The 70,541-nt window shown below is 34.5% G+C and overlaps 7 protein-coding genes across 7 annotated transcripts in view; 3 read left to right on the plus strand and 4 right to left on the minus strand.

Annotated features, from left to right (window-relative positions):
* Nucleotides 1–33,274: 33,274 nt before the first annotated feature.
* LOC120425877 (endocuticle structural glycoprotein ABD-5-like) lies at nucleotides 33,275–33,924 on the minus strand. The gene is made up of 3 exons (XM_039590498.2): nucleotides 33,731–33,924; nucleotides 33,500–33,672; nucleotides 33,275–33,431 (listed from the first exon to the last, which is right to left on the minus strand). The coding sequence occupies exons 1-3, from the start codon at nucleotides 33,880–33,882 to the stop codon at nucleotides 33,358–33,360; spliced, it is 399 nt and encodes a 132-aa protein (XP_039446432.1). The 5' UTR covers nucleotides 33,883–33,924; the 3' UTR covers nucleotides 33,275–33,357.
* Nucleotides 33,925–36,553: 2,629 nt separating this feature from the next.
* LOC120425884 (endocuticle structural glycoprotein ABD-5-like) lies at nucleotides 36,554–49,567 on the minus strand. Its single transcript, XM_039590504.2, has 3 exons — nucleotides 49,208–49,567; nucleotides 48,975–49,147; nucleotides 36,554–36,627 (listed from the first exon to the last, which is right to left on the minus strand). The coding sequence occupies exons 1-3, from the start codon at nucleotides 49,348–49,350 to the stop codon at nucleotides 36,554–36,556; spliced, it is 390 nt and encodes a 129-aa protein (XP_039446438.1). The 5' UTR covers nucleotides 49,351–49,567.
* Nucleotides 49,568–49,787: 220 nt separating this feature from the next.
* LOC128093691 (uncharacterized) lies at nucleotides 49,788–57,874 on the plus strand. Its single transcript, XM_052711348.1, has 3 exons — nucleotides 49,788–50,060; nucleotides 57,194–57,363; nucleotides 57,435–57,874. The coding sequence occupies exons 1-3, from the start codon at nucleotides 49,915–49,917 to the stop codon at nucleotides 57,500–57,502; spliced, it is 384 nt and encodes a 127-aa protein (XP_052567308.1). The 5' UTR covers nucleotides 49,788–49,914; the 3' UTR covers nucleotides 57,503–57,874.
* LOC120425878 (uncharacterized) lies at nucleotides 50,787–51,503 on the minus strand. Its single transcript, XM_039590499.2, has 2 exons — nucleotides 51,291–51,503; nucleotides 50,787–51,229 (listed from the first exon to the last, which is right to left on the minus strand). Exons 1-2 carry the CDS (start codon nucleotides 51,428–51,430, stop codon nucleotides 50,983–50,985), a joined length of 387 nt encoding a protein of 128 aa, XP_039446433.2. The 5' UTR covers nucleotides 51,431–51,503; the 3' UTR covers nucleotides 50,787–50,982.
* Nucleotides 57,875–61,821: 3,947 nt separating the features above from the next.
* Nucleotides 61,822–62,535, plus strand: LOC120425875 (uncharacterized). Its single transcript, XM_039590496.2, has 3 exons — nucleotides 61,822–61,996; nucleotides 62,058–62,197; nucleotides 62,344–62,535. Exons 1-3 carry the CDS (start codon nucleotides 61,860–61,862, stop codon nucleotides 62,466–62,468), a joined length of 402 nt encoding a protein of 133 aa, XP_039446430.1. The 5' UTR covers nucleotides 61,822–61,859; the 3' UTR covers nucleotides 62,469–62,535.
* A 523-nt stretch (nucleotides 62,536–63,058) lies between these two features.
* LOC120425874 (larval cuticle protein 1-like) lies at nucleotides 63,059–63,696 on the plus strand. Its single transcript, XM_039590495.2, has 2 exons — nucleotides 63,059–63,282; nucleotides 63,347–63,696. Exons 1-2 carry the CDS (start codon nucleotides 63,104–63,106, stop codon nucleotides 63,558–63,560), a joined length of 393 nt encoding a protein of 130 aa, XP_039446429.1. The 5' UTR covers nucleotides 63,059–63,103; the 3' UTR covers nucleotides 63,561–63,696.
* Nucleotides 63,697–67,940: 4,244 nt separating this feature from the next.
* LOC120425885 (endocuticle structural glycoprotein ABD-5-like) overlaps nucleotides 67,941–70,541 on the minus strand; it is a 3,513-nt gene continuing 912 nt past the window's right edge. Inside the window, exon 2 of the mRNA XM_039590505.2 lies at nucleotides 67,941–68,378. Coding sequence (XP_039446439.1) covers nucleotides 68,126–68,378 — 253 coding nt within the window. The 3' untranslated portion in view covers nucleotides 67,941–68,125. The remainder of the gene's footprint in view (nucleotides 68,379–70,541) is intronic.

Consider the following 70,541-nt stretch of genomic DNA (forward strand, 5'->3'; position numbering starts at 1 on the left):
TGAAATTTCAATCCTTTTTCATAGCCAGTAAAAACAAAATCTTAATGTTTCTTTAAAAAAAATCTGATTCATAATAATGAGAGCATTCCCCTTTGTAATATTTTTTACGAATTTATTGAAGTAATAATTTGAAATTATTCTTTAGATAAAAAATGGTAACTATTTGAGCATCTGGAAAAGTCAGGAAAAAGTAGGAAATTTAAAAATGGGATTTCAGTGGTCACCCAGGGCCTGGGATCACCTCGTAGGAGCAATCAACGCCAACGTGTATCCGTGATTCCAGAACTGGCGAAGAATGGCTGTAGATTGAAGCACCCTCGCTGCCAGGTGCCGGAGACCAGTTGTTTGTTGAACCGAACTACCAGTTCGTACTAATTTGAACCAAGGACAAACTGTCCTTTTCCGTCAGGCCCACGTCAAGAATCGCCCACGAGGAGGATAATAGTTCCGCACCGCAAACGGATCCGCCGATACTCCGACACACATCTGCACGGTTCCAACTCCTTCCTCGCCCAGCTCTTCGATTTCCGGCGGCTTCTCCGGATTGTTTTTAAACAGCAGTTTGATCATGTCGTTCCTTGCGATACGCGTACTCCATTCTGCGCCGGTACATTCGTTAACAATCTGGAGACCCTCTTAGGCCTGAGTGGGTTGCGGTGGTAGCGTTTTAGCTTCTATTGGAGTGGTTCCGCTTCGCAGGCCTTCGACAACGGAAAACCTCCGAGAGCAGCTTCTTTTTCTTCTCAAACAGGACGATGAAGAGTCTGCCGGTGTTCTGCTGGTGGAGGAGGGCGAGGTTGCAGCGCTCGAGATTGAACTTGACCATGTCCTCGGGAGCTGGAGCTGGACCATAAGCGGTCGGAAGACGGTGCGGTAGTTTTCTGGGACTTGCATGTCCTTGGTGATCGGTCATTCCAGGCAGAGCGTCGGAACAAGGCATTGCTTGACCATCTCCGTCAGCAGCACGGTTTCTTTTTTGTTCGGGTTCAGCGAGCATGTAGACAAGTTTGCCGCCCACTTCGCCTTCGGTTTCCTGCAATGAATTTAAAAAAAAACTTGAAATCTTGCAAATAAATTCACTAACAATTTACTTACCACTTGACTTTTGTAATTTCAGCCGATTTTGAATAAAAAAAAATACCCAGCACTTTCCGTTCGAACGCGACTAAGTCTATGTAAACAGTGCACGCGAGCTGTCAAATGACGTCACGGTGTAAAACCTAATGGAGCGAACTCACCGCGAATTTGTGCACACCAACACACCAACCAGTCACGTCATCAGCTTCTCCCTCACACGTCCGTCTCGTGTGGCCGTCATCGTTGTACCAAAAAACACGAACACACGTTAACTCACTCTCTCTCTCCCTTCAGTCTGGGAGAGAAAAAAGGCGAATAGCGATGACTTTTTGCACAGGACGGCAAAATTGAATCGCTCTAAGACACCATAAAACACCCAATTTCACAAAAACTTCACTTTTTTTTCGACCCAAAAACTCCCGAAAACAACCTAAAATCGTCAAACTAGTTCCCGGCGAAACAAAACGCGACCGATGCCAACATGGCTGCCGAACTCTCTCAATTAATTATTTTGTCAAAATTGGTCAAAATTTTCCCATGGTTTCAGAGGAATTTGATAAAACACTTTAATACCAAAATAATACCAAAATGTGCCATCCTGACTTAGAAAATTTTCCACAATTTCAAGTCATTTTTTAGGGGGTATATCAAAAATGTTTAAAATCAAGTTTGAAATTTCCGGTTTTCAACACAGTAAAAAAAAATCTGTGTAAAATCGCATGCAAAAGCATGCACATCACCTTTGTGAGCAAAAGCATGTAATATTGTATGCGAAAAAGTGTACATAAAAAGCATGTACAAAAGAAAAATAAATAAATTTTGTACACCCCAAAAATAACATCAATCTGTTGAGAGTTATATCCAGATTACCAAGTCCGCGCCCCAACCATCTCGGCTATCTCTGAATTGTTCTTGTGAAAATGATTTCAAAACTGGAGATATTTTTTGATTTCTGTTTCAATTACGTTTAAAACTTATTACCTGGTTTTTTTTAGTTTTGTGATTTGAACTTATTTTCCTTGAGAAATACATTACAATTAGAGAGTATTTAAATAATCCTATTTATCAAGGTTGAAAAAAAATCACTTCGAGCGAATAACTATTGCATGAAGAAAGGCTCTCTGAGTATGCTTTGATCATTTCTTTCCCGACTAGCACTTGATCGCTGGCTGTGGCAGAGACGAATAAAAATTTGAATGATTGGGTTTAGTCGTCAACTTGCTGCGATCTGATTATAATTTTTCCCATTTAACACCAGCAGTCATGGGTTGTTATAATCAGTTGTGTTAAACTCGACGAATGACAGCTAGTCGTGGCAATTTGACAATAAAGATTATTCCCAGCAGTCTTATTCATGAGGTGTTACAGGCAGCGATTAATCGCAAAATTAATCGTAGTCGTCAGATTTTCAACACTGCTATTTATCAATTTTTTCAAAATAATAGTCATGGAACTTTTGAAACATTAAAAAATATGTGGTGCCGGAGTCGGAGTCGGAGCTAACCATTTGTTGAAAGCTGGAGTCGGAGTCGAAGTCGGAGTCGGAGTCGGAGTCGGCTAGAGTTTGTAGGCCGGAGTTGGAGTCGGAGTCGGAGTCGGTTCGAGCTTAAAGCCGGAGCCGGAGTCGGAGTTGGAGTCGGCTAATCTCAGAAAGCCGGAGTCGGAGTCAAAGTCGGAGTCGTTTAAAACATGACCCGACTCCGCAGCCCTGGTTTAACAAATAAAATCGTTTGTTTTGTGCCAAGCTTTGTTAAAATCATGCAAAATTAAGTTTTATCAACTCTTTTCGATATTGAAACAGAATTTAATTGGACAAATTGTTGCTATTTTGCACACAAATATCATTAAATATTTTCTAAAGATTTTGAAAAATAAATATAATTTGTTGTAAAAGGCTAACATGAACGTCAAATTAACACAAAAACAAGGAACTCACGAATGCAACATCATTCACTGCCAAGAAAAATTAAAATGGAAAAATTGAGGGTTACCCTCACACTGCTGCGATCGTCCAATGGGAAGTGAACGAAAAAAAAGTTTGGTCCATTTCCTCTTCACGCTTCCACCAACTTTGGTCACCACCAGCAGTCAGAACAGATCAGACCCAAACTGGGCAGCCAGCCTCCCGCCAGAATGTGAAATATTTTCCGCAAAATTTATATTTATTTTTCTTTTCTTCCATTCTTCGACCAATCCCCTCCCCCTCCTCCTTTCTCTCTTCCGATGGTTATCTAATCAAAAGAAGGTAAAATGTTTTGTTAAGGGTGGTTGACGGACTTTGGGCTGCGCTGGCTGTTGGTGAAGAATGTCCCGGAAAGGAATTCTTTTCTCCGGGTGGATTGGATGCCCACCAAACTTCCGGACATAAATAATGTTACTGGATGAAGGTTTGTGGGGATGGCTGGGTCCAAGAAATGAAAAATCTGATAACCACGGGGGAATGGTATTTTTGGGTTGATCGATGGGGCGGGAAATAGTGGTCGTTGGGAAATGTTTCATTTTTTGACACGTGTGGAGTTGGAATCATTCTGTATTGAATAGCCCTAGTAATTTCAACCACAATCAGGTAGCCAATATCCAGTGCTTATCCGGTCTGCAAATCTCGCTTCAACGAGTTGAGTCCAAAGAAGCTGGGGACGAGCAAGAGTCACAATGATATTGATTCCTCGCGATGAGAATTTGCCAACAAGGTGGCGCAACTGGCTTTGGCAACAACGGCTGGGGAAGGATTTCGTCCGGATTTAGGAAACGATGGCAACTCTCGCTTCGATTATACTGCCGCCGCCACTGTTGATGGCGAATAGCTCCAGCTCGGCACATGAGATTCTTTGTGCGCACTGTTCCCACCACCAGAGACACCTATGACTCCCCCGGCATACATTGTAGGGTTCGTACTTACCTGCCTTAGTCTACGGTGTGATATTTCAGAAAACAGTGGGTTTAAAGATTTTGTAGAATTTACAAGAATAACTCATCTTAATTTCAACAAACTACCTCAAGCAATTGCCACCCACGTGTCAAGAGAGCACAACACCAACGACAACAACATGTCGTGCCCAACGTCGCGTCATGATCATCAGGACATCATCGACATGGTGATGGCTGCCGGTTGGACAGAAGATTCGGTGGGTTCGTTCTTTTTTGCCCTGACATGAGAGCTCATCTACCGAATGCTCTACTCAATGACCTCATCCTCTCTGGCGTTGTTGGTGCAGAGGGGCAGACAGTATCACCGGTTTCCATGGTAAACCCCAGCCAATATCCCTTTTCCACGGGCAATCCGTGGACTCTGCGAGGGAGGACACAGACCAGACCCGTGGCCAGGATGTATTCGTTTGATTGGAATTGGTATTCGGTTTTTATGTTTCTTATAACATTGGGATTTTCTGTTGGGCCACACGAGGCAGGAGGCATCAGCTAACTTGGCGACCCTCACTCCCCTTGTAGTCCTCCTCAACTTCCAAGGAGCTACTTCAGCTGCCTCGGCTGAATGGACAGTGAGCATATAAATATATATCAAAAGATAAGTACGTGGATTTATTTTTATTATCCCTGGCGTATTTTTCTTCGATTTTTCGTCGTCCTGTAGGCCGTGATTTCCCCTGGCGGCGCCCATCCACCCACCCACAGAATAACCGTCAATACACCTCTCCTCCTCGAGTGCTGAGACTGCTCGACTGGTCGCTGTCAATACGATGACAGGAAGGAGAGGAAGGGAATGTGGTTCGATTTCAAAGCCGCGGTAATTTCCAATTCGTGACTGGGTTTGGGATTGGCCACCATCAGAGAGCGCAGGGCGGATGATGATGGCGGCGGATGGTGCAGGAAGAGTCCTCCCTTTTTATGGACTTAATATATTCGGAGATTTGGTTTTATCATACTAATTCAGGCTGCCCGATATCGAGGACGGTCTGAAGAGGGGTGATATGGATTTTTGGTGGTGGTCTTCCATTCTGGGAAATGCACACGGATTTTTGATCCACGTGGCACGCGTGGCAAACAGAGGTTTGACCGTTCATGAATACGAAATCAACTTATGATTTTTTTTGCGTTACTTTCAGGAAAAAATAACAATATTGGTTTCAAAATGCACTCTGTTGTAAAAATGCCGTGCAAAAACAGACACAGATGGCAAAAATTTAAAAGAAAAACTTAGATTTTTACATTATTAATTTCTGATATTATTTTAAGTATACAGTATATATTGGATCAACAAATATCTAAATTAAGAATTTTAAAAGTTAAAGGATTCTTCGCAACAAAAAAAAAGGATTTTGACTCATGAGCAACTCTCTACGAAATCAGCCGATTTCGATCATTTTTATTTTTTGTATTTTTTGATTTAGCTCAAACTTTGTGGGGGCCTTCCCTATGACCAAATAAACTATTTTGTGTGATTGGTTCATCCATACAAGTCTCCATACAATTTTGGCTGCTGTCCATACAAAAATGGTATGTAAATATTCAAACAGCTGTAACTTTTGAGTGAATTTTCTGATCTCTTAGACAATTTTATAGCAAATTTTCTGAATTTTTCAAAAAAAAATATGTTTAGAAACGGTCACTCATGTCCACTATTTTTAAAAATTGAAAAACTGCAAATATTTCGCTGAAATCAAACTTTCGGTGGCTATATCTTGAAAACGGAGCCCTTTATCAAAAAATCTGTAATGTACTTTTCGATTGCAAATTCAATTTTGCATTAAAAAATAATGTCAAACTTGTTTTTGCATGAAACTTTGATTTTTTCCAAAAATCACTATTTTTTCAAAAATTCATAACTCGGCGGCAGATTTTTTGACCATGTTTCTCTATGGCTCAAAAGTTGCGGATTTTTGTCCCCTAAAACATATTAAAAAATCTCGAAAATCAAAAAATACGTATTTTGAGAAATTGAGTTTAAGTGAAAAAAAAGTTGATTAAAAAATCTGCAATTTTTTTCCGTGTACCTATTTTTTTCTCAAAAGTCTTCAACAATACTTACAACTTTTCCCAAAACACCAAATTGATCAGAAAATTCACTCAAAAGTTACAGCTGTTTGAATATTTACATACCATTTTTGTATGGACAGCAGCCAAAATTGTATGGAGGCTTGTATGGATGAACCAATCACACAAAATAGTTTATTTGGTCATAGGGAAGGCCCCCACAAAGTTTAAGAAAAATAAAAAAATACAAATAAAATCCATTTCCGGTTTTGGTAGAGAATTGCTCTCAATGATAGTTGAATAACGAATCTAATTGGCTGCTATCTGATTCAGGGCCGACGAACATTTATTGAAATCGAGAAAATAAGTGTTGGAAATAATTTTGTTACATTTTTTAATTAGTAATAAAGAGTTATGATAAAATTATGCCGTCACCAATTTCAAAATATTTTTTAAAAAATACATTGAAATTTCAATAAAAAACAAAGTGCATTCATCTAAATACTGTCCATACAAAAAAAAGCTATTCAATTATTCAGGAATTTGTATCTTGAGAAAGGATTTGGTTTTAGGTATTGCTTAGGATTTACCATAACAAGATAGGTACTAGGATGTAACAAAATCACACTTTTTTGTGGGCATTTCAGGGGATGATCCCCTAGGTGTACTGAGTCAGAATCCCAAATATGAGCCCGATTGGTTGCGACAGGACCTGGCGCTCCGGCTTTAAAGTTTAAATGGGATTTAACCCGTAAAATCGGTGCGTTTTGGTTTTTGCCATTTTTAAGTCCTTCAACGATTTTTGGATTTTTCAAAAACCTCATGAGCTTATAGTTTGTGTTCCAGGGTACAACTTTGCCGAAGACTGCGAAGAGATTTGACCGCTCTGAAAAATGGTACAGAATTTACAAAATCTTTTCTCTTGTTTTTCTGATAACGTAAAACATGTTCTGGCAACACTCGCTTTTGAGGCGCGCTTTCGGCAAACTATGCAACGCATGCTACGGGGCGTCGCGACAGGTCGCGACGCGTCGGCATGTATTTGTCCAAGCGTCGTGTTGTTGTTTTTGTTGTTGTGATTGTTGAGAACTAAAGTTCTTATGGAACTGCAAGAAGCTCTCCGGTGACTCTCAGGGTTCTGTTGGATGCCCAGGCAGAACCGATTCTAAACCTTGCTCGAGTGTCAACTAACGCGGCTGTCTTGAAAGCGCTTTATTACGCACGGATGTTGTATGCATTTTGAATATTCCGTATTCCGGAAGATATTTCGAGAGACACGCATTTTAGTGAGAGTTTCCACTCGCTTTGTAATCAATCAAAGAGTTATGGCAATTTGGCAATAAAATCGGTCATAAACAAATTAATGTATTGCATTGACAACATAAGTAAATAGTATTTTCATACAGCAGAGATATTTTGCGAATTAATTAGACACCAATTGCACTATGTTCGAGCATAGGTTCGCTAACGAGTCCCCCAGCACCACAACTGGTCGAGAAGAAAAAGACCCACACGGGTTAATGACAGGACCAGGTGGGTTTAGAACTAAATCCTGCGAGTCACTGCCAAATAGAATACAGGAATCTACGACAGATTAAAAGAGCAGCACCGGTGATCGAATCCTCCGGCACCATCGAAAACATAAGCACAACATCCAAATTTTCTTTCCATGTGTCAAACTTTGACCGTTGTACGCTGGATGTTTTCTCGTTGCTATAGTTACGACGCCTGGCTCTGGATGCGCGCGTTCAAAGAAAGTGTTGCCAATACAAATCAAACAAATTAATGGCAAAAAGTTTTTTTATTTTCAAATCATTGTACAAGCAGTACTAATTATCAAATCATAAATATAAGCTCATGAGGTTTTTGACAAATCCAAAAATCGTTGAAGGACTCAAAAATGGCAATAACCAAAACGCACCGATTTTACGGGTTAAATCCCATTTAAACTTTAAAGCCGGAGCGCCAGGTCCTGTCGCAACCAATCGGGCTCATATTTGGGATTCTGACTCAGTACACCTAGGGGATCATCCCCTGAAATGCCCACAAAAAAGTGTGATTTTGTTACATCCTAATAGGAACACTCTTAAATTTCACTTTTCACACATAATATTTAATATCACTTTAATCGCTTTAAATAAGTTTAAGTTGGTTTAAGTTGGTTAAAATTGATTTGGCATTGTCGCCAAATTTTTAGAAAAAATCATATGTTTTTTAAAAAACCTTTAAAAAAGTTAAGCCAAATTTTGGTTTTTTTTTTTTTTTTTAAATTAAATATGTCTTTATTGAACTTTCTTATAATAATTACATTTCATTTACATTCTAAGTGGTATGGCTACATGCTCTTCATCTTTGTTATATTTTTCGTTTTCTTATTAACTGTTCACATTCATTTATTTACTTCAAATTGTTTTACATTTTTGCATTAAATCGAATACATTTGGGTAAAAAAGAAAAAAAAATCGCTTTAACAACTAATCCTAACTTAAAACTAAAAAAGTAAATTCATTGAAATATTCAAAATCATTAGAACGAGTAGGGTAGAGTAGTCATCAATGAGACACGGGGAACAATGATAAAATGGCTCTCACAAGTCGTAGTTTCAACCAATCAGGCTCATATTTGGGGGAAAGGTGTGTCTACTAGATACACGTCTGCCATAATAGTGGCTTTGGTTATGGACGCTCCCTTGAAAAGTTATTCATAAATGTTTGATTCTGGGGTGTAAAAGTAAATTATGGACAAAAATTACTTTTTCGCTCGTAGGCTGCCATTAACACCAAAACTAATATTTCTTAAAATTTCTTTCGACGTTCCATAGGGATTGAGTTGGGCTACAATGTCCTTTCATTAGGTTTGGCCAAAATTTAGAATATACCCAGTATCCAGGACTGTCTCATTGTTCCCCACTCATTTCAGCTCATGGGTAACAATGAGACACTTTGATTTTTCTTCATTAAACTTTTCAAAATCTATGGAAATCTTTCAAAACATGAATTAAAAGTGATTTTTGGCATATTTATAGAGTTTTAACTTCATTTAACCAAAAATACAAAGTTATTTGGTATAAATATATGGATTTTACAAAATTTAAATACTTTTTAGTATAACTTTTGTTAATTAAAGTTTCATGTTGGCAAAATTGCTCTAAAATGTTCAAGGCAAGTTACCTGCAATGGAACAATACAAAAACATGATGTTTTACTAGAAAAATCTTGATTTTCGTAGTGTGTCTCATTGTTCCCCAGCTGTCTCATTGTTCCTGCCAAGTGCGTCTACAATGAGACAGTTGAATAACTCTGGCTGTAGATGTCGGATCGATCTCATATTTTGGTCAATGTTAGAACACATTAAAAGAAAGAAAATGCAACAAAAAGCTCATTAAAACATGCTGATGAAAAAATGAGAAAAATCTTTGAAAGTTGAAAACCAAAAGTGTCTCATTGATGACTACCCTACCCTAAACTACGAACTGTATTTTAAGATAAATCCTCCAAGCGTTCTTACTTGTTCCGCACGAGTTTTGCAACCACGCAGTGTTGTTGTCATCTCGATGAAAATGTTCAGAAGTTCTTGTGGTGAAAACAGGTCACTACTGCCTTCATCCGTTGATGCTGGTTGGTTTTCCTTCGTTTGCTGACTGAAACCAGGAGGTGTTGTATTCTCTGCAACTTTTTGCCGCTGATTCAACGGCAATGGCTGCAGATTTGGAACCACTCGAACAGATCCCGCTCCAGGTGACGCCAAAGCAGGAAAATCCACGTCCGTGAAAGTTGGTGGTGTTTTGCGACGATTTGGTTGGTGCCTCGTCGTCGCTTGCTGCCGAATTTTTACAAACTCAGCTCGTTTTGGGCAGCTTCGATTCTTGGTAGAATGGTCGCCGCCGCAATTAAAGCATTTCGCTTCGATGTTCTCGTTGATTGTTTCGCAAGCTTGAGTTTTGTGCTCACCTCCGCAGGTTGCACAACGACTCTTGATGAAACAGTTCCTTCCACCATGTCCAAACTGCAAGCAGTTCGAACACTGCGTCACGTCACGGTGCACTGGACGATAACGTTCCCAAGTCACGATGATGTTGAAAATTGCCCGAACTGCTTTCAGCTCAGACGGCGTTGTCGATCCTTTCTCGAGATGAACCAGATACAGTTGATCACGATACTTGATGTCCTTGTTGTGTCTCGTCATCTTGAAGACTTCGATCACGTTCAACTTCAGAGTTTTGAGCTCTTCTTTCAGCACACTCACATCCATGTCGTACAAGCCACGGAGGACCTGTTTCATGGGGCGTTTACCTGGATCGTCATGGCTGTAGTATTCAATCTTTGTGTTGTTCAGGAAATCCCGAACGTAGTTGTAATCCTTTCTGGTAGGTAGCAGAATTTTGAGTCCATCAGCACACAAGCGAATGGAAGCTCGTAAAGCACCAGATTTGATAAACCCGGTCAGCCACTTTCGCACCGAATCCGATGACGATGTTTTCACAAAAATGGGTGGCAACTTTTCTCGTCGTTCAAATTCTTCCTTCTCGCTCACGTCCACAGGGAGGGTAGCGAACTGGTTTCCAGACGAATTTTGAGCATCCTTGCTCAAACTGCCTGGCTTTGCAGGTAGCGCTTCGGCATTCTTTAGCTTCTTCAAATCTGCCGATCCTGCTGGTGAGGACCGCCTCTTTTTCTTGCCGTGAGGCATTTTTGCACTTTTTAAGCACTTTTTTGGTTTGTGAGGGACGCACGTCTGACTCGCTTCTCTGCTGATCGCAGACTGCCAAATTTTGGTTTATTTTTATATGCTGAATCAGAATACAATTTAAAAAATACATTACATAAATGTGATATCGTGCGACTTACAATTATTTGTATGTTATAAAAGTTACGTTTGTTACCTTTAGAAGTCATGACCAAGCTTGAAAATATTGTTTTCGAAAATTTCATAAAATATCCTACAAAATTAGCTTGAAAGGCATTTTTTCAGGGAAGGCTAATCTTGGTCATGACTTCTACAGTAACAAATGTTCTCCTTCTTTAAAAAACTGACTAGAACTTGAAAACGGTGCACGATATCAAATTTCAATTCAATCGAACAAAGAACTTTTTGAATGCAAACCCGTTTTTTTAATGTAAAAATTAAAAAAATCCCAGCTTGAATGTTATTTGCCATCACGATAAATGTCAAACTCCAAAACAGTATCGAAAAGAATTACTTTCGACACATGTGCTAAAATATTGAACTTTTTAACACTCAAAAGGATGCTAAAAAACGCCTTTGGAATGGAATTTTATGTCAAACATTCACGTGTTAAGTAAATTCACCGTTAAAAACAAAAAAACAAATTTGAAAATGTTAATTTTCAATACTAGTGCTCAAAAGTTCAACTTTTCAGCACCCATTTCAGTACTGCTATCGTAAAAAAAGAAACAAATGTTCGATCCGTTAAACACCTTAACTCCCTAGTAGTGCAACCATCCCGCTAATTTTTCCTGAACCTCGAATTCTCGAATTCCGGAATTTTTTATGATGCGTCCCGGGAATTCGCGAAATAAAAAAAATGCCATTTTTTTAAAACGACTGCCTCCGCGGAATTTATGACATTTTTTTTTACATCCGAAAAAAGTTAGAAATATGTTTTTGATTAACATTCCAACGCCCAAGGCTCCAACAAAGTTGGAACGGTAACTTCAACTCAATGGTTCTTGGGCATAACTCAACCAATCAAGATGATTCTTTTTCCAGTGATTTGTTAGAATGCCTAGATTATTCTAGAACTTTGCAGAACTTAATTTGATCAAATTTGTAATTTTTGCGATCAAAAACATCGTTCCAAATTTTTTTCGCGTGTAAAAAAAAATTCGCCAAAAATACCGCGGAGGCAGTTGTTTAAAAAAAGTTGGAACGATGTTTTCGGTCGCAGCAATTACAGATTTGTTCAAATCAAGTTCTGCAAAATTTTAGGATCATCTAGACATTCTTACAAATCACTGGAAACAAGAATCGTCCCGATTGGTTGAGTAATGCTCGAGAACCGGCGAGTTGAAGTTACCGTTCCACCTTTTTTGAGAGGCTTGGGCGTCCGTGTAAGTTGGACAAAACTTGTTTTTCGTAAAATCGCGATAACTCGTGATGTTTATGAGCAAACCCCTTATGTTTATATATCAAAATTTTTATAATTCTCTGCTCTACAACTTTGTAGAACACTGTTACACTCTAAAAAATAACCCTGCAAAGTTAGAAAAAACACGAAATTTTAAAATGAAAAATTTTGTTCTAAATGAAAAAATTACCCTTCTGGGTCAATGTAGATTCGAAAAGTACATTAAATTTCCCTTAAAATGACATGTTCCAAAATTTTTTACAGTCGAGTAACGGAAAATGGGAGAATTTTTAAAACTTTTTTAGTTTTTTTTTTCGATGAAAAATACGTTTTTTCGGAATTCTGAGTACGCCATCAAATCGGGCGTTTAATTTTACATAAAAGTCCCTTTAAAACCAAATTTCTATCTCATCACCTGTGTCAGGCTGCAAATTATTGAAAAACACCTATTTTTTCGCATGTTCAAAAATGGAAGGGGTCGTACCGCCCCTCCGTCACGAGATATCAAAAAACGGACCTCGGATTCGTGATCAGGGACAAAAGTTACCCCTTAGGACAAAGTTTCACGCAAATCGAAGAGGTGTCGGGGCAACTGCTGTGTGAGTTGGCGGAGAATTACCCATCTTTAAAAATTGGAATAGAGTAATCTACGTGCGCATGTATTGCGTGTACGTACACGAAAAAGATTGAGGTTAAATTTTGTCCGGACAGCAAAATCAAATGGTGCGCTAGTGTGTGTACGCGAAACGTCATAAAGCTCTATACAGTAATCTTGAACTGGCATAACCGATTTCGATCGCATTTTTTTTAAAGTGCTTTCTACGGTATTTAATATAGGTAATGTTTTTTAGGTTTACGTATTTAATCAATGTTTATCAATAAAGTGTGTTCTTACACGGAAAACAAACAAATGTATACTGTTTATGATAATAATGAATTAAAAAAAGACATGATTGCCACAACAACTCAATTAGTTTTAATTATTACAAAAACTATTCAAGCATTTAAGTCGAAATTAATAAATTCAATTCCATGTTTTGATTTTTTTTCATTCTGTGCTGTCTTCTTGATTTAGAATATAATAAGAACTAAACAGTAAAACTATTCGAAATTGTATCTTCCAAATGTCCAACAATGCCAAAGTGAACGTTGCCATCTCTCGAAACACAGCCAGTTTAATCTAGTTAGAAAAGCATATTGACTTAAAAGTTGCGGTTGTGTGCTTTGGTTTGCTTCCTTTTCTTTCAAACTTGTGCCCACAAGTTCCAGGAAACTTTGCCCTCCTCCCAGTAACAAGAATCTCAAGTCTGATTCGCCACACCACACTAAGTTTCCCTCTACTCATCTTACCATCGGGGACAGAATGGCCGGACCCCCGAATCTTCAACCTGTCAGATTTCTTAATACGATGATAAATTTAAAGTACGGTCAAGTTAGTTCAGTCACGAATAAATTTATTATTATTAATTTTATTCAATTAAGCTGCTGCTCGGTTGCGGCCCGAGACCGTCGGTTGATGTTTACCCTTGTGGTCCACGTCCTAAACGGCTTAAGGGGCCTGCTGGCCCACCTGGTGTAGCCTCGTGGTGTGTGGGGGTGAAAAAGTTTGCGAACCGAAGTGATTTCAAATACATTCCGTCTTGGCTGCGTCAGGAGCTGGTCCAAATCTGGAAAAAGGGTTATCATACATCTACCCGGCCACCCACAAAACTCTCGAAATGGGAATAGATTAATAGCCACCGGGAAGGAAGGTGGCAGCCGGAGATGTATCATTGGTTACAGCATTTACGGACGCCACTCTGGGTGGGAAGGGGTTTAAGCCAAAGTACTAATGTTTGTGTTTCCCCAGTTTAAATGGCGTTCACAAAAGGATGGACCTGTTGGAAGCTTTGTTTTGGTGCGTGATCATAGAGATACGTAATAAATTGTAATTTAATTTGTTTGAGTTGGCTTATGTTTTCAAAATCAAAAGGTTATTGCTGAAAGTTAATGCTTGATTCTGCAATAAGCTAATGATTCAAAAATCTTTATTCAAAGTTTAACATGCTAAACTCGTAATCAAAATCTTCCATGAGATTTTCATCTCAAAAATTCCCAACCGCCTTTCCTCAAAACCCCTAACCAATGACCGAATCCTCCTCTTTCAACCTTCCCAGTGAAGCGTAACTTCCGTCACATAATAATTGTCTCCAAGATTGAGCACTGACATTATTTATGCTCCCAAAATTCCTGACCCCTTGCGCCACTTCATCCTTCACATCCTGCCAGAAGAGTCCTGTCTGAGACGTAAATAATGTCCCACTTATGGACGCTTCCTACAAACGGCCTGCCTGCCTGACCCTTGCACGATAAATCGGTGGTCCCCCAGCCTAAATCACCGTCAGCTTCCCTGGACATCCCCGGGCACCACATGCCAGTAAATCATAGGCCATTCACGACGAGGGTCGATTTAGCATACACAATGAACCTCTCTCTCTGGTTCACCCAACACAGCGCTATCCATTGGAAAATAGTTGGAAAGAAGTCCTTCGAAAAGGAAGCCCCGAGTCTCGTTGAGACGGTCATCTTAACGCCGAAAGTTTTGCATTTTTGAATACCAAATTGGGCTACTTACTGTGACATGCTCAACGTCCAGGTCTACGACGACATAATGGCAGAAGCAAAGGATTTGGTGATCTTTCCCCTCTCCGGTTGTTCCGGGAAACCCCTTCTGACAGGACACGACACTAAACCAGCATTGGTTCTTGAGAGAAAGGGGAACGAGGTTGACATGGTCGAGAAATCAGAGCAATTAATATTCTTGATGCTTAAATCCCCTTATTCAGGTCAGGCCATCAGCAGGCAGCTAATGCTGGCTGGACGGAGTACACGTCACATATTAAAGCCGTCAAGTGATGGTTTTTGAGGACGGAATTAGGCGGACTTGTTTGATGTTAATTACATTTTGTACAGACTCTTGAAACATTTAAATTTGACGAAATACCATTCAAAATAAGTTTATGCGACTCATCTCAACTAATATCTAGAAACAAATTGAAATATTTTTACTTCTTACTTCTTACTTCTTACTTCTTACTTCTTACTTCTTACTTCTTACTTCTTACTTCTTACTTCTTACTTCTTACTTCTTACTTCTTACTTCTTACTTCTTACTTCTTACTTCTTACTTCTTACTTCTTACTTCTTACTTCTTACTTCTTACTTCTTACTTCTTACTTCTTACTTCTTACTTCTTACTTCTTACTTCTTACTTCTTACTTCTTACTTCTTACTTCTTACTTCTTACTTCTTACTTCTTACTTCTTACTTCTTACTTCTTACTTCTTACTTCTTACTTCTTACTTCTTACTTCTTACTTCTTACTTCTTACTTCTTACTTCTTACTTCTTACTTCTTACTTCTTACTTCTTACTTCTTACTTCTTACTTCTTACTTCTTACTTCTTACTTCTTACTTCTTACTTCTTACTTCTTACTTCTTACTTCTTACTTCTTACTTCTTACTTCTTACTTCTTACTTCTTACTTCTTACTTCTTACTTCTTACTTCTTACTTCTTACTTCTTACTTCTTACTTCTTACTTCTTACTTCTTACTTCTTACTTCTTACTTCTTACTTCTTACTTCTTACTTCTTACTTCTTACTTCTTACTTCTTACTTCTTACTTCTTACTTCTTACTTCTTACTTCTTACTTCTTACTTCTTACTTCTTACTTCTTACTTCTTACTTCTTACTTCTTACTTCTTACTTCTTACTTCTTACTTCTTACTTCTTACTTCTTACTTCTTACTTCTTACTTCTTACTTCTTACTTCTTACTTCTTACTTCTTACTTCTTACTTCTTACTTCTTACTTCTTACTTCTTACTTCTTACTTCTTACTTCTTACTTCTTACTTCTTACTTCTTACTTCTTACTTCTTACTTCTTACTTCTTACTTCTTACTTCTTACTTCTTACTTCTTACTTCTTACTTCTTACTTCTTACTTCTTACTTCTTACTTCTTACTTCTTACTTCTTACTTCTTACTTCTTATTCAAAATAACTAACTGCCTCGTTCGAAAACTTGTACAAAAATTCCAACCTCCCAACAGCTGTCCCGATACCCACAGGCTTACCCAACAGCTGCCGACATGCAACGCGAGCTCGGATTATTAATCCTTTCCTCACGGGTCTCAGCGTGGAACCGTGACCCGGAAAGTTTTTAGCATATTTCGCGTAAAAATAACACTTACCTAGCATAATTCGCTTTATGCATGCATCCTTTCCGTCCGTTGAACCTGGTCGTCCCCTTTTTAAAGGTGCTGAAATTAAATAATTATCGAAAAGCGTCCCGTTTCCCCTCGCCGGAGGATGCATGCAGATCATAGGAAAAAAGGGGTGAATTTCGGGGCTGTAGTGCGTACGCAAATCAATAACCAATCAATATGACGTGCCCATCTGTCGTCGCTATCTGATCCTGTCTTTTGGTTGCCTCGTTTTTTGTCGAATATCTGAAGAGCGGATGTACTTTGTGAAGTGTCAACGGAAAGAGGATAATTTGAATTTCAGTTGCAATCCCGTTCATTCCAGGTTCAGTGACGTTATCGTTATTATTCGGAGCTTCTAAGAAACGCCTTTTCTTTAATATTAATTAATAGTAGTTTATGCAACAAGTTGCAAAAAGAGGATTTTTTCAGCACGAGTCGTACATTTCATACGAAAAGTGATGAAAAAATAAAGTTTTGCAACGAGTTCCATACAACATTTTTTGCAATTCCGAAAAATACCATTTGAACAGAATTATTGGACAAATATGCATTGAGTCAATAAATCGTTTAGATCCAAAAAATGTTGAAAAGTACAATTTTTTCTAACAAGTGCTGAAAAATTCTACTTTTTTGCATTTATTTCAGTGCTGCAAATAGAACTTTTCAGCATTTATTTGGAAAAAGGTTACTATTCGATTCTGATATTTTTGGTAGAGAAAAAAAGTCTGTTTCGTTATTCGAGAATGACAGGAAAAGTAAGTAGTTTCATGACGGAATTGCAAAAAATACTTTACAAAATTTTTAATTCGTACAATCAAAACATTACAGAATTATCAATTTTCTATCTGAATATTCTTCAAAATTGTATTTTTTATAACGCTGCTTTATACATACGATGATTTTTTGTTTATTAAATCATGAATGGCGTTCACGACATCATGCACATATTTCATGAAATCATGAATATTATTCACGCTTGTGATGGAATCGATCATGTCAAGTCAAGGTTTTTTATTCAAGTCAGCCCAAAGTTCATCAAAGTCGTGGCGTACAAAATGCAATATTCAAGTAGTTTTTCGCGTAGATCCTCTATGCTTTTTCCACCAAATCCACCAGAAATGCATATATTGGACTCAGACACAAAAGCTTTAAGTACTGTTCAGTAGTTGAATTAAACATTGTGATGGAACTTTTTATAATGTGAGTTGTATAATACAACACATTGTGGAATTTTATCAAAGTATATAAACATAACATAGCTTTATTTATGTTATGCAAAAGAAGTTCTTGAACTTTAACACTAAATGAAAAGATATTTTTTTATAAAATCCGAAAATTGGGTCTAATAGTGGGCCAATATGTTAACAAAATCCTGCATAAAATAATTGAAACCAGGAATCTGGCGCATATCTCTGTAGAATCTACACAGACAATGTAGATCCAAAATAGGGACATCTACCCTGGCGTGCTGTGTTAGATTTGGGAGCGTTCATCTATTACGTACCGCAAAAAAATGGGTTTTTGAACAAAAGAATTTAAAAACAGATATCTTAGAAATTTCATTATTCATGATGATTCATGATGACATTTTTTTTTTCTTTAAACAACTTTTAAAAGTAGTGACGACTACACGTTTTAATGTGATATTCTTTTTGCTGGTAAAGTTCATGATATAAAATAATACCTTGTGAAATTTACAGGTGTTTGTTGATTTTTTTCATGACAGCTTTTGAATCTTTCAATCAAATTATATAAACTTATTTTTATTCGTTTTGAGTAAAAAAAAGAGATATTTTATACGTTAATATTCAACGCAAAGATATTTTGATATCATATCCTACAGTATGTAAAAAAAGTATTTTTGCAATTCCGTCGTGAAACTACTTACTTTTCTTGTCATTCTTGAACAACGAAATAGCCTACTTTTCTGTACCAAAAATAACAGAATCGAATAGCAACACTTTTCAAAATAAATGCTGAAAAGTTCTACTTTTCAGCACTCAAATGGGTGCTGAAAAGTTGAACTTTTCAGCACTTGTTTCGAAAAGTAACACTTGTCAACATTTTTTTTGATTTAAACGATTTATTGACAAAATACATGAAAATTTGACATAAAATTTCACTCAGTGTGTGTTTTTTTGGAATTGCAAAAAATGTTGTATGGAACTCGTTGCAAAACTTGATTTTTCAGCACTCTTCGTATTTATCCAACTCGGTGAACCTCGTTGGATAAATGTACGACTCGTGCTGAAAAAATCCTCTTTTTGCAACTTGTTGCATAATAGTAGTTTATGCAACAAGTTGCAAAAAGAGGATTTTTTCAGCACGAGTCGTACATTTATCTAACGAGGTTCACCGAGTTAGATAAATACGACGAGTGATGAAAAATCAAGTTTTGCAACGAGTTCCATACAACGTTTTTTGCAATTCCGAAAAACACCCTTTGGACAGAATTATAGGACAAATGTCCATGCATTGAGTCAATGAATCGTTCAAATCAAAAAAATGTTGAAAAGTATAACTTTTCCTAACAAGTGCTGAAAAGTTCAACTTTTCAGCATCCATTTCAGTGCTGAAAAGTAGAACTTTTCAGCATTTGTTTTGAAAAGGGTTACTATTCGATTCTGTTATTTTTGGTACAGAAAAGTAGGCTGTTTCGTCGTTCAAGAATGACAGGAAAAGTAAGTAGTTTCACGACGGAATTGCAAAAACTACTATTTAAGCATTTATTTCAGAACTGGAAATAGAACTTTTCGGCATTTATTTGGAAAAAGGTTACTATTCAATTCTATTATTTTTGGTAGAGAAAAAAAGGCTGTTTCGTCATTGGAGAATGACAACCCAAGTAACCACAAGCACTTAATTGAAGTATTTATTTCAGCACTCGAACGCTTTGAAGTAGTAAATAAGCTTTGCGAATACCTCAAAGTACCAAAACTTTGCAGCATTACAACTGGCATTAAATCACCATTTACGACCTTGAAAATGTGCTTCAAAGCATTTGATGTTTATCAACAAAGTAACCCATCCATACGGGAAACATTTCAGCCAGTCACGCTGTTATTGTCTTTTATCCTTCTCCCGTTATACTGTTCCAATAAGCGTGCGGGCTAAGGCGCATTTCCCCTAGTGTGCAACAGTTTTATTTTTGCGTGAACTGGGTTCAATTCCCGCTGACTGAAGTGTTTTTTTGTTTATTTTTTTTTTGTAGAAAACTGCAGCCTGTAATTAAGCAAAAATTTTCATAACATATGCCCATGCACAAAGGACATTATCAAAAGTTCTCTGGTAAATTGAATGACTTTTCTCGCAAGCAAAAAGCTGCTTTCCGGAAGTCTGATACACTTTGTTAAATTTTGCCAACCGTGGACCAAACACTCCTCGGAAAAACAGTTTAGGTTAGCCGTTAGCCATTACTTGTCCCTATTAACCCCAAGCCTTCCGTAATTGATTGTACTGTACTTGACTGGATGGCCGCAATTTGCTGAGTGACTCGTCAATAATTTTCGTCCAACAAAATGACAACGGGTTTTTCTCATGAACCAGAAACTCGAAACAGCAGAAAGAAAGTCTTCCTTAATGTTCGATGCATCAACCACATCGATTAAAACTTTCAAAACAAACACTCATTTCAGAATACATCAGTTGGCTGGCGCGCATCCTGGAGATCGACGAGAAAAATGCAAGAATAACATCAAAGTGTCACACTCACACATGAAACGCAACAGGAGAAAAAAAAAACAAAGGAGGCCCACCACCAAGCGTGTGGAGCAGCTAGCTGTCCTTTTTTTCCCCCCAGCCTTGACGTCGATAAAGCAGTTTTTTTGTTCGAGCTTTCGGTGAGGCATTAAATCGGCATCACTGTGCGCCACTTGAAATATTTCTCAAGGGAAAAGTGCTGATTTAATGTTTTGAGGCATTATTTGCTGGTATTAAATGCCAATATAATGCTGATTTAATGCCGCTATTTAGTGCCTCGCAGTTACTTGGGAAGAAAAGTAAGTAGTTTCACGACGGAATTGCAAAAACTACTTTACAAAATTTTGAATTGTTTCAATCAAAACTTTACAGAATTATCAATTTTCTATCTGATTATTCTTCAAAATTGTATTTTTTATAACGCTGCTAAATGCCGATACATACGATGATTTTTTGTTCATAAAATCATGAATGGCGTTCACGACATCATGCACATATTTCATGAAATCATGAACATTATTCACGTTTGTGATGGAATCGATCATGTCAAGTCAAGGTTTTTTATTCAAGTCAGCCCAAAGTTCATGGTTCAAAATAGTAGTGGCGTACAAAATGCAATACTCTAGTATTTTTCCGCGTAGAACCTCTTTGCTTTTTTCCACCAAATTCACCAGAAATGCATATATTGGACTCAGACACAAAAGCTTTAAGTACTGTTTAGTAGTTGAATTAAATATTATGATGGAACTATTTATAATATGAGTTGTAACATAGCTGTATTTTTGTTATGCAAAAAAACACTAAATGAAAAGATATTTTTTTATAAAATCCGAAAATTGGGTCTAATAGTGGGCCAATTTGTTTACAAAATTCTGCATACAATAATTGAAACCAGGAATCTGGCGCATATCTCTGTAGAATCTACACAGACAATGTAGATCTGTGTTAGATTTGGAAGCGTTCTTCTATTACGTAACGTCAACAAAATGGAGTTTTTGAACAAAAGACTTAAAAAACAGATATCTTAAAAATTTCTTGATGAAACATACTTCTCCAATTTTTTGAAAGCTGTTTTTTTTTAGACTCCACGTTGTAATGCAGGGGTGCCTAAACTTTTGGCCCTGCGGGCCATATCTCATTTTTCTGAAGCAGTGGCGGGCCGGAACTAACATTTGATAAAAGTTGAAAAATGTAAAACTTGATTTTAAGAATAAAACACAAAGATAACTTTCAAAAATGTGTTTATCTGACATATTTTAATTTTTGTTTGTTTTAAATTGTATAGTTATTGTTTTTGTCGATTGCAATCCAATACCTCGGTAAAATTAAAAAAAAAAATTTCAATGGTCGTTGCCATTTTTTAAGTTTAATTTCCTTAACACCACAATATAAAAAAATCAATGAGACATGATAAAATTTATTCCAACAAAATTTGGATTCCAATATCTTTTACAAAAAAAAACACCTTTATTTAAATATTTTGAAAAAAATATTTTATAAAGATTTAAAACACAGAAAATTTAAAAGAGTAAAAAATATATATTAAATCATTTTCAATTGATTTGCTCTCTAATTTCTTAACTCATTGTCTCAAACATTATTTAATATTTTTTTAAATATTTGCAGCGATCAGTACGAATAATTTGCTTTTTAAAGCTTTTTTCAAAAAAACTTTATTACAGAAATGTTGGAAAAATACATAAGTTTTTGCTAAGTTATTTAAAAAAAATGAAAATAGAAAAAAACTTCAATGTGTTAAAACTGAAAGAAATTTAAATTTAGAGTCATTTTGTACATTTTTAGACAACAATTCAAGTTTTTTTTTTCCATAAATTTCACAATTTTGCGAAATGGATAATTTTGTTTCCGTGCACCATTTTTCAGTTTAAAAATATCAATATAGAAATTAGAAGAATTAAATTCAAACATGAAGAATGTTGTTATATTATGTTAAAATTTGGTCTCAAGCTTACTTTTTTTTTAACTCAGACAATCAATTTATTTATTTAATATTTCAAGAGCAGCCTTAAGGGCCGCTAATAGAACTATTTTGAAAATCCGTCGCGGGCCGGATGAAATGGCTTCACGGGCCGGATCCGGCCCGCGGGCCGGACGTTGGGCAGGCCTGTTGTAATGTGACGTTCTATTTGCTGGTAAAGTTTATTTTATAAAACCATACTTTGTGAAATTTATAGGCGCTCGATATTTTTTTTTTCAATGACACCTTTTGGATCTTTCAATCAAATTATATAAACTTATTTGTATTCATTTTGAGTTAAAAAAAAGAGATATTTTATGCGTTCATATTCAATGCAAAGATATTTTGATATCATATCCTATGTAATAGCCAAAATCCTAAAAAATAGTGAAATTAAGGGTCAATCTTTGATTTCAGTGTAATTTATTTGATTATATTAATGTTTTAGCAGGAAGAAATACACAAATTATATATGAAAGGAACTAATTGGAATCAAATTGAATGTGGTAGTAAAGACTTTCAGCAGTAGTTTTTAGAAAATTTGGAAGAGTGTTACAAGTAGTAAACATTTATAAAACATGTTGCTAAGTAGGAGTACTTAATACTCTCATTTTTTTTCTTTATGAGCATGAGCATGAGTATGAGCATGGTTGACTGCCAATGAGCTGCTACTCCGTTATTGACAGATCAGCTGAAGTTAAACAATGAATCAAAAATGATCAGTGGGAGCCAACCATCCGTTCACTGTTTAACCCCTGAAGACCCCGACTTTATTAGTCAATACCGGCGCCCTCCCAAGAAGCCTGCAGTTCAACAAAAGCGAGGAATGTTAGTCCGATAGTTGAAGTTGCAGACTCATCAAGCACATAGTTTTTCGCTATATACTTGTTGATACCGCTTGAGACCGTTGAATCCACAGCATCTCCTTCAAGCATCACGTGATTATTTTTTTTTTTTGGGTTAGTAGGATAAGGTATTGGCTTTTCGATGCCTCCCGAGCTACGATGCTATGGGGAGGACTTTCATAACAAACCCGTCGACGAGCCTTCCGAGCAACGATGCTATGGGAAGGTCTTTCTAATTAGCACACCAAAACACTCGCGCACAGGTTTTTAAATACTGAATAAATGTAATTTTTCATCACGATTACCCAGACGACATTGATGATATAGGAAGGACTTTTTACAGTCATTTACAGTAACACTTAAACTTATTTTAATGCAACAATTCACACGACGTCGTGCCTCCCGATCAACGATGATGTAGGAAGGACTTGAGCAAGCCAATCAGGATGAAACACGGAATAAAATTCTTTTCTTTTCACACTCAATGCCACATAATTGACCGCGCGTCACCACCCAACTAATTGAACTGTTTTTTTTTTCTGCTTGTGGGCAAGCCAACCAGGATGAACTCTCATTTTTTTTTCTTTATGAAAATAAAGTTGAATCATAAAATGAAATGCATTTATAATTTCTTTATAAAGTTATTCACCATGAGTTAGAAAAGAGTCCCCGGGCAGACGGTAATAACAAAATTCATGCCCTTTCAATAACGAATTCTGTTAAAATAACAGAAAGTGTTATGGAATCTTCCTGAAAAATCCATTCTTGCATAAGGGTTTAATAACAGTTTATGTTATCATAACAACATTTGTTATTGGTCTGACATGGTTGAAAGCCAAAACAGCTTTGGAATAACATTTTTTGTTATGGAAGAATAACTCCAACTGTTATTGGGATGATCGGATTAGTTGTTAAAATAACAAAAAATAATAACAAAGATTTGTTCGAAGAATAACTCAAAATGTTATAAGTCTGTTATTACAATAACAATCCAATAACAAAAAAATCATAACGACGAATAACAAATCTTGTTATAAATAACATGAAATGTTATTGGTCTAGTATTTTCAAATATCAAAAAATGTTATTCCCAAGTTATTTCCGTCTGCTCGGGTCTGATTTGATAGTTTGAAGCGTTTTTGAAACGATGCCACAGTTCAAATTGTTATGCATTTTCAAGTTTACTAATCAAGTTTACAAACATTATGTTATATCCCGAGCAGACGGAAATAACACGGGAATAATATTTTTTTATATTTAAAAATACTTGGCCAATAACATTTAATGTTATTTATAACAAGATTTGTTATTCATCGATATGATTTTTTTGTTATTGGATTGTTATTGTAATAACAGACTAATAACATTTTTAGTTATTCTTCGAACAAACCTTTGTTATTATTTTTTGTTATTTTAACAACTAATCCGATCATCCCAATAACAGTTGGAGGTATTCTTCCATAAGAAAAATGTTATTCCAAAGTTGTTTAGGCTGTCAACCAATATCAGACCAATAACAAATTATGTTATGATAACATAAACTGTTATTAAACCCTTATGCAAAAATGGATTTTTCAAGAAGATTCCATAACACTTTTTGTTATTTTAACAATATTTGTTATTGAAATGGCATGAATTTTGTTATTACCGTCTGCCCGGGATTTTCCAGAAATTTAAATCACCGTCAATGGGGGTGACTATGGGTAAAAAAATGATACACCACTCGTAATTTCTTAGTAACAAAAATAATTTAAATAAAATCAAAAAAAAATTCACGTAGTATTATTCTTAGATAGTTTACTAACATTTCCCCAAAATATGGTGGAATTACCATAAATGCCAATCGTTTGAAAATAGATCCAATCTCACCCCTTAGAGGGGGTGACATTGGGTCAAATGAACAGGAAAATTAAGCTCAAATCCAGCAATATGGTAATAACAAGTCATCCAACAGTGTTTCTTGTTCGAGGGAATCGTATTGACATGCTACAATGTTTGAAGTAGAGATTTTCAAACATTTAGGTACTTTTCGAGCAATTCCAGCAAAAATATTAAAAAGTTGATTTTTCGAGACGAAATTTTTGGCCAAAAACGTACCCCAACTTTAGACAGCTGCCAAAATGACAGGATTTGTTGTATGAACGAGATTTTTTCAGCAAAGTCATCTTAAAATGTCCCCTACACAACCATTTCAACAGAATGTAATTTCATTGAGAAGAACCTGAGAAACTGTCAAATCCGTAAAAAATCACTTTGACCCAATTTCACCCCGCAGACCCAATGTCACCCCCAATGACGGTAATAAAATCAGTTTAAACTGCTAAGAAAAAATTAAACATAAAATATCCTTTTTCATTTTAAAGGAATTGCTGAAGTATAACACTGACAACATTTGTTTAGTTTTTGATTTTGTTGCTTAAAACGCCAAGAAACGCCAAGAACTGAAAATAATTGTACAGATTCTGACGAAACTCCTGCAAACCATCCACATCCCCTTAATAGAGTCCTCTGCTCTAGTCCACTCAGCACACCTTCTTCCCCGCCGAATCGATGACTGAGTGATGGCCCACACCAAACCACGTCATGCTTCCATTATTCATGGCTCCTCCATTTCGCCCGGAAAATGTTGTTGTGGGCAAAGTCTGCACAAATTGAAAACATAAATACAATTGTTGTAGTCCGTCGTCCGCCGTGATGGAAAAGCGGAAGGAAAATCATTTCGTTTTCATTTAGACTGAAAATAAACAACCTGGGCTCGGGTTCCGGCAAAACGCAGCACCAGAGCAAATAGAGTCTGTTTGTTTTTGCACTGTTAAAATTTTATTTTATTTTTCAAATTTCGATATCAAGTTATTTTGTGGCTCAACATGTTTTTTTAAATGTTTTTTCAACGGTGTCTTGAACGGTCCAGGAATCGATGCTGCGCTAAAGTTAGGGACATGATCAAAAGGACGCCACACAAACAGAGTGAAATTTGGAGAGGTGGGGTGAAAATGGCCACCAGACGCCCCAAGGACTTGGAAGGTGGAAGTGGTGGCCGAGTGGATTTCTTCTGTTCGTTCAAGTCTCTACCGAAGGTGGGGAAGATGCCAAAGCCTGATACAATAATGGTCGAGAAAACAAGAATGGGAAAGTAAACATAAACATGGCCACGTTGGAAGGGCAAGGCAACAGCAGCTTCTCAGGAAACCAAACACGGACGAAACGGACGGATGGACACAAAAAGATGTCTGGTGGTTCGATGTGGTGTGTAGCAAAGGCATCCTTTTTCCTGAGCCGCAGAGTCCTGTGTGTCCGTTTTTGCAGTGTGGGTTGATTTTCCACAATACAGTAGTCCAGAGATGGATGAACGAGTGGGGTTTGTTTGTTTTCACTTTATATTTAAAGAAGATGCTTGGTCCAGTGCTGCGCAGTTTCCTGAGGGAGAATGAGGCCGAAGGGGGTTGGGCTGAATTTCAGTATTGATCGGTGCTCAGATGACCATTCTGTTTGACTCTTTCTGGTTGTGCTTTTATATTGTTGTTGTAAAGACATGTTTGTATAGAAAACAATGTGTCTCCTTAATTCATTTATTTTTTAAAAGAAATTTATTAGGCCCAACATACAGAATTTATCTAATTAAAATATATTCCATAATATTATTTCAATTTTAGATTAAAATTATTTAACTCAATTTATTTTATATTTTTAGCGGTAAATAATGGTAAAATTTTGTAGCACACTTCGAAGCAATTTGTTTTTGTAAGTAATACTGATTTGCTTTAGCTATCAATAATCATCAGATTGAGCAACTATCATCCTAAATCGAAAATTGATAGCAATTTTGAATCAGAGAGAGTTGGCAGCACTGGTTCCAGCTAGTCGACCGTCGCGGGTGCTCCGAGATTTTTAGTAAATTTTCGTGTATTTTGCTATTCTGTAGTGCTGTAGATGTTGTGAAGATATAGTTAGTGACGCGCATTCCCCGATAGAAGTGTTTTCCAGATATGTTTTGCTGTTTTAAAAGGCATTTCATGCATTTTTGTTTTTGCAGCATGTGTTGTTTGTTTTTATTTACGCGTAGCTTTTTCGCTACGTTTCATTTCCACCGTTCCTTCGAGTTGGCAATTTGACAACAAGTCAATGAAAGCTTCTGCTCTGTTTGCTGAGAGTGAGCTTTTGTGCAGTGGTGTCAGATCGATTTAGTGAGTTCATTTTGCTTGAAAAGGTGAAATCGGTGAGTTAGCAGCCCTACAGAGTGAAGTTTGATGAATGTGCGACATGCTCCATTCAGGCTTTTTGAGTGTATTAAAAATTATATTAAGGAAGAACAGATGCAGTTTGGAAAAATATAGTGATAAAGAAGAAGAAAAGAAAGTTTCGCACTACCAGGGGTAATGAAAATAGGCGAAGCTTTTTTGGTATACGTTGGTTCAAGTTTTGATGCTACGGTGCATCAGTGCTTTCGCATTGGTGCAAGAAGGAGCACCCGAGAGCTGTAAGCGGCGGTGCTGGCGCGGTTTCGGTCGACAGGAGCATGACTTGCTGAGGTTGAAGAGAGAAAAGTTTTTCCTCTCTCGAGCGAGCTTTGCAGCGTGTTCGTGGATGCCAAATCATTGATGTGGAAATCTGCATCAATGAGGAAAAAGTCTGCAAATGCCTTGGAAGCCGTCTTTGCAGACTCAGCTGTATTAACATTATTCCTGGTGAGTTTGTTCCATTTAAAGCTCAGTGTGTGTGGATGTTAATGACTGTATGTGTGTATGGAAGTGTGAGAAAAGAGAACAAAATGGAGCTGTTGTGGTTATCTAAATCCTAATGCTAATGTTCTTCTTCATCATTTTCTTCTTTCCTTATTACTATAAACTTTTAATTGTATTCTATACTAATACGAAGTTAGGGGGTGTTCTTTTATTACGTAACGCAATAACGGGGGGTAGTGGGGTGTCAGTGTCTGCTACGAAATGTTACGAAAATTGGGTAGGGGAGAGTGACGAAAAATGCTGTTACGTAACGCAAATTTTTTAATATAAGTACTCATAAAAATTTGCAAAAAGACCTTTCGTTACGCGTTACAGGGGGGGTAGGGGGATCGCTCATCTGTTACGATTTGTTACGAAGGGGGGGAGGGGGGGGGGGTCAAAAATACTAAATTTTGCGCTACGCAATTAAAGAACTCCGGTCATGCTTGCTAATACTTTGCTAAGGGAGCGTTCTTTTATTACGTAACGCAGTTGGGGGAGAGGGGGGTCGGAGGTCGTGTTACGCTCCATAGATTTTTTTTTAAATTTGTATGGAAATTTTGTTACGAGGGGGGAGTCTAAAAAAACCGATGTTTTGCGTTACGTACTGAAAGAACGCTCCCTAATCATCCCAATTTATTACGTCACTCTTTAATTTCTATTTAACAATAATTTCTCCGCTAAAAAAATTCTTCTTTTCTTTTGATTATAATTTTTCACAAACTTGTTTTTTTAAGAAACTATCTCGTGTAGAATCGAGTCTTTAATGCTCTTTTATTTTCTTAATTTTCTTTCTCTATCAAATCTTTACCTTTGCCTACTGCCGGTTCGCGTCGCGCTTAATTTTCGTCGTCGTCGACTTGTTTGTTGTCTCCCCTTATATGTGCGTGCATTTTTATTTTCATTTTTTGAGTGTTCCTTCCGGGCGGTTTGCGTGATTTGACAATTGATTTTGTGCATTCTGCCGGTTTCGCCGTTACCGACAAACCCGAGTTTGTAGAATTTTAAGTTTATTACAGATGAAATTCGTTAAATACAGACATCTCGTCATCGCCGCGTTTTTGATTAAAGATCGATCGTTAAATAAAAGCTATTTTTGGTATTATAGCCTTTGTTTTCAATTATCTCTTCACGATTTCGCGATTTCAATAGATTCCCTTCCGTTATGTAGCATTTATGTCGCATCGCAGATTGTCACGATCGTACGCTTTACGTTTAATTAAATAATCAAGTATGTAGATTGCTCCAAATCACTCACTGAGATTAATATTTTACTCTCTTTTTACATATCGCTTTGGTTTTATCTTTCCACAGCCGGCTGTCTAAGATCAAACCGTTGATATAAAATTCAACATATAAACGGGAACTGTCTCAACAGCAGCATCCGATTGCTTGCCTTGAGAATAATACATCATCCCTCCAAACAAAACATTCGATTTTGGGTCGCATCATCATCTTCTATGATGAATCCTGACCAAACACCCTATCCTACTAACAAATTTTCAGGTTCCTGGCGCTGGTGGGGTGTAAGCACAGAGTAAATCAGCTGCCCTAGTAGCAACCTGCGCTAACTAACATTCCCGTCCCTTAAACTCGAGGTCTACAAACTGACATGGCGGGCGCCGTTGGTGGCCAATGACTGTTACCTATTCGCAACTGATCTAGCTTTGGCAATCATGGTGTTTTATCTTTTCAGCGCATTCATACATGCTGTTGATAAGGGAAACACCACTAGATCGTCGAAGCCTATGATCAGTAGTGCTGAAAGGATATTACGGTTCTGTTCAGCAACGGAGGGGCAACCATGGGTGATCTCTCATGCTCATGCTCATGCTCAATTGATAGCAATTTTGAATCAAGGGTCCTGAATGTTCCAAAAAGGTTCATTCACTCGCGATCACGCGATCACAAATACAAAAATTATTAAATCCAAGATGGCGGTGATGATAAACTGTAAAAATGCATTTTTTTAATTTAATTGGCAATCAACAATTCAAATTTGACTAGAAGTAAGTCGCAGAACTCAAATTTGATGTGAAAGGTAAGAAAAAAACAAAATTGTTTTTTTCATGATTTGATTATCCAAAGTCCCATAGTACTTTTTGATTGCAAATGTAACTTAATATTAAAAAACGCAAGATAAAAAAATTTGAGTAAATTTTCCAAAGACTTGTTTTCCAGAAATCTCAACTCCGCGGCGAAATGTTGTTAGGAGACTAACATTTTGACACCATATGAAAAAATCTTAAATATCAATATTGTTAGCATACAAATATGTGAGATCCGGCTTCAAAAAAGTACATAAATGTCTTTTAAGTTTATTAACTTAAGGCAGGGTTGCCAACTCTTCAACTTTTTAGACTAGTTGAATAGGTTTCTCTACACGGCAAAAATAATCAATTCCCGAATTCGGGAATTGTTTTTATGAATTTGGTTCACAAATTCATGAACACAGTTCACGATTACGAGAATTGATTTTTTTTGTGTGTATTACCTAACCTAAGATTTAAAAAAACATGATGGAATTTGAGTAAATTTCTGGCTACTTATCTAGACATAAAGGTGGATCTACGAAGTTCTTGTGAAATGTTCATTTTTCGAGCATGATTACAGCCTTACCTCGTTACAAAAAAATAACAAATATAAATTTAAAGAAATTTAATTTTTAGTGAAAAAAAAATAAAATCGGGATTTATATCCGTGTACATGTTTTTTTTTTTTATTAAAAGCTCTCATCAATACCTACAACTTTGCCGAAATTACCGAATCAATCAGAAATTTCCACCAAAAGATACAGATTTTCAAACATTTACGTACGATTTTTGTATGGACAGCTGCCAAAAATGTACGGAGCCTGGATGAACCATATGACACAAAATGGCTTCTTTGGTCACCTTCGGGATTTTTAAATCCATCAAGCTTTGAAAAAATTAAAAGCCAATATACTAGGGATCTAATCTCATGAAATAAAACCGCAGCCAATCTCAAGAAAGCACCATGGAAGAAAATATGTTCAAATTATGAGCCAAGTCTTTTTTTGTCAATATTAATGATTGCAGTATATCCAAGTTACCTCAGCAAATGTGTTGCAACAGGCCTACTGAGTTGAATTAATCTCAGAATCAGATTCTGTGAACAGATCACATTCTATAGAATCAACTGGGGAGAAAAGACGCGTGGACATACCGTACCGAACGCTCCAAATCAGTTGTGGTGTAACGTGTTAGTGAAAATTGCTTTAGTTTTACTAGATATTGGTTTTATCAACATTGCAAAAGATCTAATAACATTCAGTAGACTCTACCTAATCGATATTTAGAATTGCCATCGTTTTCCCTCGAGCTCCGTATGTCCCTTCTCACAAATAACTGGACGGTTTCCAACTTGACCCCGGAAAGATTAGAATTTATAATAAATGCAGATCTCATTTGGTCCCAACCGAACCTGATGGCCATCGCCTCTTCCCACCACACATCTGATGTTGCCAATTTCCAGAGCAAACATCGGTGGCCATGCTGTTGTCCCTTTTGGCCACTTGGAGCCCCGATCCGGGCCCTGACCCTGCCGTAATAATCTGCCTGATGTACGTCGGTTAACCGATTTAATTTTATATTAAAATAAATTCAATTTCGTGCCGGACCCCAAACTGGTCGACCCTTTTTGCTGCTGCTCCGGGGGGCAAGAATCTTTCGCCGGAAAGACAACACAGTGTTCATACGTTTCTTCTTGGGAGCTGGACCCGGCTTAGATGCTTATATTGAAAAATCTTGCCCCTCATACTGACGGTGTCCTTTTTCCAGTCTTTTTTGTCCGGCGGGGGTGAGCGGGAGAACAAAATTGAACGTTTTTCCTTGGTTCAGTGGAATAGTGCAGGTCCGGGTGGGTAGAAGGTAGGTTGTATGAAGAACGGTATCTAATCGTACGTATCATTTTACGGAAGGTACATGAGGTAAGGTTTCAGGGTGAGAGTATCTATGAGTTAAGTTTGTAACAAAAAATTGCTATTTTATAAAAGCATGAGATGTTTTGTCTTGAGATGAAAAACATTGCATATTTTCCAAAATATCAATTAAGCCCAACAATGAACCCTCTACCCTACTTCCTAGTCCTAGCCTCCTTGCTTCAAAGAAACACGAGAGTTCATTTGTGTGTGGAGAATGGAATTTTGTTATAACAAGTTCCTCATCCTGTCCTCGTGTGCTCACGGACAACCAGCAGCAGGGAGTCTTGAACTTTCTTCTCGAGCCAAGTTTTGGCTGGCATGGCGATTTCCGGACAGAAAAAAGACGGCCCCGAGGCCGAGGGAACGAAACACAACGGTTTTGAGGCTTGGTGCCAGCGACTATCTCGTCCTCCTGGTGAAAGGATTTATCTCTGGGAAATTTTCGTTTAATAATATGATGCATCGAGGCACAAGAGGATTATGTTTATGAATTGATTAAATCTGCTTACTTTCATGCGGCCGGCTCAAAGAGCAGACAATTTTGCTGCTGTTGTGAATATGATGAAGTATTTCCGATTATTGGCGAGTGGATAAATTTTCTCGAAAGATTGTTCAGGAGAAATTTGTTGAAGTAGTCTCAAAGGAAGGATTTCGTTTATTGTTGAAAGATGTTGAATAAATACATGGTTGAAAAAGTTGACTTAGAAACATTGAAACCTTTGAAAAAAAAACTCTTGTTGTTTGCATTTATCCTGAATATTTTTTATATTTCATTACTTGATATTTTAAATTAAAAAAATGAGGACAAACATAAAAATTCTCAAAACATATATAAATCAATGAGTACAAAGCCAACATTCTTCTTTACATATGAATTTTCTGCTTTTCAATGTGTTAGAAAGATAAATTATAGATATTTGGTGAATTTAAAGATTTAAACTGCGATGTAAATTTGACAAGTGATAACATGTAAATTGAAAAAAAAATCTCAAAATTACCCAACACTTTGTTCAAGTTTCATTAAACCTTAAGAAAGGACCAAATTGTGGAGTTTCCCAAATAACTTGTTACATACGACGAATTTATTCCACCAAGCTCACGCCGTATATTATGTCCAGCTTCTTCGGTTAAACCCGTTTTGGCAAAGCTGAAGACATTGATTGAACTATAAAACCACTGTGGCTCTTGAGCTACACTTCAAACCGTGAAACGATAGCCAAGCGCAAACAACAGTCATTGATCTCAATTTAAGTACAAAAAATGTCCATCAAGCCAAAGTTTTTAGTATTAATGATTGTTATCGTGGTATTCGGTGTCACTAACAGTCAACAGGAAGAAGAAGTGGTCTTTCAAGAATTAAACCCAGACGTGATACGAGAAATACTGGAAGATTTACTAAAGCAAGGAGCTACCCTACAGCTTCATCGCGAGCAGCAGCATCGTACAAAAAGCAAACTTTTACTCCAGGAAAGCATTTATTTCGAGACGGAGGACGGCGATCTGTTCATCGTTTACAGTGAGACCATTTTTGGTAAGTTGCAAAGCGTGAAAATTTTAAATGTGAAGGTATTAAAAGTTTACTTTTTACAGACTTCAACAAAATTACGAATAGGTCACAGTTTGACCTTACCGATGTGCAAACCGCAAAGCTGTTACTTTCACTGATTGGAGGTGGCAACGTGAAGTCGATTACGATCAAGAAGTCGTCCAGTAATAAAATATGAAAATGAGATATGAAGAAACTGTAAAGTTATCAATTTTGGTTTTAATTTTGTCTTTCAAAAAGATACGTCACAAAATCCCTTCCGACCAGAACATCCCAACTCATTCATCCCAGCAGCGATGCTAGCACTTTCGGATCAATGTCCTGCGGTCCTTCGGGATACAACGGCTGATCACCAACTGAAACGGCAAGCAGCCTTGGTTAGCTTCGCGGATCATCACCAACTTCGAACCCAATTAGCACTCACCAATCACGGTCGGATGATAGCCAGTCTCGTCGGCAAAGTAGCTGACCGTGTACTTGACTCCGTCTGGGCCAACGTAGCTGTAGAGTCCGTTGACTTGCAGGTACCTCGTTCCGTCCGGTTTGGTGTTCCAGAACGCATTTTGACGCAATTCCCGACCGTCACTTAGCTCGTAGCTAAGAACGAAGAATTCGATGGATTGACGCCGTAATCAAGACTCCGTGTATAACTCACCTCCAGTTGAACTCTTCCGGGTCGTGGTTGTTAGACTGATCCACCACCTTGAGCTCGGCGTTTTTAACTTTGACACTTCTTTCTGTGGGAGCACTTTGAACAAGACAACAAACAACCGCCACAAGAACAAAACTGCACAGTACCGGCTTCATCGTGTAGATCTGTTAATCTGACTGAGACTAAAATGCAACTGAGTCACTACAATTCTACGACTAGCTGATACAACCCGCTTAAGACAACCGCAAAATGCTGCTTGGAACCCGTTTTGATTCGCAGAATCCAACAGGTTTTATTTTTTGGAAACACGAGAGATGGACGCGACGACCTTCACTTCGTCACATGGGTGGACACAGACAGGCTAACCCTTGATATGCTATTCAGTACTCAGTAGTTTGTTGGATTTCGCTTTATTTATTACAGCCTCAAATTTGAACAGTTTGAATAAATACTGTTTACTAATTATCTCACCAAGGATTCCAATACCTTCGGATCGATTAGATGAGGAGGTTTGAAATTGAAAACAAATCAAACGAATTACACTTCACACCAATCATCAATTCGTACCAAAGTCGGATGGTATCCATTTTCATCTACGTAATAACTTACAGAGTACTTCACACCATCGGGAGCGCGGTAGCTGTAGAAGCCGTTGACCTGCAAGAACCGGGTACCGTCCGGAAGTTCGTTCCAGTATGCGTTCTGACGCACCTCTCGTCCGTCTCTCAGTTCTTAGCTTTAGAGATAAACTAGCTTTAGTTGTAGAGTTCCACTTCAGCGATTACGGATTACCGTCAGGCGAATGCTTCTGGATCATGGTTGCTGGATTGCTCTTTCACTTTTTTGATCTGCGAGTTTTCAACACTTGGAGCACAGTGGACAACTCCAAAAATAACATATAAAACAATTAAACTACACAAAGTTTTACTCATCTTCTGGCAACCACAAACTACGACTAAACATGAACAACTGATCGGCTAGTCGACCAAATATTTCTTCATGTAGACTAACTGGACCTGTCCACAGTGGACGGGTTTTAAAATCGGAAGCACAACATATGATCACGGTGACCTTCGATGGGAAGAATGATTGGGCTTAACCCTCAGCGCTCCAAACGGCTGTTTCCGACAGTTTCAACATCAAATTATTATAAAAATTGTGATTATGATGAAAGTTCCACATCAACATTTATTTATAACTCACTAGTCATAAACTCTGCAGAACTCTATAAAAATATATATTCTTCAATTGTTTTGTTTTCTTTTTTTTTTTTTAATCAATATTAAATGTTCTGATATTGAAAATAAAATATAAGCGGTATAAAACTTCGTTTGAAATTTGCATTAATATGACTTACTTAAAAATTTAGGGAAAACTCATTAAATTACTAGCAATATTTAAGTTATTTTAAAATTGTATGTTCTTTTCTATTCTTTTGTTCAGTCCATTCTTCTATTGAGGTCCCCTCAAACCAGATAAAACCTTTTTCATGGAAATACATAACTTCGAAACAATGTCATTTGGCATCGTTTTCATTCATTTTATTTGGCTTAAACTTTAAAGGGGCCTTCCCTATGAACAAAAAAAACATTTCATTTAAATGGCTCAGTCACACAAGGCTCCATACAATTTGGACACGTTTCCATACAAAAATGGTACGTAAATATTCGAAAATCTGTATCTTCTGGATGAATCTTGTAATTGTTTTTTGTTGTTGTTTTTAAAAAAAATTCCTGGAATATGTATTTTTTAAAGATTATTTATATGTTTTAAGAGACTAGGGTAAATATACCCATTTTAAGCCGGTCGGGTTTGAATGATGCTGGATAATCTGGAGTGTTCCTTGAAATTTTCTTAAACCAAGTACACCAACGAGTAGAGCAACTTTTTTGAACATTTCTGTTTATTTTCACTTTTAGTAAAATTTATCCTATTCCTTTTACAAGCATTTGAAAGTATCATTTGTAGAGAAAATTTCCTGGCATCGCTGGCTCACTTCAAAGGCGCTGCTGGTGGTGTTGGTGGCCACCCTTTGTTCTTTATTTGCCTTCTCTTCTCTCTCGGTTTTCTTCAGCCTTCGATTGGAATGGGTAGTCAAAAGTCAAACGTCAAAAGACTTGGCGCGTATGTTTTTTTTGTGGCGCTTGCTAATTATTTACAGGTTTCGGGATTATTTTTCAAGTGAGAGACCAACTATTGTGCAAAAGATCATGTTGCCGTTGTTTCGAAAGCGCCGTGAAAAAGCAAACGAAAGTGAAAAGTTGATTTTGGCTATATTCATTAAGCGTTTCAGGGTTTCTCGCATGTGTCACTATGTGTGCCAACAAAATGATGAGAAATGGTGTCGCAAAATAGAAATTATGATCAAAAGTACATTAAATTTGATATTTTTTACCAGTAAGTGGCATACATTTGCGTACTTACTCGAGGCGGTGCTGTTGCTAGTAAGTTTAAAGCCTGAATAGTATTTTTGGAGCTTTAATCGAGCATCAAACTCTCCATGGTACGTTTTTCAAAAACGTGACACCTTGTTCACAATTTAGGGAACTGATTTTTTCTGTGTATCTAGTCTAGTGTCAAAAAAATCAACCTATCCCCCATCCATGGAATGTTAATTAGCAAACAACTGTTATATAGAACCTGATGTGGATTATGCTGATAATGGAGTATCAAATCTATGACGATATAAGAATTCACTAACACACATTTTGTACATTATTGCTTTGACTTGGTTTATTATTTCATAATTATAACTTATCTAGAACATACTTAAATGGTAAAAATATCAGACATTTTTCTACAATTTAGTAGATTCATTCAACACATTCATCCCAATAAAGACGCCAGCACCTTCGGATCAAGTCCCACCTGGTGCACCTCGATGATTTGAACATCGCCAGCTAAAGAATAAAACCAAACATTACACAGCGTAACAAAATATTTTTTTTATTTTTTGGCAGCACGAAAAAAAATGCTCCTCTAGGGATCGGCTTCCCGAACAAAATGCAACCTGGCGCATATTTTTATTGTTATCCTAACTCGAGATATTCAATGCAGAAGTTTTGTATATGAATCACCCCCCGTCGGAAAATATTTTTTATTTTGTTTTCTCTGTAACTTTTGATCAATTAGGTCTTTTTGGACGCTTCCGGTGTCATTCGACGGTAAATTGTTAGAAAAACTCAAGATTTGGTCCCATTGGCCGGTTCCCGTAACCGGTTCCGGAGGAAATCCGGAATATTGGCCAAAACTGTGCAAAAACTTCAAAATTTTGAAGTTTTTTGCTCTTAATGCGAAGTGAACGCACTATAGCATGAAACAATCCATACAAACTAAAAAAATGTTGGTCTCAGCATGTTTGAAGGTGTTTAATTGAAAAGGTGGCCATTGAGAACCGGTTCCGGTGAATCCGGATCCGGAAACTCCGGAAAAAATTAAGCAATATTTTCACAATTCCAATGTGTCAGACAGATATAAATAAAAGTGTTGTTGAAGCATTCTTTGCTACTTCATATTCATATTACCACAAAAACATGGCCAAGTGGCCAACGGGAACCTGCTCTAAATGTTCCGGATCAGGGAACCTGTGGAAATTATATATTTTTTATTAATGTTATGAAGCAGTTTTTATTAAGACATTTTCAATGTATCTGGAAAAAATCTGAATTGATTCAAAATCAAAATCAGAAATGTGGCCAAGTGGCCAACGGTAACCTGTTCTGAATGTTCCGGATCATGGAACCAGTGGACTTTTGACATTTTTTTTAATTTTAAAGGCAGTTTTTTATTAAGAAATTTTCAAGGTTTCTGGAAAAAATATGAATTAATCCGAAATATAAATAAAGGTGTTGTTGAAGCATTCTTTGCTACTTCATATTCATATTACCACAAAAACATGGCCAAGTGGCCAACGGGAACCTGCTCTGAATGTTCCGGATCAGGGAACCTGTGGAAATTATATATTTTTTATTAATGTTATGAAGCAGTTTTTATTAAGACATTTTCAATGTATCTGGAAAAAATCTGAATTGATTCAAAATCAAAATCAGAAATGTGGCCAAGTGGCCAACGGGAACCCGTTCTGAATATTCCGGATCAGGGAACCAGTGGTCACTTGAAATGTGTATTAATTTAAAATAGCATAATTTAATCAGGAAATTTTCTAGTTTTCTACAAAAATCAGAATTATTTAAAATCAGAATCAGAAATATGCCCAGGTAACCAACAGGAACCCGTTTTAAATGTTCTGGATTAGGGAACCAGTGAACATTTGAAGTTTTTATCAAGTTTTCAAAAAACATATTTAGATTAATGAAATTTAAAAATTCCTGTAAAAATTAGGAACATATTCGATATCAGAATTAGAAATATTGCCAAGTGGCCTACGGGAACTCGTTCTGAATGTTTCGGATCATGTTACCAGAGGAAATTTGAATTTTTAATTAATTTTAAAAATGCATATTTTAATTAATGAAATTTTTAAATCCCTGGAAAATCTGAATGTATTTAGAATAAGAAATAAAAATGATGCCAAGTGGCCGACTGTTCCGGATCAGCGAGCCAGTGGTCACTTGGCATATTTTAATTTAGAAATTTTCTAGATTTCTAGAAAAATCTGAATTTATTTGAAATCAGAATTGAAAATGTTGTCAAGTGGCCAACGAGAATCTGTTCTGACTGATCCGGATCAGGGAACCAGAAATCACATAAAAAGTTTATTAATTAAATAAAAAACATTTTTTTAATTAAGAATATTTCTAGATTTCTAGAAAAATCTAAATTTATTTTAAATCATACTTAAAAATTTTGCCAAGTGGCCAACGTGAACCTGTTCTGACTGGTCACAATTTTTATTAATTTAAAAAATATATATTTATTTTACTGATTTGTTTTAAAGTTTTGGAAAAAATCACAGTTTATTTAAAATCAGATTTAGTAAAATTGCCAAGTGGCCAACGGAAACCCATTCTGAATGTTCCGGTTCAGGGAACCAGTGGTTATTTGAAATGTTTATTAATTAAAAAAAGCATATTTTAATAAGGAAATTTTCTAGTTTTCTAGAAAAATCTGAATTTATTCAAAATCAGAATCAGAAATGTGGCCAGGTGACCAACAGGAACCCGCTTTAAATAATCCGGATTAGAGAACCAGTGAACATTTGAAATTTTTATCATGTTTTCAAAAACATATTTTGATTAATGAAATTTTAAAATTCCTGTAAAAATTAGAATATATTTAAAATTAGAAATCAAAATGTTGCCAAGTGGCCAACTGTTCCGGATCAGGGAACCAGTGTTTACTTGACTTTTTGTTTTGTTTATTTTATAAAGCATATTTCAATTATGAAATTTTCTAGATTTCTTGGAAAATCTAAATTTATTTGAAATCAGAATTGAAAATGTTGTCAAGTGGCCAACGAGAACCTATTCTGACTAGTCACAATTTTTATTATTTTTAAAAAAATATATTTATTTTACAGATTTTTTTAAAAATTTTGGAAAAAATCACAATTTATTTGAAAACAGAATCAGAAATGTTTCCAAGTGGCCAATGAAAACCCATTTTCAATGTTCCGGATCAGGGAACCAGTAGTCACTTGAAATGTTTATTGATTTAAAAAAAAGCATAATTTAATTAGGAAATTTTCTAGTTTTCTAGAAATAGCAGAATTTATTCAAAATAAGAATCAGAAATGTGGCCAGGTGACTAACAAAAACCCGTATTAAATGTTCTGGATTAGGGAACCAGTCCCAGAACATTTGATTTTTTTAATTAATTTTAATAAAGCATATTTAATTTTTATTTAAATTGCTGGAAAATCTGAATTTATTTAAAATTAGAAATATAAATGTTGTCAAGTGGCCATCGAGAACCTGTTCTGACTGGTCACAATTTTTATTAATTTAAAAAAAAATACTGATTTTTGGAAAAAAATCACAATTTATTTGAAATCAGAATCAGAAATGTGGCCAGGTGACCAACAGGAACCCGTTTTAAATCTTCTGGATCAGGGAACCAGTGAACATCTGAAATTACTATCAAGTTTTCAAAAAACATATTTTGATTAATGAAATTTTAAAATTCCTGTTAAATATCAGAACATCTTCGAAATGAGAATTAAAAATGTTGCCAAGTAGCCAACAAGATCCTGTTCTGACTGGTCACAATGTTTATTAATTTATTATAAAGAATTACTTTCAAGTTATTAAGAAAAATATTTTCAAGAATTACGCAAATTTGTTTTTTTTTCCATTGATTGCAATGAAAATTTCTCATTAATAGATTTTTTTTCTGAAAATGTTTGTATTTTCTTAATACGAACCGTCGAAAAATTTCGATGAAGATTATGTAGAGATTATTTTTTAAATGTATGGTTGAGAATTTCTCAAATAAAATTATTACTACACTTAACTCATTTCTTAATATGTCCGCCTCTGAATATGTAATTTCTTTTGAGTTTTGAGTAATGTTTTTTTCAAAATTTAAACATTTTTGGCGAAAAATAAAAAGATCAGAACATTCAAAAATTAATGCTTCATTATTCAAAATTCAAATTTCATCAATTCGAAACTTTTTTTTATATTTTAATAGTTTTTCTAAACAATTTTTTAAAATTCAGATTATTTCATTCATATTATTAAAATTCAGATTATTTCCAAAATCGTAATTAAAATAATCCAAAATTTCTAAATTCAGAATTTTAAAAATCTCCAAAAAACTTAAAAATCAAAAATTCAAAATTTATAGAAAAAATCAAATTTAAAAAAAAATCAAAATTAAAAAAACAATATTTGAAAACTAAAAAATATAAAATTTAAAACAATTTTGCAAACAAAAAAAAAAACAAAAATCTCAAAATTCGCAAAAAAAAATTCTTAAATTCTTGAATTCTTAAATTCTTAAATTCTTAAATTCTTAAATTCTTAAATTCTTAAATTCTTAAATTCTTAAATTCTTAAATTCTTAAATTCTTAAATTCTTAAATTCTTAAATTCTTAAATTCTTAAATTCTTAAATTCTTAAATTCTTAAATTCTTAAATTCTTAAATTCTTAAATTCTTAAATTCTTAAATTCTTAAATTCTTAAATTCTTAAATTCTTAAATTCTTAAATTCTTAAATTCTTAAATTCTTAAATTCTTAAATTCTTAAATTCTTAAATTCTTAAATTCTTAAATTCTTAAATTCTTAAATTCTTAAATTCTTAAATTCTTAAATTCTTAAATTCTTAAATTCTTAAATTCTTAAATTCTTAAATTCTTAAATTCTTAAATTCTTAAATTCTTAAATTCTTAAATTCTTAAATTCTTAAATTCTTAAATTCTTAAATTCTTAAATTCTTAAATTCTTAAATTCTTAAATTCTTAAATTCTTAAATTCTTAAATTCTTAAATTCTTAAATTCTTAAATTCTTAAATTCTTAAATTCTTAAATTCTTAAATTCTTAAATTCTTAAATTCTTAAATTCTTAAATTCTTAAATTCTTAAATTCTTAAATTCTTAAATTCTTAAATTCTTAAATTCTTAAATTCTTAAATTCTTAAATTCTTAAATTCTTAAATTCTTAAATTCTTAAATTCTTAAATTCTTAAATTCTTAAATTCTTAAATTCTTAAATTCTTAAATTCTTAAATTCTTAAATTCTTAAATTCTTAAATTCTTAAATTCTTAAATTCTTAAATTCTTAAATTCTTAAATTCTTAAATTCTTAAATTCTTAAATTCTTAAATTCTTAAATTCTTAAATTCTTAAATTCTTAAATTCTTAAATTCTTAAATTCTTAAATTCTTAAATTCTTAAATTCTTAAATTCTTAAATTCTTAAATTCTTAAATTCTTAAATTCTTAAATTCTTAAATTCTTAAATTCTTAAATTCTTAAATTCTTAAATTCTTAAATTCTTAAATTCTTAAATTCTTAAATTCTTAAATTCTTAAATTCTTAAATTCTTAAATTCTTAAATTCTTAAATTCTTAAATTCTTAAATTCTTAAATTCTTAAATTCTTAAATTCTTAAATTCTTAAATTCTTAAATTCTTAAATTCTTAAATTCTTAAATTCTTAAATTCTTAAATTCTTAAATTCTTAAATTCTTAAATTCTTAAATTCTTAAATTCTTAAATTCTTAAATTCTTAAATTCTTAAATTCTTAAATTCTTAAATTCTTAAATTCTTAAATTCTTAAATTCTTAAATTCTTAAATTCTTAAATTCTTAAATTCTTAAATTCTTAAATTCTTAAATTCTTAAATTCTTAAATTCTTAAATTCTTAAATTCTTAAATTCTTAAATTCTTAAATTCTTAAATTCTTAAATTCTTAAATTCTTAAATTCTTAAATTCTTAAATTCTTAAATTCTTAAATTCTTAAATTCTTAAATTCTTAAATTCTTAAATTCTTAAATTCTTAAATTCTTAAATTCTTAAATTCTTAAATTCTTAAATTCTTAAATTCTTAAATTCTTAAATTCTTAAATTCTTAAATTCTTAAATTCTTAAATTCTTAAATTCTTAAATTCTTAAATTCTTAAATTCTTAAATTCTTAAATTCTTAAATTCTTAAATTCTTAAATTCTTAAATTCTTAAATTCTTAAATTCTTAAATTCTTAAATTCTTAAATTCTTAAATTCTTAAATTCTTAAATTCTTAAATTCTTAAATTCTTAAATTCTTAAATTCTTAAATTCTTAAATTCTTAAATTCTTAAATTCTTAAATTCTTAAATTCTTAAATTCTTAAATTCTTAAATTCTTAAATTCTTAAATTCTTAAATTCTTAAATTCTTAAATTCTTAAATTCTTAAATTCTTAAATTCTTAAATTCTTAAATTCTTAAATTCTTAAATTCTTAAATTCTTAAATTCTTAAATTCTTAAATTCTTAAATTCTTAAATTCTTAAATTCTTAAATTCTTAAATTCTTAAATTCTTAAATTCTTAAATTCTTAAATTCTTAAATTCTTAAATTCTTAAATTCTTAAATTCTTAAATTCTTAAATTCTTAAATTCTTAAATTCTTAAATTCTTAAATTCTTAAATTCTTAAATTCTTAAATTCTTAAATTCTTAAATTCTTAAATTCTTAAATTCTTAAATTCTTAAATTCTTAAATTCTTAAATTCTTAAATTCTTAAATTCTTAAATTCTTAAATTCTTAAATTCTTAAATTCTTAAATTCTTAAATTCTTAAATTCTTAAATTCTTAAATTCTTAAATTCTTAAATTCTTAAATTCTTAAATTCTTAAATTCTTAAATTCTTAAATTCTTAAATTCTTAAATTCTTAAATTCTTAAATTCTTAAATTCTTAAATTCTTAAATTCTTAAATTCTTAAATTCTTAAATTCTTAAATTCTTAAATTCTTAAATTCTTAAATTCTTAAATTCTTAAATTCTTAAATTCTTAAATTCTTAAATTCTTAAATTCTTAAATTCTTAAATTCTTAAATTCTTAAATTCTTAAATTCTTAAATTCTTAAATTCTTAAATTCTTAAATTCTTAAATTCTTAAATTCTTAAATTCTTAAATTCTTAAATTCTTAAATTCTTAAATTCTTAAATTCTTAAATTCTTAAATTCTTAAATTCTTAAATTCTTAAATTCTTAAATTCTTAAATTCTTAAATTCTTAAATTCTTAAATTCTTAAATTCTTAAATTCTTAAATTCTTAAATTCTTAAATTCTTAAATTCTTAAATTCTTAAATTCTTAAATTCTTAAATTCTTAAATTCTTAAATTCTTAAATTCTTAAATTCTTAAATTCTTAAATTCTTAAATTCTTAAATTCTTAAATTCTTAAATTCTTAAATTCTTAAATTCTTAAATTCTTAAATTCTTAAATTCTTAAATTCTTAAATTCTTAAATTCTTAAATTCTTAAATTCTTAAATTCTTAAATTCTTAAATTCTTAAATTCTTAAATTCTTAAATTCTTAAATTCTTAAATTCTTAAATTCTTAAATTCTTAAATTCTTAAATTCTTAAATTCTTAAATTCTTAAATTCTTAAATTCTTAAATTCTTAAATTCTTAAATTCTTAAATTCTTAAATTCTTAAATTCTTAAATTCTTAAATTCTTAAATTCTTAAATTCTTAAATTCTTAAATTCTTAAATTCTTAAATTCTTAAATTCTTAAATTCTTAAATTCTTAAATTCTTAAATTCTTAAATTCTTAAATTCTTAAATTCTTAAATTCTTAAATTCTTAAATTCTTAAATTCTTAAATTCTTAAATTCTTAAATTCTTAAATTCTTAAATTCTTAAATTCTTAAATTCTTAAATTCTTAAATTCTTAAATTCTTAAATTCTTAAATTCTTAAATTCTTAAATTCTTAAATTCTTAAATTCTTAAATTCTTAAATTCTTAAATTCTTAAATTCTTAAATTCTTAAATTCTTAAATTCTTAAATTCTTAAATTCTTAAATTCTTAAATTCTTAAATTCTTAAATTCTTAAATTCTTAAATTCTTAAATTCTTAAATTCTTAAATTCTTAAATTCTTAAATTCTTAAATTCTTAAATTCTTAAATTCTTAAATTCTTAAATTCTTAAATTCTTAAATTCTTAAATTCTTAAATTCTTAAATTCTTAAATTCTTAAATTCTTAAATTCTTAAATTCTTAAATTCTTAAATTCTTAAATTCTTAAATTCTTAAATTCTTAAATTCTTAATTCTTAAATTCTTAAATTCTTAAATTCTTAAATTCTTAAATTCTTAAATTCTTAAATTCTTAAATTCTTAAATTCTTAAATTCTTAAATTCTTAAATTCTTAAATTCTTAAATTCTTAAATTCTTAAATTCTTAAATTCTTAAATTCTTAAATTCTTAAATTCTTAAATTCTTAAATTCTTAAATTCTTAAATTCTTAAATTCTTAAATTCTTAAATTCTTAAATTCTTAAATTCTTAAATTCTTAAATTCTTAAATTCTTAAATTCTTAAATTCTTAAATTCTTAAATTCTTAAATTCTTAAATTCTTAAATTCTTAAATTCTTAAATTCTTAAATTCTTAAATTCTTAAATTCTTAAATTCTTAAATTCTTAAATTCTTAAATTCTTAAATTCTTAAATTCTTAAATTCTTAAATTCTTAAATTCTTAAATTCTTAAATTCTTAAATTCTTAAATTCTTAAATTCTTAAATTCTTAAATTCTTAAATTCTTAAATTCTTAAATTCTTAAATTCTTAAATTCTTAAATTCTTAAATTCTTAAATTCTTAAATTCTTAAATTCTTAAATTCTTAAATTCTTAAATTCTTAAATTCTTAAATTCTTAAATTCTTAAATTCTTAAATTCTTAAATTCTTAAATTCTTAAATTCTTAAATTCTTAAATTCTTAAATTCTTAAATTCTTAAATTCTTAAATTCTTAAATTCTTAAATTCTTAAATTCTTAAATTCTTAAATTCTTAAATTCTTAAATTCTTAAATTCTTAAATTCTTAAATTCTTAAATTCTTAAATTCTTAAATTCTTAAATTCTTAAATTCTTAAATTCTTAAATTCTTAAATTCTTAAATTCTTAAATTCTTAAATTCTTAAATTCTTAAATTCTTAAATTCTTAAATTCTTAAATTCTTAAATTCTTAAATTCTTAAATTCTTAAATTCTTAAATTCTTAAATTCTTAAATTCTTAAATTCTTAAATCTTAAATTCTTAAATTCTTAAATTCTTAAATTCTTAAATTCTTAAATTCTTAAATTCTTAAATTCTTAAATTCTTAAATTCTTAAATTCTTAAATTCTTAAATTCTTAAATTCTTAAATTCTTAAATTCTTAAATTCTTAAATTCTTAAATTCTTAAATTCTTAAATTCTTAAATTCTTAAATTCTTAAATTCTTAAATTCTTAAATTCTTAAATTCTTAAATTCTTAAATTCTTAAATTCTTAAATTCTTAAATTCTTAAATTCTTAAATTCTTAAATTCTTAAATTCTTAAATTCTTAAATTCTTAAATTCTTAAATTCTTAAATTCTTAAATTCTTAAATTCTTAAATTCTTAAATTCTTAAATTCTTAAATTCTTAAATTCTTAAATTCTTAAATTCTTAAATTCTTAAATTCTTAAATTCTTAAATTTTTAAATTCTTTAATTTTTGGAAGAAAATATTTCAAATATTGGAAATGAAATTTGTTTCGGAATTATTCGAAATTAAGTGTGGAATATGGAAAACAATCTGTATTAAAATTCATAGATTTTGAATTTTTAGAATTTCGAAATCTAAAATTCAATCATATTCAAATTTTAGATTTTGGTTTTTTGAGCTTATATTTTTAAAGTTAAATTTCATTTATTAGATTTTTAAATTTTGTTTATATTGGTTTATAATTTTCTATTTCGTTTATATTCGTCAAAATTATTGTAGTGTCCCTCTGATTCGCAAAAAAAAATTTTTGGTGACACTTTTCTTGACGTCTCTTTAGGTATTTTTTAAAAGGATTTTTTGCTATCATTCCTTCAAACATAAAACGAGTTTTTTTTTATCAAATACTTTCTGTATTAGTTTTTTGTTTGGAAATAATGTTTCTTGAATGTTTGTCGCGATTTTTTTATATGGCGTGAATTTCGCACGGATTGAGGTTTCGGTCAGCGCGGATTTGGCGCGGATTTTCTTTCGACTTTCCCGTAACAACCCTGCATGTCCACTGGTTTCTTGATCCGGAACAGTCAGAACGGATTCCCGTTGGCCACTTGGCAACATCTAATTCTGATTTCAAGTAAATTCTGAATTTTTACAGGAATTTTAAAATTTCATTTATCAAAATATGTTTTTGAAAACATGATAAAAATTTCAAATATTCACTGGTTCCCTAATCCAGAACATTTAATACGGGTTTTTGTTAGTCACCTGGCCACATTTCTGATTCTAATTTTGTATTAATTCTGCTATTTCTAGAAAACTAGAAAATTTCCTAATTAAATTATGCTTTTTTTAAATCTATAAACATTTCAAGTGACTACTGGTTCCCTGATCCGGAACATTCAAAATGGGTTTCCATTGGCCACTTGGAAACATTTCTAATTCTGTTTTCAAATAAATTGTGATTTTTTCCAAAATTTTTAAAAAAATCTGTAAAATAAATATATTTATTTTAAAATAATAAAAATTGTGACTACTGAAATAATAAAAATTGTAACCACTGGTTCCCTGAACCGGAACATTCAGAATGGGTTTCCGTTGGCCACTTGGCAATATTACTAAATCTGATTTTAAATAAACTGTGATTTTTTCCAAAACTTTAAAACAAATCAGTAAAATAAATATATATTTTTTAAATTAATAAAAATTGTGACCAGTCAGAACAGGTTCACGTTGGCCACTTGGCAAAATTTTTAAGTATGATTTAAAATAAATTTAGATTTTTCTAGAAATCTAGAAATATTCTTAATTAAAAAAATGTTTTTTATTTAATTAATAAACTTTTTATGTGATTTCTGGTTCCCTGATCTGGATCAGTCAGAACAGATTCTCGTTGGCCACTTGACAACATTTTCAATTCTGATTTCAAATAAATTCAGATTTTTCTAGAAATCTAGAAAATTTCTAAATTAAAATATGCCAAGTGACCACTGGCTCGCTGATCCGGAACAGTCGGCCACTTGGCATCATTTTTATTTCTTATTCTAAATACATTCAGATTTTCCAGGGATTTAAAAATTTCATTAATTAAAATATGCATTTTTAAAATTAATTAAAAATTCAAATTTCCTCTGGTAACATGATCCGAAACATTCAGAACGAGTTCCCGTAGGCCACTTGGCAATATTTCTAATTCTGATATCGAATATGTTCCTAATTTTTACAGGAATTTTTAAATTTCATTAATCTAAATATGTTTTTTGAAAACTTGATAAAAACTTCAAATGTTCACTGGTTCCCTAATCCAGAACATTTAAAACGGGTTCCTGTTGGTAACCTGGGCATATTTCTGATTCTGATTTTAATTAATTCTGATTTTTGTAGAAAACTAGAAAATTTCCTAATTAAATTATGCTATTTTAAATTAATACACATTTCAAGTGACCACTGGTTCCCTGATCCGGAATATTCAGAACGGGTTCCCGTTGGCCACTTGGCCACATTTCTGATTTTGATTTTGAATCAATTCAGATTTTTTCCAGATACATTGAAAATGTCTTAATAAAAACTGCTTCATAACATTAATAAAAAATATATAATTTCCACAGGTTCCCTGATCCGGAACATTCAGAGCAGGTTCCCGTTGGCCACTTGGCCATGTTTTTGTGGTAATATGAATATGAAGTAGCAAAGAATGCTTCAAAAACACTTTTATTTATATTTCGGATTAATTCATATTTTTTCCAGAAACCTTGAAAATTTCTTAATAAAAAACTGCCTTTAAAATTAAAAAAAATGTCAAGTGTCCACTGGTTCCATGATCCGGAACATTCAGAACAGGTTACCGTTGGCCACTTGGCCACATTTCTGATTTTGATTTTGAATCAATTCAGATTTTTTCCAGATACATTGAAAATGTCTTAATAAAAACTGCTTCATAACATTAATAAAAAATATATAATTTCCACAGGTTCCCTGATCCGGAACATTTAGAGCAGGTTCCCGTTGGCCACTTGGCCATGTTTTTGTGGTAATATGAATATGAAGTAGCAAAGAATGCTTCAACAACACTTTTATTTATATCTGTCTGACACATTGGAATTGTGAAAATATTGCTTAATTTTTTCCGGAGTTTCCGGATCCGGATTCACCGGAACCGGTTCTCAATGGCCACCTTTTCAATTAAACACCTTCAAACATGCTGGGACCAACATTTTTTTAGTTTGTATGGATTGTTTCATGCTATAGTGCGTTCACTTCGCATTAAGAGCAAAAAACTTCAAAATTTTGAAGTTTTTGCACAGTTTTGGCCAATATTCCGGATTTCCTCCGGAACCGGTTACGGGAACCGGCCAATGGGACCAAATCTTGAGTTTTTCTAACAATTTACCGTCGAATGACACCGGAAGCGTCCAAAAAGACCTAATTGATCAAAAGTTACAGAGAAAACAAAATAAAAAATATTTTCCGACGGGGGGTGATTCATATACAAAACTTCTGCATTGAATATCTCGAGTTAGGATAACAATAAAAATATGCGCCAGGTTGCATTTTGTTCGGGAAGCCGATCCCTAGAGGAGCATTTTTTTTCGTGCTGCCAAAAAATAAAAAAAATATTTTGTTACGCTGTGTTATTGAAACTAAAAAAAAACTAATCCCCACTCGTTACTGACTCGACAACTTAGGATGGTATCCATTCTCGTCCGCCGTGTAGTGGACGCTGTACTTGACTCCATCCGGACCAACGTAGCTGTAGAAGCCATCAACCACCAAGAGCTTGGTTCCGTCCGGTAACATCTTCACGGTAGCCTTCTGCTGCACCTGGCGACCATCACTTAGCTCGTAACTACAATGAGGTGCAAAAACTGTTCAATTCCATCGCAAAGATCACGTTGGTTCTGCATACCTCCAGTTGAACTCATCTGTCCCGTGGTTGTTGAATTCTTTAATCACCGTAACTTGCTCATCACGAACTGTTTGAGGAGCACTGACCACCAATCCGCTAATTACTGCCAAGATCACTAACCTACCCAAACTAATGGTCGACATGTTTACACTCTGCTCAGCTGTGACGTCCGACGGTGACTAAGTTGAGCATAGTCAAAAACATCTACCCTTAGCTCAAATCTTCATGATTAGACCTATTCGATATCGCTTGGAGAGGGTTGACTTTAACCTTCTAACCAACTAATGACAAACAAAAAGATCGTCGTAACCTTGTGGGAGGTCTAACGGTTCGTCACGATGAAGATCTTTAGGGTGTTAATTCGCAACAAAACCTATCCAAATGTATCACTTATCTTCTGCTGAAAGTGTTCCTCGAATTAAACTTGAACGCCAATTCCACACACCTCCTAGCCGTGCCATTTCTCAAAACCAGTTTGCAGCCTCAAATCGGCTCGCATGATCAGCTGCTGCTTCAAGTCTCAAATGCCACTTCCCTGTTTGGCGCGCAGCTCCTTCTTGCGGGCCAACGTCCGAACTTGAATTTGGAAACAATCGCCGGGCTATTCAGTATCAAACGTGTGTGATCGCGGAACGGTTGCTGAGCGCGCCACTGTGATTTCGTTCGAGAAATTTTCGAAAAGGTGTTGTAATAGATGCCGCGGTGAAATGAAAGTGGCTATTTTGGGATTCTGTTGTCTGGTGGTTGGGATTTTGGAGGTTTTCCCCAAACCGGTGCGGGAAAACCCCCAAAAAGTGGCAGTCGAAATCGAATCCGTACTGGACGAGAAGAGGGGCAACGGAACGGTTTATGCGTGAGTATTTTATGGTTTTAATCCTTGCCTGTCTTTTTTGTGAAGCTGACGTTTAGAGCAACAATCGTTCTACGAAAAAATCATTTTATTTATGTGCATTTTATCTGCCTTGGTCTTGGTCTTGGTCTTGGTCTTGGTTTTGGTCTTGGTCTTGGTCTTGGTCTTGGTCTTGGTCTTGGTCTTGGTCTTGGTCTTGGTCTTGGTCGTGGTCTTGGTCTTGGTCTTGGTCTTGGTCTTGGTCTTGGTCTTGGTCTTGGTCTTGGTCTTGGTCTTGGTCTTGGTCTTGGTCTTGGTCTTGGTCTTGGTCTTGGTCTTGGTCTTGGTCTTGGTCTTGGTCTTGGTCTTTGTCTTGGTCTTGGTCTTGGTCTTGGTCTTGGTCTTGGTCTTGGTCTTGGTCTTGGTCTTGGTCTTGGTCTTGGTCTTGGTCTTGGTCTTGGTCTTGGTCTTGGTCTTGGTCTTGGTCTTGGTCTTGGTCTTGGTCTTGGTCTTGGTCTTGGTCTTGGTCTTGGTCTTGGTCTTGGTCTTGGTCTTGGTCTTGGTCTTGGTCTTGGTCTTGGTCTTGGTCTTGGTCTTGGTCTTGGTCTTGGTCTTGGTCTTGGTCTTGGTCTTGGTCTTGGTCTTGGTCTTGGTCTTGGTCTTGGTCTTGATTTTTATCATTTTTTTTTCGTCATAATATCAATATTTTCAACAGCAGACGTGTTTAATATCAAACATTCCACGAGAGCATTTACTACATATTTTGTATATTTTTCCTCATTTTCATCATATAAAATAGTTTATGCATATTATTATCCACATCCAGCCAATTATTAACAAGTAATCACACAAATTAACCAATCAAATTATTTTTCTTTTATTTCATTCGCAATAATTGAAAGAAATTTAGTTTTCATCCACATGGCCCCACCATTTATAAACTTTCTCATCCAACCAACGACGCCAACGCCTTCGGATCAATCCGATTCACCACATCCAACGGATCGTCACTGGTATTCACAGCTTGTTGCTTGAATCCGTTCTCGCCAGCCGAGTACTTGTAACTGTTAAACTCACCTTCGGGCGACCTATACCGATACCGTCCAATAACCGTCCAAATCATCTCGTCACTATCCGACTTCTTCTTGAAATATCCACGCTCGTAACGAAATTGATCATCACTGAGCAGGTATCTGGAAGGAAACAGGAGTTAATATTGTTTTTCAGTTGATCTCAGTTGATGGTTGATTTTACAACAACAAGTATCGATCCCCGTTATTCCGATTGATCAGTTTGGTCACCTTCACTTCATCGTCGCTCGTTTTCTCCAGTGGCTGCCCCAAAGATGATGCTGCCAGGGTTATGCAACAAGCGAAGAGCAATCCAAGTCGCATCTTCACCAAGAACTCCTCGCTGGGCCAAAGTCCGTACAGAAGTAAACTGATGCCGATTACCGAGAGAGTTTTAAAGTCGGGACTTGGTTGTTGTTCGGATGCCAGAGACATTCTCATGTGCAGAAGTTACTCTCAGTTTGCGCGATTAAGCTGGTTCGTTAGGGGGCGATGCTCGATCATGCTAGGGAAGAACTTCTTCAGCTGACTGACGCCAACGGTGATTGATGATCCTCACGTGCTGTTGTAGTGTAATTGCCATAATAAAACATACCGTCAACTGACGCGAAGGACAACGCGATGCGGTTGATATCAAAGCATGGTTCGGTTAGTTGGACGCAGAAACCAGTTTGGTCGAGCCTTCAAGCGAGCCAAATTCGTTGTGACGTTTGGGGAAATCCTTAAATTTCTTACACTCAATGTATGTACAATGAAAAGGTTGTTAGGTTAGGTTTCTTATTTGCCGGTGAGCGGTTAGATTCACAATCTAAAAGTAGTTCAAATATCAAAATTCAAGAAGTAAAACAATTTTTTTTTACAGTTCTCAACATTCTAGTTAGAGGGTGACGATTCTCGAGATTTTGAATTTCCCGGGAATCGAGAGTTGAATTTGGCCATTTCCCGGGAATTCCCGGGACCCGGGAGTTTTTTAACTATGCCAATAGTGCCAATAATTTAAAAAGGAAAAGTCATAAATTTATGTCTTCAATGGATTCAATTAAAATTAATTCATACTTATTAAAAGAAACGTTAATTTAGGTAGCCTGATTACTTCAAGGAACTATTTCAGCCATTAGATTTTTTTTTTCTTAATCTGCAAATACAAGATCGTTTTTTGAGCTTTTTGGGACACAAAATTGTAGTTTAAAATGTTTACGAGTCTTAATTCGCACACAGTGATGTTTCAAAAGTTGTTGCATGCACTTGTTATTAGATTTTTGTGAAGTAAAAAATAGCAAATATATAATTTCCCAGTATCGCAATGTGATACATAACAGTTCAAAACAATTTTATGATTCATTTCTTGTTTAAGGTCAACTGAAAATATTCATTGAAAAATATTTACAATTATGAGGAAAACCCGAATGTTCGGACCTTAACAAATATTGAGGCAATCTTTACAAATTGCCAGAGTTTTTTCTTCCAAAATATATTCTAATATTGAGGATTATGTGAAACACAAAATGACTTATTGACATCAACAATGAAATAGCTAGGGGAACAGCATCTAATTCCAGCGTGCCTCTAATGTTGGCAGGTCAGAACTTTGACGTGCAATTAAAGCTAATTAAAAGCGTTTTCAACTGAAATCGAGTGATAAATAGCTCAATAAGAAGTGAGCAAGTAAGTTTCTACCATAAGTTTTGCAAAATTAGTTGTTTAAATAGTGAAAATCAGCAAATTGGATGGAGTTAGGAGCGAGAGCTTAACCTGCCAAAGATACGAGAATTTCCCCTATAAAGAGGATATGAAAATTGAAAATTTTGAAAAGGGTTTTCTCTATATCAGCGATTCTCAACCTTCTTCTAGGCTGGTACCCCCTGCCATGTAAATCAAGTAGGCCCGGTATCCCCGTTGAGAATCGCTGCTCTATATCAATTAATAATACAATTCAATTCAATGTATTTTATTAGTAAATAATCAATTAACAATTCCGTATTTCTTATAACCTAATAGAGTTTTCGAGTTCTTTTCAACTATGATTTGAACTATAATTCATTTTGATGTAATTGGAGATTCTAACAGTCAATTTGGCAAGAGAAGGGAAAATTAATTAATTATAAAAAAATTTAAAAAAAAACTTCATATTTCATTTCTGGGATGTAACTGCTAAGTATGCTTTCGAATTTTTCAAATGTTTTTCTGATTAATTTATAACATTTTGCTTCGATTTTTATAAGTATAAAATTTCCCGGGACTCTCGACCAAATTTCCCGGGAATCGAGAGGTCCAAAAATGGTCGATTTCCCGGGATTTTTTTCCCGGGAATTCCCGCTCGTCACAAGACCAGTGCGTTGTTTTTTCCAACAACGGCAATCGTCCTGTCGAATTGATCAACTTTTGACCAGCAGCGCTCGACACAATTGGGTCCTAAAATTAAGCCTAAATTTGTGATATTATTGTTCACAACGGTAAAGCTTATTTTTTCTGAGTACAATGCCTCTTTGAACGACCGCAAAGGATTTAAAATGGATTTTTAATTCAATTTTTAAAAATTAACTTCACGGCCCTTCTTGACACAAAAGGATCTACTTGACAGCTCGTTCCAAGGGGACTATAGTTGATTCATCGAAAAAATGTTGTCTTGTCAATAATTTTTTATTTTTTTGCATTAAAATGGAAAAAAATGATCAGAAATGGTTTTTGATCATGTTTTTTTTTACCGTTGTACATTAAAATTGACATATGGCTTTAGTACCCTATTTTCACATAATAACTAGATTTCATAATTCTCAAAAAATTCAAAAGGGGATTGTCATCTATGCTCAATGCAGTGTATTAGCATTCCTGAAAAGTCATGATTTATAACAATAATGTATTTTTAAAATATTTTTAACTATTTTGTATGAGCAATTCTCTGAGATTTCGGTCATTCGATTTTTTCTGTATTTTTTAATCCGGCTGAAACTTTTTTGGTGCCTTCGGTATGCCCAAAGATGCTATTTTGCATCATTAGTTTGTCCATATAATTTTCCATACAAATTTGGCAGCTGTCCATACAAAAATGATATGTGAAAATTCAAAAATCTGTATCTTTTGAAGGAATTTTTTGATCGATTTGGTGTCTTCGGCAAAGTTGTAGGTATGGATATGGACAACACTGAAAAAAAATGATACACGGTAAAAAAAATGTGGTGATTTTAAATTTTACTTTTTGTCACTAAAACTTGATTTGCAAAAACACACTATTTTAAATTTTTTTTATTTTTTGATATGTTTTAGAGGACATCAAATGCCAACTTTCCAGAATGGGCAAAAAATCTTTGACCGAGTTATGATTTTTTTAATCAATGCAACTTTTTTCAAAAACTCGAAATATTGGTCGCGAAATTTTTTCAATTTAATTTTTTGATGTAAAATTGAATTTGCAATCAAAAAGTACTTTAGTGAAATTTTGATAAAAGGCACCGTTTTCAAGTTATAGCCATTTTTATGTAACTTTTTTCAAAATAGTCGCAGTTATTGATTTTTTAAAAATAGTGCCCATGTTTGCCCACTTTTGAAAAAAAATATTATTGAAAAGCTGAAAAAATTCTCTATATTTTGCTTTTTCGGACTTTGTTGATACGGCCCTTAGTTGCTGAGATATTGCCATGCAAAGGTTTAAAAACAAGAAAATTGATGTTTTCTAAGTCTCACCCAAACAACCCACCAGTTTCTAATGTCGATATTTCAGCAACCAATGGTCCGATTTACAATGTTAAAATATGAAACATTCGTGAAATTTTCCGATCTTTTCGAAAAAAGTATTTTCAAAAATTTTAAATCAAGACTAGCATATCAAAAGGACGTAATATTGAATGTTTGGTCTCTTTAGAATGTTAGTCTTGATTTAAAATTTTTGAAAATATTTTTTTCGAAGAGATCGGAAAATTTTACGAATGTTTCATATTTTAACATTGTAAATCGGACCATTAGTTGCTGAGATATCGACATTAGAAAATGGTGGGTTGTTTGGGTGACTTAGAAAACATCAATTTTCTTGTTTTTAAACCTTTGCATGGCAATATCTCAGCAACTAAGGGTCGTATCAACAATGTCCGAAAAAGCAAAATATAGAGAATTTTCTCAGCTTTTCAAAAATATTTTTTTCAAAAGTGGGCAAACATGGGCACTATTTTTTAAAAATCAATAACTGCGACTATTTTGAAAAAAGTTACATAAAAATGGCTATAACTTGAAAACGGTGCCTTTTATCAAAATTTCACTAAAGTACTTTTTGATTGCAAATTCAATTTTACATCAAAAAATGAAATTGAAAATTTTTTGCGACCAATTTTTCTATTTTTTTGAAATTAATTGTATTTTTTCAAAAAATTATAACTCGGTCAAAGATTTTTGCCCATTCTGGAAATTTCTGAAAAGTTGGCATTTGATGTCCTCTAAAACATATCAAAAAATAAAAATAAAAATAGTTTTTTTTTTGCAAATCAAGTTTTAGTGACAAAAAGTTGAATAAAAAATCACCAAAATTTTTTTACCGTGTATCATTTTTTTTCAGTGTAGTCCTTATCAATACCTACAACTTTGCCGAAGACATCAAATCGATCAAAAAATTCCTTCAAAAGATACAGATTTTTGAATTTTCACATATCATTTTTGTATGGACAGCTGCCAAATTTGTATGGAAAATTATATGGACAAACTAATGATGCAAAATGGCTTCTTTGGGCATACCGAAGGCACCAAAAAAGTTTCAGCCGGATTAAAAATTACAAAAATTAAAATTAAAGAAAAAAGACCGATTCCGTAGAGAACTGCTCGTATGCAAACTATCACGAAGACTTTGGATTAGTATTATACTTCCCTGTATTATTTTTATATATATACTTAACATACTCGGCATTTTTTTTTTTTTTTTTGGACTTGTCCAATTGATTATGCTTTTTACTTATCACCAACATCCTTAGAAGTATAAACGAAGCCACTCCATGATATAACAATCGTCAGAGTTATTCACCCCACCAACGATGCCAGCGCCTTTGGATCGATCCGATTCACCACGTCCAGCGGATCTTCCCTGTTGCTCACAACCTGTTGGTTGAATCCATCCTCGCCGGCCGAGTACTTGTAACTGAACAGCTCCCCCTCCGGTGAACGGAACCGATACCGTCCATGCACCGTCCAAACCATCTCGTCACTATCCGACTTCTTCTTGAAATAACCACGCTCGTACCGAAACTGATCGTCACTGAGGGAGTACCTTGAAGTAAGCGATCGTCAATTTTAGTTTCACTCGCACCTCAGCTGGGATTTGACATTACAGTAGCAAATAACGATCTCCCTTATTCCGATTGATTAACTTTTTAATCTTCACTTCAGCTCCATTCGATGTCTCCAACGGTAATCCAAAACTAGATAGTGCAAGAATTGTGCAGCAAAGCAAAATCAAACCAAGCCGCATCTTCACCAAGAACTCCTCTCTGGGCCAAGGACCGTGAAGGAGTGAGCTGCTGCCGGTTCCCGGGTCACACTTTTAACCTCGGAGTCGAGAACCGGCTTTTTGCTTGGAAGCCAGCCCCATCTGAAGAAGCTTGGAAAATCCACGAGCCATTATGCTAAATAGATCTGCTCGATTAAGCCGGTTCGTTAGGGTGCGATGTTCGACTCTTCCGAAGGTGTTGAACTCCTTGCGTCAAACTACGGCGCTTGACCCACACATCGTGATGGTGTTTTGTTAGGGAAATCCTAGTCCTCTAGCTACTGACGACAATGATTGATGATCTTCACGTGATGTTCTTATGTAATTGTCGCGGCAAAACAAACTGACGTAGGTCACGATGATGCACGTGATATCAAAATAAAAGCTTTTCTTCAATTTGGACAGTTGGATGCCAAACCGGTTAAGACAAGCCTTTCAGTTTGCCAAAATAAACGTGACGTCAAGAACGAGCTGCAGTGTTATTCAGATTGGAGATTTCTAAAAATAAGATAACTGAGTGATTTCAGTGCTTTCTAAAAGCAATAAAATGTTTGACTTGCCTATCAACTCTGGTGTCTCTAAACCAATCAAACTATTTTTCAAATTTCTTTTTTTATCAACAGCCACTATCTTTCCGATGGAACGTTTGTCCGCCAAACGACCTACACCAAAATAGTGGACGGTGCAGAGATCGTAGTTCAGGAGGGTGAATACTCGTTCATCGGTATCGATAAGCTACGCCACAAAACCACCTACATCGCGGATGAAAATGGCTACCGGGCTCAAGCTTCCGGTAAGAATGTCATTTTTCAAGCATAAAAACATAATCAATTACTAACATTCTTTCCCTTTCTCCCCTTGCAGTATCGAATATGACCGGTTTCATCGAGGACAACATTGATCCCAAAGTGCTGGGATCCTTGATAGGCTAGACTCCGCTTTTGGCCACCCCTCCAAGTGATGAGACTGCAGATTTAGGTTAAACCCATAATAAAGAGATAATTTAATTTATTACACCTCAAAAGCGCTGCCCTCTTCACTGAACCGTAAACAACCGCACAATAAACGTTAAAAAACACAGGCGACGAACCCCTCCAGCGTCCCTAAGATCGAAACTGGACCACAACTCACACTCCCCTTGCTGGTGGACGACCGCCAAAGTTGGGTTTAGGTGTCAGGTTCAACATCTCATGAACTGACCCCTCAAGACCTCAACAGGATGCTGCACACGGTAATTGCCCGCTCTCATCACGTGTGTTTGATATTGTTAACCAGAGAGGTTAATTGACCTTTTCATCCCGACACGAGTGCAGCAGAAAAAAAAACATTCCGGGATGCTGGTCCCTTCGGAGCTTCCTCGCTGATGACCAAGATCAAATCTGTAACAAGACTCTAACGAGCAACATTTAGCCAAAAAAAAAATCAAACTGACTGGTCCGAACCGGTTCCACTTGGGTTGTCCATAGACAGAGGGGATTGATTCCGCTTTTCGTACCTTGATTTAGAGGGACAATAATGTGGTCATTCAAAGACTAGGGAGAATACCTGTTTGTTTTTTTGTCGAGTCCAGTTACAACTGTTGTTGATTCTGGACAATGCTTGGCAGCGGTGGACATCGAGAGCAGGTAATTTGAGCACAATTGGGAAAACCGCGAAAGGACCGTCCCTATCTGGTTGGATGGTCCATAAAAAACGTTTCTCATGAAGAATAAACCAGCCTGACTTTTTATCATGTTTATATACCGTTTAAATCAGAATGTGTTTTAAATTCAAAGTTAAGCAACATAAAAAATTAAAAGCGAAAAAAATACATTTCAAAAACGTGCTGTAAAAATCTGGTTAATTTATTTAAAATTACAGTCCCATTAAATTACGAAAAAACTTTGAATTCCTTGAAACATAAACTTTACGTTTTTTTTTTTTTCAAGAAACGATATGATCTCGTTATCTTGAAAATATGCCAATTTGTGAATTGCAATTTTAAAGGTAATTTTCAAAAAATATTATTGAACAGTACGCTGTTTCAACCTATCATTAATAAATCACAGGTTGGGCAATATAAAGACTCTTCTTAACGCCAAAGATCAGTTAATTGGGACCATCCATAAACCACGTGGACACTTTTTTGTGCATCTGTTAACCCCCCCCCCCTCCCTCCCACCACCCTTTCGTGGACAATTGTCCATACAAAAAAACTTTTTTGTATGGATCGTGGACAATCGCCAAACTCCCCCCCCCCCCTAAAGTGTCCACGTGGCTTATGGATGGTCCCATTCTGATTTATACAATTTTTTATGTCGGTCTCAAAAATTTAACCCTCTACTGCTCAATTTTTTTTCGAAAACTTGTATTTTTCCCGTGTTCAGAAGGTCATTTTGAGCAACTCTTGTTTTATGTATTTCTTGTTTTATTTTTAGTATTATAATTTTTATTTATCTTGTTCAGTTTATTTTTGTTTTTGGTAGTACTGTATTCGGCCTATTCTACCACCTCCTATCATTACATTTTGCCTCTCAATTTTTTCATATGTTCACAGGTACTTTTTTCAAGTTTTTACTTGTTATTCACATTTTCCGCTATAGAATGGCACCATCATTGTTTAAAATGTAAATAAACTAGTAAAACTTCCAATCCATTAATTTTCTAAAATTTAAAGAGTTCTTCTTTCCAATGCTTTTGAAAGATCAAAACTGGCTTGAAAAATGGATTTTTGGCGATTTTTCAGATCGAAGCCCGTCTAAAGGCAGGGTTAGGTTGTAGTGACTCACTAGTGGGCTCAATTAAAATAGGGTCTAAAACATTAATTCATATATCACAGGTTGGGCTATCAAAAGACCTCACCGACGAACCACGAACACCAAATATGTTGCAGTACTACATATCTCCATAATATGCATTTTTTTAAATAATGCAATTTTTGTATCCAGATGTTTGAATATTTATCAAAATAGGGTCCAAAATCTTTATTTTACCTATCATATCATAGATTCGGTTATTAAATGAACTTTGTTTTTCCCTATCTATGCCCTATCTCTAGAAATAAAATAAAATGGTGAAACTTACAAATTTTTTAAAGCCATATATCAGGAATTATTGTTAAAAATGAGGCCCGGACCCTAAATTTATAATATCAAAAGACCTTTCTAATGAGCAATTGACGCCATGGATCTGGTTACCGTTTTTCAAGTAATATGGAAATTAATATGGACTAACCTTAGTGAGGAAGGCAAAATAACATGAATACATAACATTTATAAATAATGAAATAGGCAATCGCATGGATTTTTTTGCATTTTTATAAAGCTATTTTAATATTTAAATTTAAAAAATAAACTATTGTTTTCGCTTCGCTTCGCTAGGAGATGGTGATTTTAGCGGATTGCAGACTGGATTTTCACCATGTGATATGATGATTGTCGGAGCCCAAGTGTCTAGGAATCGATCATTGGGAATAGAACCAATTCCACCTGAACTTGATTCTCATCACCATGGCAGTCGTCCATTGCCGGGATGTGGAAGACGCGAAGTGTTGATGCTCCACTTTTTTTCAGAGTATTAAGGGAAAATCTCCACGGTATCCTCAAGTAAGTTTCGCTTGGAGTTGGACGTTTTTTGGGAAGGTGAATGGTCTAAGGAGCCACCCTAGGCGAGTGGTAACGACCGTTTAGATTGTTAATTCTGGATTCTGCATGTGTTTCATTACTTCTCATCTCTTATTGGATGAATTCTATCAGTCGCGCAGGCTATTTTTAGCGAGATTATTTTTAGATTCAATTTCAAATGAGCCTGCAATTTTGCATTCAATCTTGTTTAGTTCTGAAATTCACTTGCATTCAATTTGAATTATTTGTCCGATTCTTGGATTCAAGTATATCATTCCTCCTCAAGCTACGAATGCTCTACGGTAAAGTAGAAAGCATTTGACTTGCCAATCCAAAGGTCAGGGATCGATTTGAAATCGATGTGTAAATGTGATTTTTAATGCAAGAATATGCATTTTAAATTATTTTCTGTATATTAGGCTTCTTTTTCCATTAAAATTTTGAAGTTAAAAAAATGTTTTTGCCCCCTGATTTTTCGGACCGATTTTGAAGGAGGTGGAGGCGACATAAACATTAAAAAATATTTGCAACGGTTTAAAATTTCAAAAAAAAATCTCCCTTCAAAAGTTGTAAAATAAAATCAAGAACGCGTGCACGAAGCAAACATACAATCTTCGAGATTTAAAGATATCAAATATCAAAACTGATGTTATGAAGCAAAATGCTTTAATTTTTTTGTAATTGTACCTCAAAAATAGAATTGATAGTATCTGAGGTTTTTTTTAAAGATCCAAATAACCAAATTTTATTTTTTTACTTTTTGAGTGCTTTTTAATACCCCTGACTCAAGGCGGTATCAATAACACCCGAAAAGCAAAAACTGGAAATTTGGTTTATTGGGCCTTTTAAAAAAACTCCAGATATTATCAATGTTTCAAATTGCGATCTATGATATCTCAATTTTTGTCTGTACTCCAATGGAATTTCCAGTCCCTTCTAATACCTTACTTCAAATATTTGATAAATATCCTAATAGCTTCCGCCAATCACGATCCCTGTAATATCGAGTCAGAGAATTTCCACAGAATCTACGGAATGTTTGTTTTAATTTAAGTTTTGCTTGCAATTCAACAAACATTCAAATAGTTAATATCACGCAATTCAATTGAAAACTAATAAAGTTTTAATAAAAAGACTTCTTGGATGAAACATTTGTTTTAAGTTTTAGGAAGTTTATTTAAAAGACCGTTGAAATGAGATATAAAATAATACAAACATTACTCATCCATATTTTGTTCAACATTCCAGATTATTCGCTAACGATAAACGTTGATAGTATTCTCATCATTGACGTCAATTCTCTTCTGGTGGAAACTGAACATTTTTGCACCATTTTGCTTTGAAAACTAAAGTTCACCATTTGAAAAAATATTCAAAAACGTGAATTGATTGAAAAAAAATTATAACTTGATGCCAATGTATTTAAAAAAAATGTTTAAGTTATCCTAATTGAAAAAATTATAATTGAATAGTACAATTAATAGTATTTTACCCTAATCCCAGTCGATGTCACACTGTGCCAAAAATTAATTCACAAATAAAACAACACCAAAACCTGTGACGCAAATTCGTTCCAACGAACACAATTTCGGGAATCGCCCTATAAAACGGTCCGGCAGATGTTCCCACTGGACATTAGTCAACTCACATCGTTCAAAGCAAGACCTCTTCCGTTCATCGCGCAATCATGGACCTCCCGAAAACCATTCGCGTTATCGCACTTTTCACCATCTTCAGCACGTGCAGCGGCTTCCACCATTACTGGACCAACCCGGAGAAGATCACCGACTACCAGCAGTTTTCCAAGAATTTCACCGAAAATGGGTAAGCCTCATTGCTGTTTGTGCCTCGCATGCAATAATCTCATTTCGAGCACTTTGAGCAGCAACCAACTTCAAATCCTCGAGCACACGATTACACCGTACGACGTGAGCCCGGAACAGCTAAAGCTCATCGGCCGGTACGTGTTCCTTGCACCGAAGGAGAACAACGTCTACCTCGTGGGATTCGAGCGAACCATAGACAGTGAGTAGAATCGAGTGATTGCTGTACTATGACGCTTTTTAGAGCTTTTTAGCTGGGGAAAGCATGAAAAGCTTGCCCTTAACTTGCACGCAACGTTGTGTTCAACATTGCATGCAATAAATTTCATGCGTTTTTTTTTTTTGCAGAATCCGAGGAAGCTAGTAGAATCATCAACGAGCTCATCTCGAGCAACGTGATCACCAGCATCTACAAGGTTCGTCGCCAGGATCCGTCAAGTTTCCGGCTGGAGAAATTCGTCACCATTGGCTAGAGTGATAAAAAAATGTACATCAAGAAATTGAAATCTGAGAATAAAACCGGGCAAACCCATCCCAAGATTATTGACCTTATCTCAAACGAGGAGTTGTGCATCTGAAGGCGAATTAAGACGTTTGGTGCCCGACGACGTGTTTAATTTATTCAAATTTTGTACGCGAGCTGCGCGCGCTTTTTGCATTTGGATATTTTTTTGTTAGGGTGACGAGAGAAAAAGAAAGTTTCAGATTTTTGCCTTTTCAATATTTATTTGTGATTCAAATTCGAAGTGATGTAACAACCTATTAAATGGTCTAACAAATATTTCAAAGCACTCTGTTCTGCATTAAAAACATCCTTTTCCTTGCTCGGTCACCCTAAAGTCCAAAAGAGGGTGGTGTCACTACGTTCTGCCCTAGCCCGAGGAAGACTTGCTTGGATCCGTCACGCGTTGACCTCTAACACGGCGTCGAAAGCCAGACAAATGTGACTGCAATTCATAACTGAAGAAATAAATCGGTTGCCATCAAGATGAAGAATTCATCAAATTTTCAAATCTGCAATTTCAAAGATTTTTCTACTATAAAAGGTAGATGCATCAAACAGACAACAATCATTCGCAGTTTTCAGTGAAAGAAGCATCTTCAAATCATGGCGAAATTCCTTCTAATCTCTGGAGCAGTCTGTCTCCTGGTGAGTCAAATCTACGCGGCACCCTTAAACGAGGATGAGCGCAAGAAGCTCAGCTTTGGGGCCAGATTCGACCCATCCGAAGTCCAAGTCGTTCGCTACGAGAACGATCACAACGCGCTGGACAACTACCAATTCAAGTAAGTTTTACTAAAGCCTCAAACCAAGCTTAATTAAATTCATCTTTTCTCAAATCACCACCAGCTTCGCACTGAGCGACGATCAGACACGAGAAGAGGTCGGAACGCTGAAGGACGGCAAAGACCAGGAAGGAAACAACGTGCGATTCTACGTGGTTCAAGGGTCGTATTCGTTCCTGGGTGACGACGGCCAGACGCACTGGGTGCACTACACCGCCGATGAGACCGGCTACCACCCGAGGTTGGGAACGGGGCCGGATCCGGAGAAGAAGTATTGAAGGGATGTGATGGATGTGATGGATGGAGAATACCGATGAACGACCACATGCGTAAATTGAAATGACAATTAAACAATAAATTTATAAACTGTAAATAAAATGAGCAATTTTGAAATCATATTTCCACTAACACCTCGATATTTCCTGTGTTCTTTCTCAAAAAGAATATACCTAAGAGGATGTAACAAAATGGTCGATTTTTTTTTTCTTGAGAATAATATTTAAAATCAAAAATAGTCATGGCTGTCATCTGGTGAGAATCTGGTTCAGGTTAAATTGGTTCTATTTCCAATTATCAATTCCTAGGCAACTTAGAACATCAAAAACATGGCTAAATCCAGTCTGCAATCCGCTAAAATCAGCGTCCCTAAGCGAAGCCACCAAAGAAGTCATTTGGCATACACTCAACCCCCGGTTGGTCACTTTTTCGTTTGACACTTTTTTAGTTTGTACGCCGTTGGTTGGTAAAAGTCAAACTAAAAAGTTAAGAACTGTCACTTTTTACACGGCGCTAACGAACACTATCGAAACAAACGTTTGGTAGTGAGTGTGAACTCTGTGTAAAAGGGGTGTCAAACTAAAAAGTGACCCCGATCGTTTGACAACAGTTGTCAAACCGTCGGGGTTTGAGTGTACACCCAGAACTGGGCATCGGCATACGAGAGGATAATGAGCACGATTTGAGCATGAGCATGAGCATGAGAGACCACCCATGGTTGTCCTTCTCCGTTGCTGAACAGAACCGTAATATCCTTTCAGCACTACTGATCATAGGCTTCGACTGTCAAGTGGTATTTCCCTTATCAACAGCATATATGAATGCGCTGAAAAGATAAAACACCATGATTTCCAGAACAAGATCAGTTGCGAATAGGTAACAGTCATTGGCCACCAACGGTGCCCGCCATGTCAGTTTGTAGATCTCGATTTTAAGGGACGGGAATTTTAGGTATCGCAGGTTGCTACTAGGGCAGCTGGTTTACTCTGTGCTTACACCCCACAAGCGTCCTGGCGCCTGAAAATTGGTTAGTAGGATAGGGTGTTTGGTCAGGATTCATCATAGAAGATGATGATGCGACCCAAAATCATAGTGTTTGTTGAAAGGTATTATATTTTATTCTCAAGGCAAATAATCGGTTGCTGCGGATGAGACATTTCCCGTTTAACTGTTGTAAAATTTTTAATGAATTGGTTTAATCTTAGACAGCCGGCTGTGGAAAGATAAAACCAAATAATATTTATTTATAAAATGAGGTGTTAAACGCAATGCTGCAATGATAGCGTAGTCTGATTTTTAATTATATAATCATTTAGTTCATGAATTTGTTACGGAAAAGACGCGACGAACTCAATCATCAAGTGCCTTCCGATCTTCTTTCTGTTAGCTAGATGAGGTATTGATTTTCGTTGAATCTCGAGCTACGATGCTCTGGAGAGGGCTTAACACACAAACAACCGACGTCGAGCCACATCGGTAGAACTTGAGATTCAAAAAGAGGGATTTATACAGTGCTGCCTCTAGCGGTGGAGAGCTCCAACTTTTATAACAGATTTTATAATAGATTTAACCGAGGGGTTGATCAACAGCACGATTTTTTCTCCAGCCTGAGCAAATAACTCGAAACACAACTTTAGAACCCCTTGACTGATAGAAACTGGCATAAACTGTTATACACATAAAAGAAAACAACATCGTAGCTGGCCATGCAAAAAAAAAAACAATTTTCTAATGTTTACAAATTTCCGTCCATCTTCAGGAACCATTTTCGTTCATATTCCATTGCGTCCTAAAAGAAACGGATTTCCATAAAAAAAAAAAATCTGATGAAAAATGTTTAGGGTGAACATCACTTGATCGAGAACCAGAGAAGTTCCATCTGAATGGATTATTTTCCGGTGGTTGGGGATAGTTGGATTTGTTACGAGCATTATTTTTATGAATCTTGTACAAAGAAGACAAAAGTTGAACTGAAATAAACATTACGCTTGAAAGGTACGGTAGTTATTTGAAAACAAGTGGTTCAATGAAGCAATTTCGAATGTGCCTCCAAGTGATCACTTCTGTTGTCTTAGTTGATGTCACCAGGCCAAGATTTTTTAACTTTCAATCTGTACTCTTGTTAAGATGGTTGTTTATGGAAGACGCAAAACGCAAAACGCTTAACATTGCGTGTGATGGCCAGTTTAACGGAAACACATTTTCACTCAATTTTTAGTTGATAAAAAGGTGCAAATCGTGATGAACTTGTTTGTTTTTGTTGCCACGAATGTCAGTCTAACTGGTATACATTTTCTTTTATGAGATCGTAGTGTGCTGAGAAATCATCCAGGACAAATTTATCGTAGAACACTAATGATCTGAGCACAAATTTGTTCAGAGTTCCACGGATGTGGTCGAGCCCTCCGAGTTACGGAGCTATGGGAAGGTCTTTTCAACACAAAAAAGACTCGCGCACCACACGACGTTCTTGATGAATCAAAATAATTTTGTTACGCGATAAACCTAACGAACTCGGACCGTTTTTATCGAAAACTATATCACAATTCATGACAAAAATGCGAAACAAAAGGCACACAAAAAAAATCACTTTTCACTCCGAATATTTTTTTACGACCACGCGCTCCCTTTGCCAATAGGGGGATGGCGTCGCTATTTTTAGACCACGTTTTCCACTTTTTCTCATCGAAACCGACTACTTTATCGACTTCATTTTGCTGGGCGAGATAGGACGCCGTCTATTTTTAGACTATGACTCAGCACGTTTCCACTCTTGCGCTTAAAAAAACCAGATGGCAGCACGATGTAACGCCACGTCCCTATTATGCACTCCGAGAGGATAATGAGCACGGTTCGGTAGTAAAATGGTACTGTGTGCGGACGGAGAGGATAAATCCCGAAACTGCCGAGAGTACTTTACTCATGGGTTCATTTTCCAAAAAAGTTCATCTATTAAAAAAAAGAAGTACCGATACTGAGACTCGAACTCAAGACCTTCGGCATATTGAACCGCGCCTTTACGGTATAGGCCACCATGGTTCGGTGACTAAGTGGAGGTCATTTGTCCATATAAACCACTCAATTGGATGAACTATTGCAATGAACGAATGAACATGCGAGAGGTCTATACTCTCGCAAAATAGTACTTTCCTCACGTTTCTTTTCGGGAGGACTATCCCCTCGGACTTTAACTTTGGGTGTATACAATTTTGACATCTGCCCATACTAAGAAGCTAATCAAATATTTAAAAATCTGTATCTTGAGAACGGATTTTCTGATCGATTTAGTGCCTTTAGGTATTGCTTAGAACTTAAAAAATTACGATCTTAAATAAAACATTTTTTTTGGATTTTCCACGCAAAATATTGAATTGTGCAAATATCAATTTTGGATAATTCTAATTTTTGGATATGTTTAAGATGACAAAAACGCCATCTTTTGAGCTATGACAAAAATTCTCAGTGGCATGGTTCATATGCATTTAACAGTGTTGTCATTTTTTCAAAAAAATAATTTTGTTTGAAAAAAAATCTAGTTATTTTATATGAAGATTTAAAATCAAATTTACAACCGATATGTACTTTGATATTTTGTTGTATACGTTACTTTTTTACCAGTTCTTTACCAGGCTTTACCATCTCTGAAAATGTGTTTTTTAAAGGATTAGAAAATTTTCCTTTCAAGGCTAAAAAAATATGTTTGACCCTTCTGGACTTTTTTTAACGTTTATCAAATCATATGCTTTTTGAAATATTGGCAGCACTGCCAAATGAATATTTACCGATTTGTACCATAGCTCATAAGATGGAATTTTTGTCCAAAATTAAGATTTAAAAAAAATGTTAGTTTGCGCAATTCAATTTTTGTATGAAAAGATCAATTGAAAAAAGGTATTTTCACAGTGATTTTTTCTGGAAAGTTGTAAAAAATACCTATATTTTTTCCCAAGACACCAAGTCGATCAGAAAATTCGTTCCCAAGGTACAGATTTTTAAATATTTTAAATCATATTACAAATTTACATCATGTCTCGATATCGGTCAAAAATAATTTTGAATTTAATAGCAATGCAAAATTAAGGAGGGCCTCTTAGCGCAGTGGTTAGCGGCTTCGGCTGCCGATCCCTAAGTTGCTATGGGGCGCGGGTTCGATTCCCGCCTTATCCACCTGGCCTTCTATCGGATGGGGAAGTAAAACGTCGGTCCATTTGCGCAAAAGAGGTTTTGGGTGACTCACCACACATAACCTTTGGACGCCTAGAAATGAGCAGAAACTTGCAACAGAGACCACAAAAGACCCGGGGGTCGTTAAAGTGGATTGCTTTGCTTTTTTTTGCAAAATTTAATTCATTGATAATTTCTTTCATGCTAAAAACTACAAATTTCTCTTTTTCACATTTTTAATCTCATCATTCATCACTTGATTAGTTTTGCTACTAGGGTGAGAACACAGGGCTGCCATTCGATAGGCACACTATATTTACATTGCACTTAAACATCTAAAAGTAGTACTTTGCTGCGACTGTTTGTGGTCCCTCGGAAGGAATTGACTTAGTTCCAGCGCTTCCTACGCACTGCCGGCTGCACCCTCGATCGGGGCGTCCTGTCCCGCCTGGATTCCACCGGTTGGGCCAGTTCCGACCTTCGGGTGGTAACCGTTCTCGTCGGCGGTGTAGTTCACCCAGTACGTCTGGCCATCCGGACCCACGAACGAGTACGAGCCCTGCACGAACAGCGTCTTCACGATGTTACCCTCGGCGTCCTTCGTGTCCCGGTATGTGCCCACCTCCGACCGGATCTGGCCGTCGCTCAGCTCGTATCTGGAAGGGTGTAATAAGGAGAAAAGTAATTTGAGTAATAAAGTAAATTTTGAATTTGGATGAGTTGAAAAAATTATTGAACCTCAAAACCAAATTCCAGCACACCATTCTCAGGAATTCTTCTCAAAAAAATGCTCTCTGTAAAAGTGTTGACAAGTTTGAAAAACGACTTTTATATAAATTTGATTCTATTCCAGCATTTTGTACAAATCAGTAATCAGAAGAAAAAAAATCGAACAATTTCACAAAAAAAGCATTATGCAAGATTTTTTGCGCAAAAAAATTACTGAACTTTTTTTTTTATTTTTGGCATGTTAACAATATTTTTCTATTTTACATAGAAATCATTGAAAACAGTTTAATTTAGTTGGAAGAAGATGGATAAATCAATACAAAATGGTTTATGGAAATGAGCTCTTTACTACCCTTCACTTTATATTTATATTTTTAGCCTATCATCTCGTTGGCAATAAATTGAAGCTTCAAAAAAAAGTGTCCACGTGGTTTATGGATGGTCCCTAAGCTGAAATGGGTTTCCCCAACATCATTTGTTTCATCAAGGTTGATAATGGAAAAAAGATTTGTTTTTTTTTTTCAATATCTAATTTGAAATTAATTTTTGAAATCATCAATTGAGGTAATATGAGGGAATTGATATTGTTTTTGTGCATTCTTTTAACATTCTGTGATCTTAAACAAATAAATGTATGAATTAACATTTCTAGCGAAAACCTAAAACACTGACATTGTTAATTGTATTTAGATTATTATTGGTAAAAATGGTTATCATAACTAGAGTTAGTGAATTTTCACGATTTCGTGGATAGAGTGAAATTCGTGAAATTTAAAGATTTCCGTGAAATCCCGTAAAATTTATTAATTTTCTCAAATCAATTCTTTGACATAACGACACAATACAAATTTAATCCATGAAGACTATTTAGACTATTAGTGTCCAATTGAAAAGCGTTATATGAACCAATTTGAAGAATTGTTTGCAAAACAAACATTAAAAATAAAAATAATGAGAAGTGAATGCTGCGAATACTAAAATCATGTTAACAAAAATCACTCAAAAAAAACATATTCTCGGATCATCACAAGGAATATAACATCAATCATTTGATTCCAGTTATTCTCATAGAAAAAAAAGAATTTTCAACCAAAACTAGTTGAAATAGACTGAACAAGTATATTTTGCCAATTTTTTTTTTTTTTGTGAAAGATTGCACAGGTTTTAATTAATTAAATAGATTTATTTTTAGAAAATTTAGTTTTTCTTGAGTCATGTTTTTTTTTACGATATTTGATTATTAGGGTTTCCCGTGCAAGTTAAGAAAAATACCACAATTTTTTTTGGTTTTCTGTTCTGATTTTGAATAAAATGTTCTAAGATTTCGTTACAGATTAAATTATTTTTGAATTTTGTTTTTTAATTTAGTCTTTGAAAAGTGAGATGAAAACCTTATAAAAATATATGTCGTAGAAAATTCATATTATTTCAATCATGGGCTGGACAAAATAGTTTAATCATGTTTTGATATGAAATTCAATAAAATGTAAAAAGCTAAAATGGATGCAAATCAAAGATAGTTTTTAACCCAGAGTCCGTTCATAAACCACGTGGATAATTTTTTGAAAAAAAGTTATTTTTGTGTTATTTTACTAAAAAAATTTAGTGAAGTTTTTCTTTAGTTTATTAAATAATTAAACAAACAAAGTAGTTTCTGTGATTTTAATATAAGATTTTCAGAGTTATTTTAACATTTTCCACGTTCCGCGAAATTTCCGTGAAATTTGGTGTTTCAAAATTATGTCCTTGTGAAATTTCCTATTTTTGAGCGTGAAAAATCACTAAGCCTAATTCATAACCAAACCAAGCAAAAATGGTGAGACAGTTCTTGAAATTTAAATATAGGAGTCTTAAATTGTCTATTAGGATTATTAATTGAGCTTAAGGTAAAAACAATACTTTGAAAAACAAGCATTGCTTTCATCTAAAAGAAAATCATATATCACTACTTTTTAAGGAAATTAAGGCCGTTTAAATATTTTTTGATGTTTGTGTCCCTCAGCTCTGACCAAAGTCCATGGGAGGGGGCAAAACAAAAAAATATATAAAAAATTATATTAAAAGTTATGGTTTCAACATTTCAATGAAAA

This window comes from Culex pipiens, unplaced genomic scaffold (assembly GCF_016801865.2).
Source record: "Culex pipiens pallens isolate TS unplaced genomic scaffold, TS_CPP_V2 Cpp_Un0002, whole genome shotgun sequence".
Classification (NCBI taxonomy): Eukaryota; Metazoa; Arthropoda; class Insecta; order Diptera; family Culicidae; genus Culex; species Culex pipiens.

What these genes read in the sequence shown, in the direction of transcription:
- LOC120425875 (XM_039590496.2), top strand. Translation starts at nt 61,860, where the DNA reads ATGGACCTCCCGAAAACCATTCGCGTTATCGCACTTTTCACCATCTTC. An exon ending in AAGAATTTCACCGAAAATGG is followed by an intron (nt 61,997 to 62,057) that starts GTAAGCCTCATT and finishes CACTTTGAGCAG; the next exon opens with CAACCAACTTCAAATCCTCG. An exon ending in ATTCGAGCGAACCATAGACA is followed by an intron (nt 62,198 to 62,343) that starts GTGAGTAGAATC and finishes TTTTTTTTGCAG; the next exon opens with AATCCGAGGAAGCTAGTAGA.
- LOC120425878 (XM_039590499.2), bottom strand. Translation starts at nt 51,430, where the DNA reads ATGCGACTTGGATTGCTCTTCGCTTGTTGCATAACCCTGGCAGCATCA. An exon ending in GGGGATCGATACTTGTTGTT is followed by an intron (nt 51,230 to 51,290) that starts GTAAAATCAACC and finishes GTTTCCTTCCAG; the next exon opens with ATACCTGCTCAGTGATGATC.
- LOC120425884 (XM_039590504.2), bottom strand. Translation starts at nt 49,350, where the DNA reads ATGTCGACCATTAGTTTGGGTAGGTTAGTGATCTTGGCAGTAATTAGC. An exon ending in ACAGATGAGTTCAACTGGAG is followed by an intron (nt 49,148 to 49,207) that starts GTATGCAGAACC and finishes ACCTCATTGTAG; the next exon opens with TTACGAGCTAAGTGATGGTC. An exon ending in ATACCATCCTAAGTTGTCGA is followed by an intron (nt 36,628 to 48,974) that starts GTCAGTAACGAG and finishes TTTATTCTTTAG; the next exon opens with CTGGCGATGTTCAAATCATC.
- LOC128093691 (XM_052711348.1), top strand. Translation starts at nt 49,915, where the DNA reads ATGAAAGTGGCTATTTTGGGATTCTGTTGTCTGGTGGTTGGGATTTTG. An exon ending in GGCAACGGAACGGTTTATGC is followed by an intron (nt 50,061 to 57,193) that starts GTGAGTATTTTA and finishes TTTTATCAACAG; the next exon opens with CCACTATCTTTCCGATGGAA. An exon ending in CTACCGGGCTCAAGCTTCCG is followed by an intron (nt 57,364 to 57,434) that starts GTAAGAATGTCA and finishes CTCCCCTTGCAG; the next exon opens with TATCGAATATGACCGGTTTC.
- LOC120425877 (XM_039590498.2), bottom strand. Translation starts at nt 33,882, where the DNA reads ATGAAGCCGGTACTGTGCAGTTTTGTTCTTGTGGCGGTTGTTTGTTGT. An exon ending in CCGGAAGAGTTCAACTGGAG is followed by an intron (nt 33,673 to 33,730) that starts GTGAGTTATACA and finishes CTTCGTTCTTAG; the next exon opens with CTACGAGCTAAGTGACGGTC. An exon ending in CTATCATCCGACCGTGATTG is followed by an intron (nt 33,432 to 33,499) that starts GTGAGTGCTAAT and finishes TTGCCGTTTCAG; the next exon opens with TTGGTGATCAGCCGTTGTAT.
- LOC120425874 (XM_039590495.2), top strand. Translation starts at nt 63,104, where the DNA reads ATGGCGAAATTCCTTCTAATCTCTGGAGCAGTCTGTCTCCTGGTGAGT. An exon ending in CTGGACAACTACCAATTCAA is followed by an intron (nt 63,283 to 63,346) that starts GTAAGTTTTACT and finishes AATCACCACCAG; the next exon opens with CTTCGCACTGAGCGACGATC.